At 42.3% G+C, this 72,089-nt stretch overlaps 1 protein-coding gene and 1 pseudogene across 2 annotated transcripts; one reads left to right on the forward strand and one right to left on the reverse strand.

Annotated features, from left to right (window-relative positions):
* Window positions 1-4,103: 4,103 nt before the first annotated feature.
* Window positions 4,104-8,617, reverse strand: LOC310811366 (cerebellar degeneration-related protein 2-like; annotated as a pseudogene). The gene is made up of 2 exons: window positions 8,352-8,617; window positions 4,104-4,912 (listed from the first exon to the last, which is right to left on the reverse strand). The product of its transcript is annotated as a cerebellar degeneration-related protein 2-like (transcript).
* Window positions 8,618-10,776: 2,159 nt separating this feature from the next.
* myo1eb (myosin IEb) lies at window positions 10,777-43,544 on the forward strand. Its single transcript, XM_083679524.1, has 27 exons — window positions 10,777-11,039; window positions 14,029-14,166; window positions 14,674-14,763; window positions 16,174-16,268; window positions 16,418-16,505; window positions 16,978-17,067; window positions 17,644-17,775; window positions 19,440-19,574; window positions 19,674-19,806; window positions 20,539-20,735; window positions 21,938-22,018; window positions 22,208-22,294; window positions 22,402-22,488; window positions 23,433-23,600; window positions 26,792-26,877; window positions 26,993-27,074; window positions 28,218-28,423; window positions 28,715-28,859; window positions 30,256-30,370; window positions 31,143-31,312; window positions 32,765-32,910; window positions 33,610-33,756; window positions 34,146-34,303; window positions 34,948-35,019; window positions 35,161-35,365; window positions 37,089-37,264; window positions 38,162-43,544. The coding sequence occupies exons 1-27, from the start codon at window positions 11,037-11,039 to the stop codon at window positions 38,236-38,238; spliced, it is 3,309 nt and encodes a 1,102-aa protein (XP_083535650.1). The 5' UTR covers window positions 10,777-11,036; the 3' UTR covers window positions 38,239-43,544.
* Window positions 43,545-72,089: the final 28,545 nt, after the last annotated feature.

A 72,089-nucleotide genomic window follows, 5' to 3' on the forward strand; every position in this document is an offset into this window, starting at 1 on the left:
CCTCTACTCCCTCTTCACCCACGACTGTTTGACTGTGCATGGCTCTAATACCATCATCAAGTTCGCAGACGAATCAATCCCAGCCCTCCCCCACCCAACAAGAGGAACATTGACTCCCAGTATCAGTGTACCCTCCCCCATACCTCTACTGGCTGCACACTCAGGATTCAATTTAGCTCTTTGCACTACTGCTTGTTTACACATACCATACCATTTATTATATTGGTTTCTAATTATACATCTTACATATATGTAACATACCTCAATACCTATTGCCCTTGTTCAACTGTACATATCATATTGATATTCATCTCATGTATATTCACTTATTATATAGATTTATTTATACTCATTGTAATACCTTATACTGTAATACCATGCACTGTCTACAATATCATGTCTTTTTTTTTGCCCTTATGCCACTATTTGCATCTGTTTAGATGGCAAACTGCATTTCGTCTCAGTACTTGTACTAGTACTTGTACGTGCAATAACAATGAAGTTGATTCTAATAATCTAATCTAATCTGTCAAAATAGGTTGATATGTGCCTTCATATTGTTAAAATTCTACGTTTTCTAAGTAGAGCCCTTCCAGGTTTTTTCTAAGACGTTCTGCATGTAGACATTGGGGCCAAAAGCAGTCCAAGCGAACATATACAGGATGATATTTCAATGTCCACGTTCCGTCAAATGTTTGCTGGGCTACTTTTATTGTGCGAAGTAATCCAGTTTAATGGTCCAAATATCCTTGATTTTGTCGTCAAGCCACACCTGCTTCCATCACCCATCGCTTGACAACATTATTAGATTGAGTCGATCTAAAAAACTCATAAAAACATTTCTCAGTTTTAAACCTGGTTATGAATATGATTAATATCACTTTCTATTCTGGGGGTGTGCATGTCATAAGAAATATTGAATGTTCTAGTTGGACAACTCAGTTCATCATCACAAAATTTTAATTTTATAACATCAAGACATTACAATCATTCCTTCACCATCGCAGAATGTATATTTAGCTCCATTACAATCTTCTATTATCTTGCAGTAGCAAGTTAGAACCATTGTTGAGAACATACACTACATAGCCAAAAGTATGTGGACACCCCTTCTAATCCGTGGGTTTGGCTATTTCAGCCACACACATTGCTAACAGGTGCATAAAAGAAAGCATACAGCCATGCAATCTCCATAGACAAACATTGGCAGTAGAATGGGTCGTACTGAAGAGCTCAGTGACTTTCAACGTGGCATTGTCATAGCCACCTTTCCAACATGTCAGATTCCCTGGTCAACTGTAAGTGCTGTTATTTTGAAGTGGGAACATCGGGACGGGAGTGCTGAAGCGCGTAGCGTGTAAAAATCGTCTGTCCTCAGTTGCAACACTCACTACCGAGTTCCAAACTGCCTCTGGAAGCAACGTCAGCACAAGAACTGTTTACCGGGAGCTTCATGAAATGGGTTTCCACAACTGAGTAGCCGCACACAAACCTAACATCACCATGCACAATGCCAAGCGTCGGCTGGAATGGTGTAAAGCACTCCAGGCATCTGGAGCAGTGGAAACATGTTCACTGGAGTGATGAATCACACTTCACTATCTGGTAGTCTGACGGCCGAATCTGGGTTTGGCAGATGCCAGGAGAACGCTACCTTACATAGTGCCAATTGTAAAGTTTGGTGGAGGAGGAATAATGGTCTAGGGCTGTTTTTCATTGTTTGGGCTTGGCCCCTTAGTTCCAGTGAAGGGAAATCATAATGCTACAGCATACAATGACATTCTAGAGAATTGTATGCTTCCAACTTTGTGGCAACAGTTTGGGGAAGGCCCTTTCCTGTTTCAGCATGGCAATGCCCCCGTCCACAAAGCGAGGTCCATAATGACATGGTTTGTCGAGTTTGGTGTGGAAGAACTTGCACAGGGGGTTGACTGGCCTGCACAGAATCCCTGACCTCAACCTCATCAAACACCCAACATCAGTGCCCGACCTCACTAATGCTCTTGTGGCTGAATGGGAGCGAATCCCCGCAGCCATGTTCCAAAATCTAGTGGAAAGCCTTCCTAGAAGAGTGGAGGCTGTTATAGCAGCAAAGGAGGGACCAACTCCATATTAATGCCCTTGGTTTTGGAATGAGATGTTCAACAAGCACATATGGGTGTGATATTCGGGTGTCCACATACTTTTGGCCATGTAGTGTACATACTGTAGCCTAGTTGCAGATGTTAAAGGTCCTGGCAAGTCAATTCCCTGCTGTCAATTTAATTATGTTGTTTGGGGACTTGTAGGCATATAATAAGCATAAAAAAGGTATGAGAATTGTATTACATTGCAATTTCGAGATATATCAATCTAAACATTTCCCCATTTTCCTTCACATACACTGGGCCTAAATTGGGCGGGATCAACGTTGTCACAATGCCCTGCTCATTTGCATGCACCAATCAGAAAGATGTCTCTGCACATTATCCTCCGCCTACAGCAGTAGTCAAATAAAACTTGTTAGTCCCTCGTTTAAGAGACCCACACTCTTTTCGACCCATTTATCTATAACTATCCATTTGTCTATTGTAATCTATCTCTATATCTATAAAAGCCTAATTTCACTTGCTCTTAGCATGCCGTCACCCCGTGTTTGTGTCGTCCCCGGATACCCAACGCAGAACCCTTTTTCACCTCCCGAGAGATGAAGTGGATTGCGTTTTTGGAGAGTCATGGCCATACTGGTGACTAAGTCAAAAACCTGCATGTGCAGCGCCTATTTTGCACAGGAGAGCTTCAAACTTCAAAAATTACCAACAGAAAGCTCTTAGTTTGATGGAGCTGTGCCCTCCCTTCTTCATCCTCTCCTGGTATCAAGCTCCATCGTCGGTCAGATGAGCCTGCTCGAACATTTAAGTAGCTAGCTAGCTGTTTCCCAATCCAATTCAAATCATTGTTAAACTGCTTTATTATACTTGTTATCTAATGTTAGCCTGCCTCCCAAAATTGGCAGTATGTTGGACGATCCTGGTGTATCTAACATTAGCTGTATGTTAGCTGTATACAGTCACAAAAACAGACACAGAAAACTGGGCACACAGCTGTTAAAAGTAACCTTGGAAAAGAAGAAGAGCCAAGGTGTGTATTCATGTTTCTATTGTTGATTTAATGTATGCCCAAGTCACTTGGTTAATCTTACCTTGTTGAGCTGGAAAGACAATGCATCATTGGAATTGTCCATAGTACCATAGTCCTTTATCAATGACCCTCATTCCTTGTTGAGAACTGCACTTATAATATATAATAATATATGCCATTTAGCAGACGCTTTTATCCAAAGCGACTTACATTGCAGTGAGTGCATACATTTCAGTATATACAGCGGGTGAAATAAGTATTGAACACGTCACCATTTTTCTCAGTAAATATATTTCCAAAGGTACTATTGACATGACATTTTCACCAGATGTTGGGAACAACCCAAGTAATCCATACATACAAAGAAACCAAAACAAATAAGTTCAGAAATTAAGTTATGTGTAATAATGTGAAATGACACAGGGAAAAAGTATTGAACACATGAAGAAAGGGAGGTGCAAAAAGGTCCCAGTGGGAATCAAACCCACAACTAAGCGTTGTTAGCGCCATGCTCTACCAACTGAACAACAGAGGACCTCTAACAGAGCATATGAACCGTTGTAGGCTGACAGGTGGGTAGCAACAGGATGCAAAAACAAACCGTTTAACAATCCACCATTTCGCTGACTGGCTGGCTAGGTAATGATTCAGAGCCAAGCTCTTAGATACGGACAGGAAGTAATCAAGCAGATGAGGAAAGAAAAGTGCTTATTGACGGAACCGTGGGAGTGTGTTGGGGAGGGATGGAGACGACAGGTGAAGGTTCATGTTGTTTAAGAGGCACAGATGTTACGGTGCGAGCGAACACACCCACGCACACACGCACGTATGCATGCACGCATACACAAACACACACCACCCTTGCTCCCTGAGCCCCCCCACCCCCCCCAAAAAAAAATAAAAAATGAGTGCAAACCCCATCAACGGGGCAGAAAAACAAAACAATACTGTCATCACTGTCCTTAAAGTCAGCGCCCTCAGAGTCAATGTCCCTGGTTCAGCTTCCTGTTCTCACTCAGGTCCTCTTTGGTCTTCTGAATGCGGGTGAAGATCTCCTGGAAGAGCACGGCTGCGGTCCGTCTTCAGGAACGAAGGAGGAGGAGGAGGAGGAGGAGGAGGAGGATACGCAGCTGGATCGGCGTCTTCGGGTTCGGTTGCTGACTTGGGGACTGTGAGGCATTTGCACGGCCTTGTGGCTGAGCCCTTGTGCCTCCTGCTGGCAGCGTAGCAGGAGCTCCTCGTATTTAACCTGCAGGGTGCTGTACTGAGCGTCCACCTCGTTGAGCAGGGAGATGCCCCTCTGTTTCACCGCCTCTGACCGCCTGACGCATGTACGCTCATGGCCTCGCTGGATCTCCTCCGCGTTGGCCCCCCTCAGCACGCTCTCGCTGCTGCACCTCTGCAGGCTGCGCCTCCCCTGCTCCTTCACCTCCTTCTCCACCCTCTCCCCCTCCTCGGCCTGACCCAGCCCAGGCTTCTCCTCCGGGGGGAAGAAGACCGTGTTGGGCAGCAGCATCCGGTCAGGCCTCCTGCTGGCACTGGTGGCGTAGTCGGCGCGCCAGAGCTGCCTGAACTCCTCCACTTCGTCCTCCAGCTCCCTCTGCCTGGCCCGGCAGCCCTCCAGCACGGCCAGACATTGCTCCAGGGTGCTGTTCTCCATGGCCATCAGCACCGTCTCCTGCTCCGCCACCTCCTGGCGCCCCCACTCAGAGGCCAGCTGGGCCTGCAGGGTCTGGACGGACCGCTGCAGGGCAGAGTGCTCCTCCTCAGGGTCCCGGTCGCATTCGCGGTCCTGGACGTAGACGGACCCATGTGCCGTGCAGGGACGGTCCACGCGCAGGCTCTCAAAGTCAAAGTCAAAGTGGCTTTATTGTCAATTCTTCACATGTCAAGACATACAAAGGAATCGAGAGGACGTTTCTCACTCTCCCACGGTGAGACAGATAAAGTGCCCAGGCACAACAGATAACACATACTAAAAGTAAAACATTCAATAAAAATAATTTAAACAGTGCAAAAAGAGCAGTCAGTAAAGACAGTAAGTAGCAGCCAAATACTGTGTATTCTGTATAAAAAAAATAATAATAGTGCAATAGTGCATTGTAGCAATAGAATAGTGGATTGTCCAGAGTCCGTAGTGTTTTTTGGGGGGGGGGGGGGGGGGGCTGAAGGGTTGGGAGGGGGGGTGGTGGTTTCAGCTTCTTGACGGCTTGGAGGATGTGGCTGGGGGAAGTGAGGGGAGAGAATTTAGCTTCCTGACAGCTTGGGGTATGAAGCTTTTCGTGAGTCTGTTGGTGTGGGCACGGAGGCTCCTATACCTTCTTCCAGAAGGCAGGAGGCTGAACAGACTGTGTGCGGGGTGGCTTGCGTCGCTCACAATCGAGGTAGCTTTGCGGGTGAGGCGGGTGGAGTAAGTCTCTTGCAGGGAAGGGAGTGGGGCACCAATGATCTTAGCAGCTGTGTTCACAATGCGTTGCAGTGCTTTCCTACTGTGTTCGGTGCAGCTACCGCCCCACACAGTGATGCAGCTGGACAGGATGCTTTCAATGGTGCCTCGGTAGAATGTTGTCAGGATAGGTGTGGGAGCTTTCGCTCGCTTCAGCTTGCGGAGGAAGTAGAGGCGCCGCTGGGCTGTCTTCGCCAGTGATGCGGTGTTGGTGGTCCAGGAGAGGTCCTCACTGATGTGCACCCCCAGGAATTTGGTGCTGCTCACTCTCTCCACAGCAGCACCATCGATGGTCAGTGGTGGGTGTTCGGTGTGCCCTCTCCGGAAGTCGACCACAATCTCCTTCGTTTTGCTGACATTCAGCAGGAGGTTGTTGTCTCTGCACCACGTGGTCAGAAGGTTGACCTCCTTTCTATAGTGGGTCTCGTCGTTCTTGGAGATGAGACCCACCAGAGTTGTGTCGTCCGCAAACTTCACCATGTGATTGGTGCTGTGGGTTGATGTGCAGTCGTGAGTCAGCAGGGTGAAGAGCAGGGGACTGAGCACACAGCCTTGGGGGGCCCCTGTGCTGAGTGTGATGCTGCTCGAGGTGTTGTTGCCGACTCGAACTGCTTGTGGTCTCTCGCTGAGGAAGTCCAGCAGCCAGTTGCAGAGGGAGGTGTTGAGCCCCAGCTGGTCCAGTTTACAGATCAGTTGTTGCGGGATTATGGTGTTAAATGCTGAGCTAAAGTCTATGAAAAGCATTCTCACATATGAGTCTGCTTTTTCCAGGTGGGTGAGGGCTGGGTGGAGAGCAGAGCAGATTGCGTCCTCTGTGGAACGTTTTGCTCGGTATGCAAACTGAAAGGGGTCCAGGGTGGGAGGATGGACTTAATGTGAGACATGACTAGCCGTTCAAAGCACTTCATGATGATGGGGGTCAGTGCTACCGGGCGATAGTCATTGAAGCAGGATGGAGCGGATTTCTTTGGCACAGGTATGATGATGGAGGTCTTGAAATGTGATGGGACAGCAGCTTGACGCAAAGAAGTGTTAAAGATGTCCGTGAAGACATCCTTAAGCTCCTCTGCGCAGTCCCTCAGCACACGGCCTGGGATGTTGTCTGGGCCTGTTGCTTTGCGGGGGTTGATGGTAGAGAGTGTCCTCTTCACACTGGCAGCAGACAGGCACAGGACCTGATCGTGGGGGGGGGGTGGGGTTTTCTGTGGGCTTGTTGTGTTTGTTGCTTCAAACCGTGCAAAGAAGCTGTTGAGGTTGTTGAGCAGAGAGATGTTGTTGTCGCAGGTCTGTGGCGCGGGCTTGTAGTCCGTTATGGTCTGAATGCCCTGCCACAGGCTCCGCGTGTCTCTGCTGTCCTTGAAGTGGCAGGTAATCTTGTTGGTGTAGTCCCGTTTTGCTTTCCTGATGCCACGGGACAGGCTGGCTCTCGCTGTTCTTAGGCCATTTTCATCCCCGGCTCTGAAGGCTTTGTCTCTGGCCCTCAGCAGCCGATGGACTGCCCCTGTCAGCCATGGCTTCTGGTTAGCCCGAGTGATGATGGTTTTTTTGTGGGTCACATCATCAGAGCACTTACGGATGTAGGAGAGGACAGTGTCTGTGAGCTCCTCATTGTCCGTATGGTTGTTCTGTGTGGCTGCTTGCTTGAACATGTCCCAGTCTGTTGTTGCAAGACAGTCCTTGAGAGCAGACCTGGACCCCTCCGGCCACACAGTTATCTCTTTCCGGACCGGTTTTCCGACTTTCACTCTGGGCCTATATGCTGGCATTAGCATGACAGTGATGTGATCAGAGAGTCCGATGTGGGGGAGGGGGGAGGCCTTGTATGCTCCTTTGTGAGAAGTGTAGACCAAGTCCAAGGTGTTTTCCCCTCTTGTTGGGAAATTGACATGCTGATGGAGTTTTGGTAGGACAGTCTTAAGGTCAGCATGATTAAAATCTCCAGCGAGGATGGTAAATCCATCTGGGTGTGCTGTCTGTTGTTCACTGATGGCCTGGTACAGTTCACAAAGTGCCGCATTCCTGTCACTGTTGCTGGAGGTTGGAGGGATGTATACTGCGGCTAGCAAGACCGCAGTAAACTCCCTCGGCAGATAGAAAGGACGGCACTTTATGATCATAAACTCCGCCAGTGGTGAACAGTGTCTGCATACTACCACAGCGTCCCGGCACCACGCATCACGAATGTAAACACAAACTCCGCCGCCACGCTGTTTACCTCCGTTGACGAGGGCTCTGTCCGCTCGATAGCATGTCAGCTGCTCAAGTTGTACAGCGGAGTCGGGGATGTTGTCGTTCAGCCATGTTTCAGTGAAAACAAGTACACAGCAGTTACTCACTGTCCGATTCGCTGACCTCAGCAGTCGTATATGATCCATTTTGTTGTCCAAGGATCGTACGTTGGCCAGGATGATGGATGGTATGGCTGGGCGAGTTGGACTAGCCGCTAGCCTAGCCCGGATACCTCCGCGCTTGCCCCTCTTCTGCTTCCTCGCGCACCGCTTCCGACCTCTCCTTTCCGGGGGAGTGGTGGCAGTCGAGTCGAGTCGAGTCGGGTCGGGTCGAGTAGTCGCGGGCCGGCGAAGTAATCCGAGCTCTTTGAGTGTCTCTGTTGTGGTGTCCAAAACGTTGTAAATCTTGCTCTCGCAGATGTCTAGCAGAGCCTGTCGACTGTACTTGTATTTCGACGCAGACAGACGAGACGAACACGACAAACTTTCGGGCAAACACTTATTAAACAAACAAAACACCGCATTCTCTGGAGCGCGAGTGGTCGCTGCGTGTGCACGCGCCGCCATCTTGTAACCTGGAAATGGGTTATCGGCTCTTGTAGGCGAGGTACTTTTCCTGCTGCAGGTCGTACAGCTCCTTGAGGCAGGACACGCTCTGTGCTCCCAGGTTGCATCTCTGCTCGGCCAGGTCTCTCTTGCAGCGGTCCGCCTGGGCGTCCTTCAGCTCCTCCACCTGAGTCTGCAAGTCCTCCATCTGGGCCTGCAAGGCGTCGATGGTCTCCGTCAGGCTATGGATCTTGTGCTGGGCTGCGCTTGCCACCATATTTAACTAAACTAAGTGTAGAACATTTTGATTGGTTTAGACTCATGTCATTGGGGTCAGAGACCATATAATTACTGATTGCGTTATTTATTTACTATGATAAATGAACAATGATTTCTGCATTTCAGTAAGTATCATAAACACATTTGTGCAGCCTCCCAAGCAAATGTTCCAACAAAGACTTTTGGTATGGGCCCTGCTACTTCAGCACACATGTTTTCTGTATGTACTGTATTTCAATGTATATCTTCCATATTTCCTTTGTATGTGTGTCTTGTTTGTTTATTTTCTTTTAGCAACCAAGCCTTTCTACAGGCTTGAGAAAGTGCTGACCAACAAGCACCTTCTCAAAGATGTTGCAAAGCTCAGCCCTCTCCACCAGACATGAATGATCAAATGCTATGAAAAAAGATCCCAAATGGAAGATGCCCTCCCTCTGTCTGTGTGCTTTTGTTTTACAGTGTAATCCCTGATGCTTGCTGATGAAGTATGAAGCTCTCCTCTGAACCTGTCCTCCACTTGAAGACATGATGGTGATGATGATGATGATTTTGACCTGATGCCTTGATTGAATAGTCAATGAGTGTAGCTTCCCTTGTGTCATTCAATACTGTGTGTGTGTGTGTGTGTGTGTGTGTGTGTGTGTGTGTGTGTGTGTGTGTGTGTGTGTGTGTGTGTGTTTCCTAGCATACAGATGTTTACTCAACTTAGGAACTTTTAAAACGATATGGGTCCATGGTCTGCCCTACTGATTGAGTGCATTTTGGAGGGAAAAGGGGGGTTCAGGCACACAGGCTCCAGGCCAGGATGTAAGGTCACCTGGGATCTTCAGCAAGCTCTCCGCACCTGTTCATTACCATAAGTTGTACAAGACGGACATGCACCAGCTGTGAAGAAAACTGCTTCATATGATTCATACACACCGGTGTAACATCTTGGCAGCAAAGGTTTTACACCTCTGGGCATTATCTGCCACTCTCCACATGTGCACCGGTACATAGGATATAGAGAAATATAGCTGTGAATACTGTATTTGTATTTGTATTCAATAATTCACCATAGGGTGCCAGGTTGACAGTATGCTAATGGCAGTCATTGAATTAATATGAATTATACTGACAGGTGCATAACTATAAGCATCTTAGCCAAGTCATTGAATTAGCTCAGTATTTACAAAGTTCAACAGTAGCTAAATAGTTGGTAATTAAAGGACAGAACTATAAACACATCTATTTGATGAATGTCATGTATGATAATGCAGCAAGCTAGCAAATTCCAAACATTTTTGAATCAAACATCATATTACTGCATTAGATAACATTGTTTAGCTAGTCATAGCATTACAACCCCCTCTGCTAATAGGCTATAGTGAATCTGGTATGATGAAGCAAGTTTCAATGTGATGGGAGCTCTGCCTGTTCTTCGAAATCAGAGTTAGAAGGTTCATGCATACATGGCTGAATGAGGCTGATTGTAGTTAGCCATGTGAGTTTGTTTGTGCAACGGAGCGTAGGAAAGTTAACACCCATACAGACCTCAGAACTGTCTGACCAGAAAATAGAATTATGTGATTTCTAATACTTCTTGACGTTTTTTTGTGGTTAAAATGTTGGTGGATGTTTAAAATTATACGACACAAAACACAATTGGAACCATTTAATGTGGAGTTGCCAGAACTTTTAATATCAGTTTTCCACCTGCTCGCAACACAAACACAGTGTGCCCTGGCTGGCGTAGAGCATTTTATCGAAGTACGACAAATGCTTCTATCGTCTGATCTGGGCCATTAAAACATTACGATGGCCAAGGTATGCATTTGTATATTTGAAAGTAATTGTAGAACATGAAAGTCACGCTGGAATCGACCTCATTTGGCCAAGAACAATACCGACTCTGCCAGTCTTTTTGGGCAGAACTGTAAGTGAGGACTACAACAGTACCACGAGTGGCCACTAGGTTGACCTCCCCGCCAGACGGCCGACTGACCCCTGGGCCAGACCCTGCTGGTAACTGGAGGGGTTTTAATTGGAACGCCGCTAGGGGGCGTCAAGGTGTCACCTAGTGGTGTGTCACCCTATTCCCACAATGCATGTAGGCCTGGTATTCCCATACCTGTCCACACACGCCGCTATTCAGTAAATTATTTTACTGACTACCACTCGGACCCACCTTCTCAGAACTTGTGAAGTTTGGAACACGGAGAAAAGGGATTTATGTCCAATAAGATACAAAGTGGATGACGCCGAACAAATGAAGTGCAGCATCAATAGATTAATGTTTGTTTTAACTGTTTAAGTATGCTATGAACATCGAGTTTCACCTGAGCTCGGAACATTCCTTGGATCGGTCCTCCAGTTTTCGGAGGAAGGTGGATTTCTCAACTTAATGCTGTGAAGCAGGAAGTTATTACCAAGCGAAAATGGTCAGTATTATGCATTTAATATTACTTTGAATACACTCTTTAATACATCTATAAGCCAGCAAAATCGCAGTAATTCAACGTCTAACGTGTGTTCTGAATGCGCGACCAATCTAGGCAACTCAGTGAGTCAAAATCTTAGCCTTTTCACCGACTGGGAATGTCAGCTCTCCGTCAAAAAAAAAAAAAAAAAACAGCTTTCCGACACGGAGCGGATTAGACGCACAAGACATGGAGGAAGCACTGCTCAGAGAGGCCTATAAATCAATAGAGCAGAATCGCATTTTCTTGAATAGACTGGAATAAGCAGCCCTTCTCATAATGAGAACTTTGCATGTTTTTCTCTTGTCATGAATGCACGTTGGTTACTGCAACCTCGATTGTCCAATCCATGTTTCAAGTAATTCATGTTTCTTTTCCTTGACAACTGTGAGTGGTCTGAATAGGTTTTTATTATATAGTTTATACCTGTCCTGGCATTTTAGATCAGTGGTCACAAAGGGGAGCGAAGCGAAAGAGGACCAGAAACAGTAATGGGATGTTGAGCTAAACTGAAGATTGCAATTGAAGATCTTAACCTCAGTCTACACAATCACCACCTTAATTCTTCTTCTCCCCTAAACACATCATAAATTACACAGCAAGCAAGTTGTTTATTTTGCAATGCTCGCTGTCAAAAGAGAAATGGAAGTCAATTCAGATGAGTTAAAGTAGATCAACGTGTCTGGGCAGAGTTATCCACACCAAACAAGTTCCTGGAGGGGGAAGGAATGTTGGGAATCCAGGATGGGAAGATTTTAGGGTCACCACTAGATACTAATCTTGGGCCAGTTTGACATCAATTTAATAGGATGCCAATACCAGGATTAACATAATCTTTTTGACACCTCTCTCACTCACTGTCTACCTTTATACTTTAATACGTACAGCAAACAATGAAGCAGTGAAGTATAGTTAAAAAAAACTCTGACTTTAGAATTTAGAGGAGATATGATCATAGTGAAACTACACACGCAGTTGAGGAGGCACATGGTAGCATTTCCTTGTCACAATGTTCTGTCATGTTCAAAAAAGTGTGGGCTGAGAATGGTACACACATCTCAGTCTCTAGAGTGGCTTTAGTCTTGTCACAAACAACAAAAGAGGACCCAGGCACTCTTCCATTTGAAAATGCCTTTATTAATTTGTCATGTTTGCTGAACAGATTAAACACTGTGACATGTTTCTTGGGCCTCAGCCTTCATCACTTGTTGTGTATCCCAATGCAGCACTCCCTCTGTTGGCTACAGTTCATCTTCTCTTTGTCATTGATGCTGATCTAATGGCACAAGATAGGGGAAAGAAATACAACTGATACCTGTCTACAGTGTGTCCCAGAACTCTCTCCTCTATTCCTCGCATTCTTTCTCCTTGTTTCCTTCTCAAAACACATTGGAGGATAAAAGATCCAAGGTCCCTCCCCTTAGATATTTTCATCCAATACATTTTGAGATGATAGCGAGGAGAAGAGTGAGAGGAATAGAAGAAAGATTATTGGGACGCAACCAGGGAATCAAGGAGAGGAAGTCACCTGGAATGTGCCCACAGTAACAGTGTTTGGTTCCACTTTCATTGTTAGATAAGCCACCGAACTGTTACTGTCCAACAAGAACTGAATTGTTGCAAGCCACGAACATCTGTTGTCACATAATTATTGTTACTAACAGATCACAAGGCTAGGTTTTTCCGGAGGTCCCACACCTTTCCAAGGGTTTGGGCTGAAATAGGCTCAAAGGCTCATAGGCTGGCCAGTCTAAGACGTCACCTGAGGTGATTTCAAAAAGAGTAAACGCATCAGTGCGAACTGTTGAGAAATCCACACTTTAGCTGAGTGTGACCACAGCTCCACTTTTGAAATGGTGTGGTTGTGTAATAGCCTTTTGTGGTGGAAAAAATCTATTTAAAAGCTTTATCGATATAGCAGTGGGTGGTGCAGTCTGCTTGTTGCTACAATAAGGGAAGGTCTATTGTTAGTTTACTTACTCGTCACAACTGATTTTAGTTCAGTGTGTTTGAGTTTGGTTTTTCCTCTTCCATTTTCACACAGCATTGAATTGAGAAAATGAACACAATAATGAAGCGTCTTGGATTATGTGTCTTATTTTGTATAGATTCAGTCAGTGCACCTCCTTAAACAGTGCTACAACACTCCAGCCAAACTGAAATATGTGATTCTACAATGCAGAGATGCATGCCATTTTTGCAGCAGCAACTGTCAAGAGCTCATATACAGTGACCAAATACTACACAAGTGCTTAATTTGGACATTATATTAATCTGTCCCAATACGTTTGATGCCCTGAAATAGGGGAACTATGTATGCAAACTGTTGTCATTTCTAAATGGTGAAATATTTATTTAATATTAATGCAAATACCCTAAACAATGACAATCTGTACTTTAACCTTATATATTTATTTGTAGTATAGAGCCAAAAGAAGAAAACATACTTCTCAGTCCAAATCTACTTCGGAGTATTTTAGCATTTACTTCATTAGATAATCAACGGGAGAACAGTTCTGACTTTCCTACCCCTAGGGAGTCTTTCCGACTACTCAGTCCAGGTCAGCGTTGACTTAATGAGTACATGAGTGCACACAACAAACAAGGAGAGGAGTTGAAACAAAGAGAGACTGTGGAAGAGAGAGAGAATGTGAATACATGTGCTCAAGAGTTGCTATATATTCCTATATAGCGTGTTTGGGCTTCTCAGTACAGAATATGTTGACCCAGGACTGTCCTGCAATGAGTTTATAGTGATTTGTATTTCTATTGGCCCATGCAGTGCAGTCAGGAGATGACCCAACTATGTAATTATAAACCAAACAAACAACACATGCTCTGTTATGATGATTTTAGTGTGAGATTGTCTAACTTTCTTTTCACCCTCTGACACCCCTCCCCCCCTTCCCCTCCTCTCATTTAAAAAAAAAAAAAAAATTCTTTCTCTCAGGGGAGTAAGGAGCGCTACCACTGGCAGACCCAGAATGTTAAGGTCAGTGGAGTTGATGACATGGTCCTGCTATCCAAGATCAACGAAGAAGCCATCACCGACAACCTCAAGAAGAGATACATGGATGACTACATCTTTGTATCCTTTATTTGCACACACACGCTCGGCAAAATGTATACCTCCAAGAGTGCCAATGTACCATTGCTGCCTTAATAATATATGCCATTTAGCTGACGCTTTTAACCAAAGTGACAGTATAGTGAGTGCATACATTTTTGTATATATTGTCCCAGCGAAACCCACAAACGTAGCATTGCTAGTGCCATGCTCTACCAACACACACACACACACACACACACACACACACACACACACACACAAATACTTACAAACTATCTAACACACTCTCTCTCACACACTTTTTCACATAAATGCACATTTCTCATTGACTACAATGCATCATTTTCATGAAAGTTTAGAGGAGGAGGGAATTTGTACCAACATCCCATTTTATATCAATAAAGGCAGACTCAGCCTTATGTATTCATAGTGTTACTATTGGCAATGCTCATTGCAATGCACCTCCTTTGGGGATTGATTTCTTTATTCATTCATTGATTAATTTCCTTAACCTGCATTCCTCAGACCTACATAGGGTCAGTGTTGATCTCTGTCAACCCATTTAAACAGCTTCCCTACTTCACTGAGAGAGAGGTGGAGCTCTACCAAGGGGCTGTGAGTATACACACACACACACACACGTTGCTGGCCATTCAGTCATCGCTACACCTTCACAATCAATGATTCAACCATTCAGCAGAGAGATGTACTGTTACAAGGATCTAGTTTGCTGCTGTATCTGTGAGACACCCCCAGCCGTCATGCCCTCGGCTTACACCGGGCAGACACTGCACAATTACAGTGTTTGCAACGAGCCAAGTTCTCACAAGGACATTTGCATATAATGCCATTACTGCCGTTATCCTGGCAATTAACATTGTAGGGGAGGGTGAGAGAGGGCTTGGTCACATGGCACAGTGTGAGAGCTACCATTAGGTCTACTCATGCATTATACGTTGTATCAAGACAGCATGACGTAGAGAATTAGTCTTGCAGTATGAGACCCTTCTGGCCTTGATATATGAGATGTATTGCTCAGTATCCACCATTTCCACCACCCCCCCCCCAAAAAAAAAAAGAAAAACCAGAGCACACTTTCATTGGGAGCAAGTCTTAATATTTTTATTTGCAACCCTTTTGATTTTAGACAGAGAGACTCTGCCGTACGATGCTGTTGGCATAGTGGGGTTTATCAATGTGCAACGTCATCCACTAACATGTCTGACTCATACAATGTCACATACTGTAGGCCTTCCCCACTTTAATATGTCTGACTCATACAACCTGCCTTTGGCCATTGTTAAACACACAGTTAATGAGTAACCTTAAGGCTTACCATCTCAGTCTCACTACCACTATACCAGTAATAATGTATCTATTTACAGTACAAGTAAGATTTTACTTAAAGCCCTCAGGTATAATGCATTTTCTCATTCTAGACATTTATGATGCCTTATATCTTTATAATGTATCATATTATGTTATGTCTGTCCATGAAGATGTTTTCTCAACTGATGGAAAATGGTTGATAATAGCTCAAGACCATTATGAGATGAAGTAAGACATTATAATGTAGTGATACATGCTTATAAACAAAGCTTTAAAACATTGGTTTCTCTGATAAATCACTTCACCGGTTCTGTGCAATGTGTCTTTTTAGAAGGGCAACAATCAAAAGTTTTGGCCCCCTTCTCTTTTCTATGTTCAATAATTAAATTACATCTCATTTGTATGCTGATGATACAGTACTCTATGCGTCATATTAACACACGTTTACACACACAATTTAGATATACATCAGGCAGTCCTGTATCATTGTATTTGGTACGAGACAAGACAGCTCTTCAGCTGGTAACTTCAATATCCATAAAAGTGATCATGGGTCAATACTTAAAAAGGTTGACTGGGGTTACAGATCTAGGAATTGTTTTACTCAGTCCAAGAGATTGAAGATAGTATATGCATACTGTATGTTGACTATGATGGATGATGATGATGATGATGAGGAGGACCCTCCTCTGACAGGCCCAGTATGAGAACCCCCCTCACATCTATGCCCTGGCTGACAACATGTACCGAAACATGATGATTGACAGCGAGAATCAATGCGTCATCATCAGGTCAGATGATTAATTGAATTTTCTCATTAATGCATTCTGTCAATGGGAGATGAGCAGATGAAGGAATAAGGATTTGAATCTGTTTCACCTAGTTTCTACGTTCAATAAGGATTTGAATCTGTTTCACCTAATTCACATGTTCAATGCAGTGGGGAGAGTGGAGCTGGAAAGACTGTAGCAGCCAAATACATCATGAGCTACATCTCCAAAGTGTCGGGAGGAGGACCCAAAGTACAGGTATGTGTGTGTATGTGCATGTGTGGGGTATCTTTTCTGTCTCTTCCTTATATCACTTCAGTCACTTGTATTTTCTTATTTTTGTCAGGTCCCACAGACTCTCATTACATCAAACCAGGTGTAGGTTCTCTATTGTAGTTAATCTAAAGGGATTTCATGAATATCAAAATAACCTTAGATGTCATACTTCTGAACTGCTTAATGGAAGACTCATGTTTTTTAGTCCAAAAGTAGTAGGATTAGCCATAGTCCAAGAATATGACATTCTTGTGCACATAACCACATGACCAGTGATTGTGACTGTAATGCAATTTAGTTTGGGAGTAGGCTTCATCTGGGTCCATGAAACCACATCTCTTAGTGCTTTCTCACTGTCCTTCATCTCCAGTCTTCCACTTACATTGCTCAGAATTAAACAGAGTGAATGCTTTGTTAGGAATATTTATTTTGTTCACCGTTTCTCTTCCTGCAGCAAGTGAAAGACATCATCCTCCAGTCTAATCCACTGTTGGAGGCCTTTGGGAATGCCAAAACCGTGCGCAACAACAATTCCAGTCGCTTTGTGAGTGGCACCACCAAGACTCTCAGAATGTTGAGGGATATGGATGCAGAGGCAGAGTTAGGAATCAGTCTGAAAACTGGAATGAGAATTTTGCATGTTATAAAGAACAAGATACCAGTTCCACGCTTGATACCAGTCCCACCCTGAGAATGATGAAGGATCCTGTAGGATTGTTTGGAAATACCAATTGTCAGTTTGAGCAACGACAGCTTAGGTTATTTTGGTCGTTGATGATACTGTACAGTAGGTAGTCTTAGTAAACTCTTTAGAGGTGCAGTATGCAAGAATGTCACATACTATACAAACAGCAGTGGCTTCCTTTCACGATTGGTTCTCGTAGTCTGTGGTTAAAAACAAAATCTATATAACATGTTTTTGCATTTTTATAAAGTAATACTAAGCTATTTCAGGTATTTCTAAATCGAAAATTATTGCTAAATTGTTACAGAGCAGGCTCTGACACCAACCAAGAGATTTTTTCCTTTGTTTCATTGTGACTGAGTTGAACAAAGAATACTAGGACTAATTTCCGTTTGTAAAATAGGAAGCTTTATCCACTAAGTCTATGTCTACCAGGGAAAGTACTTTGAGATCCAGTTCAGTCGAGGAGGAGAGCCTGACGGAGGGAAGATCTCCAACTTTCTGTTAGAGAAATCCCGAGTGGTGTCCCAGAACCAGGAAGAAAGGAACTTCCACATCTACTACCAGGTATGAGAGATCAGAACCATGGGAGTGTACAGGAAATAGCCTCCATTTCATACCTAGAGCATGTCCATGTTATGTGCCACTGGGTAGCCTATTAAAGAGATGCTACTGTACAGGATTTTTGTATAATTTCAGCCACTAGTTCTAAAATGAGTACTCACTAACACAGACAGATCCTTGAAAAAAGACAGAAATGTTCAAAATATTACGAAAGTTTCATGGCAGATTCAGTAACAAAGGAGCTCACAGAATGTTGGCCTAAATCAACATTCCACCATGTTAACCGGATGAGAGTTTTTGGAGGTACAAAAAGCTAAATAGGTTACAGAGACATTCTATCAGGGTTGATCATTTGGATTTTTTTAGCATATTTTATAGTTGCATTGGTGTGAATAGCTTGAAAGGTACTAGCAGTGGTCCAATTCAATCTTTTTGTTTCCGTAGACCTCCATGTTTGCACTTTCAAGTTGGATTGGTGTGAATCACTTAAATGTTTTAGGAGGAGTAGCATGCAGAAAATTCTGAAGAATTGGAATAATAAGAAGAGCTAGAAAAATAAGTTCCAGAAGAAACTTATTTTGTAGTGGAAAAAGTTTAAAGATGGTTTGGACGATAGATAGATAGATAGATAGATAGATAGATAGATAGATAGATTTGCTGGGCAGTTGAAAAACGTGATAGTCTTATTATGGTAGAGGATAAAGTTAAAGATGGTTTGTTGGTTGGTTGGAGGGATGAATTGATAGATGATAGATGAGAGAAGGTTAGATAGATAGATAGGTGAGGGAAAGATGAGATAAGGATAGATAGATGAGAGGTATTATGGTAGGGGATAAAGTTAAAGATGGTTTGGATGGATGGATGGATGAATGGATAGATGGAAGAGAGGATGGACAGATGAGAGAGGGGAGGTATAGATACATCAATAATTAAGAGGTTAATCAGTATGGGTTATACTGAGTGAAGCAGTATTGACTGTTAAAGGATGATAGCTAGGAAGTTGAAAGGTTAGGTAGATATAAGGTTGGAAAGATAGACAGTTAGAAGGTTAGATAGATAGTATGTTAGAAGGTCATCATTGTCTTACGACAGACTCCGTCCACATTGTAGTTCTAGCGTCATGCTAGAATGACGATACCTGATGTAAGACAATGAGAAGGTCATGGATAGATAGGATGAGCCTGTAATCATTTGAATAATGTGTTCTGCAGGTCTCCTGTTAATACTAATAATATATTAATAATAATAATTATAATAAGTATGTCAAAGAACAATAGTTGGACTTAATGAAGCAAGCCCACTACTAATAAGAATAAGTATGAGCGAAAACAATTGTTGGACTTGCTGAAGGAAGCCCACTAATAAGTATGAGCAAGAACAGTAGTTGGACTTGCTGAAGCAAGCCCACTAATAAGTGAAAGTAAAATAAGTAATTGGAATATCAAGAGTTGGACTTGCTGATGCCAGCCCACTAATTAGAGACAAAGATCATCCTGTAGCATCTCTTTAACATATGATATGAAACATGCATAGAATGTCAAGTGATAGGCCCATGGATCAGAACAGCAGCTTTGGACATAATCAATCATGAAATGCTTCTTCTCTAACCCAGCGTCAGAAATAATTGAACTTGTGATGATAATGTTTGTATGATCTTTGACCCTTAGCTCCTGGGGGGCACCACCAAGGAGCAGAGGGAGAACCTTGGGGTGACCACACCTGACTACTACCTCTACCTGAACCAGTCAGGGACCTACACCGTGGATGACATCAATGACAAGAAAGAGTTCTCTGACACCATGGTGCGCTCTTGCACTTTTCACCAGTCTTTGTGACAGGTGTGTGTGTGTGTGTGTATGTGTGCACGTTTGTATATCTGTGTGTATGTGTGTGTGTTTCAGGAGGCCATGTCCGTCGTAGGTCTGTCTGTGGACGAGCAGGACACTGTGCTGCAGATCGTAGCAGGCATCCTTCACTTAGGCAACATCGCTTTCAGAGAAGAGGGCAATTACGCTGTGGTGGAGAGCGAGGACTGTAAGTTCCACACATATCATGTACACACACCTGACACACATGCCCACATGTGTAATACACTCACACATATACATAGCTGTTATACAGGATATTTTTACACACACACACTTACTCACTACCTATCTTCCACCGTAGATTGAAGACCCATCTCTTCAGGCTACATCTTAACTGTCCCTCCTAAAGACCTCTTCATCCCCACTACCTCCCTGTAAAGTTTTTCTCCTTTAAAAAAAAAAAAAGGGTCTTCTAGCCTTGTGATTGCCAATAGCCCCAGGTCCTAGCATATATTGCTTTTTCTTATGATAGATGATTCACTTACTGAAACAAATGTATTTGTTGTAAGTTGCTTTGGATAAAGGTGTCTGCTAAATGCCATAAATGTTACAGTGGCAGACATACAGAACATATACAGACAAACACAAACCGGCATATTTGTTCCACACGGATTCTAGTGTGGTGCTGCTTATCACATAGATTTGCATGTTTGCCCATGGCCCAGACTAATGCTGACTGACCTACATGTAGAGAGAGAAGTAGAGCAGGATTTCCCCCTAGCTGAAGCACGTTAACACACACACACACATACAAGCATGTTTTTGATTTCAACAAATCAACCCATCTGATTTCCTCAATCCCTGCATAAGACATAGCTAAGAAAAAAGGACAAACAAGGGGGAAATTCCTTGGAGCTCCTTTCCCATATTTCACTCTCTCTTCTCGTCTTCTCTCCAGTCCTGGCGTTCCCGGCCTACTTGCTGGGCATCTCTCAGGAGGGTCTGAAGAGCAAGCTGACCAGCCGGATCATGGACAGCAAGTGGGGGGGCAAGACAGAGACCATTGCCGTCACTCTCAACACGGAGCAGGCGTCCTTCACACGCGACGCCCTCTCCAAGGCCCTCTACTCCCGCCTCTTCGACTACCTGGTTGATGTGAGTACCCCTACCTCCTGCGTGGCTGTAGTAGTCTGGAACCCCTTCACTTCTCCACATCCGGTCTCTCTAACTTGCACTTTTTTAGCATGCTTTTTGTTATGTTGGTAAAGATAGCAAAGAAATGCGATTCGACTTTAGCTGACCTTAACTTAAATATCATCCCTGTTACCATTTGGAGCCCCACCTGTACAACGTCATGATTGATTCGAAGATGTAACTGACCAAAAAGTACCTCCTCAGAATATTTATTTTTAATTTTTAGTTTGAATCTTAGAAATGCAAAGCTGACTGACCAGGCTGAGTAGATATCTTGCGGATCAAAGACTGGAGACGAGGCTAAGTTATTGTTAGGGTAAGAGTTAAGGTTAGTGTTTGTGTTAAAGGTAGGGTTATTCCAAGGATCCTACTTAACATCCACCTTGGGCTATATCTGGGCTGCATTTCATTTCAAAAGCATAAACGCTCCCTTTTAAGTTGGACAGACATGCATGCAATGCACGCCGTGCCGTGATACATGCAATATTGCATCCTTGCTCAGGGTAGTATCTATGTTACTAATTGTCTTGCACTGGGACATAAGCATATCTGTTATCCTTATACCAAAAAGCTGCATTACACTGATTCTGGTTTAATTATTTCTCATTTGACTGCTATATGTGGGGAGGTGAGACAAGATGAGGCATGTCTCATGATATGAGTTGTGATGCAGAAGAGCTTACACATGTCCTCTCTTGTTCCCTGTTAAGGCGTTTACTGCAGTAGCTACACATATCCATGAATACCATAAGAAAAAAAGAAAATGCAACTGAATTGTTGCCATATGAGATTAATTCTGTGTTATGGGGACGAGAGATTGTAAACCTACTGTAAACATTTGTGCTTTCTTATGTACAATGTAGAAATGTTTGGTTGTATTTAGATAAATGCGACTCTCAAAAGGAATCCCCACTCAGCACATACTTATGAAGCAATCTTTTATGGACTATTTATTTTTATTTTCCTCTCTCCCTACGTTGTGTGTTTTTTCCCCTTTTTTTCCTCTCACTTCGCCTTTTCCTTCCTCTTTCTCTTCTTCCCTCCCTTCTCTCTGTCTCTCTCTCTCTCTCTCTCTCTCTCTCTCTCTCTCTCTCTCTCTCTCTCTCTCTCACTATCTCTCTCTCACCCCCCCTCACACTTCTTTCCTTCCACTTGAACCCCAGTCTATCAACAAGGCTATACAGAAAGACCATGAGGAATTCAACATTGGTGTGTTGGACATATACGGCTTTGAGATCTTCCAGGTGGGTATTATTATTACGCTGATCAATGCAGCACCAACACTAACACTAACACTCTTGTTTCATGTAACCCTTGGCCACGTTTAATTGTAGAATCATTATTATTAAATGGTAATATTTTATATGTTATCATGATGTAAAATGTGATTTTCTTCTTTGTTTATAATCTACCTTTTGACATGCTCCTAATAGAAAAACGGCTTTGAGCAGTTCTGCATCAACTTTGTCAACGAGAAACTGCAGCAGATATTCATTGAGCTCACATTAAAAGCTGAACAGGTAAAGTGTTGCCTCTTTGGAACGTTTATCCACTTACATCATACACCTACATTACTTTAGCTTTACACATGTTCTTATATTTTACATACTCTGTCTGTTTCTTGCAGGAGGAGTATGTGCAGGAGGGAATCAAGTGGACACCAATCGACTACTTCAACAACAAAGTAGTCTGTGACCTCATTGAGTCCAAGTTGGTGAGTGTTCCAACGCCGGCCCAAAGCTGTCGTTCTGGTGCAGAAGTAAACTAAGCCATGGTTTTAGTTGCTGTTCCTCAGGATCTGTAGATTACCCCCCTGGTTATCCAAAACGTGTAATTTGCGTGAACTGGCCCTTTTAAAGACATAAGTGGAAAGTGTAGTTTCTCCAATAGCGAACGCGTGCAAAGATTACACTCCTACAATTTGATGTCATTTAGCACAACAAGCACTGCCATCATTCCTCCACACACTTACCAGAGTACATTGTTACAGCGTTTGTTGGTTTGAGCTGTAAAGTATGTGCAGCATATGTGGCTCTCCATTTCTCCATATTTGTTTCAGTGTAAATTTGTAAGTTTCTAATGAATTCAAGTCATTTAGCAGATGCTTTTATCCAAAGCGACTTACAATAAGTACATTCGTTGAAGTAAGTGAATCACCTATACAACAGTCATCATAAGTAAAACTTTCGATAAGAACAAGTGCAGTGATTCGGCAGTCACACTGCTAGAGAAAGGAAGAAAACAAGTTGTTGTTTTTTGTTTTGATTTAAAGTTCAGGTCATGTACAATAGGGTGTTAGGGGATGGATTGGTCTGAGGAGGAGGAGCCCAGGTGTACCCAAAAGAGACGGGTCTTTAGTCTATGGTGGAAGATAGGTAGTGACTCTGCCGTCCTGGCAGTGGTGGGAAGCTCATTCCACCACTGGGGCGCCAAGTCAGAGAAGAGCCCGACTGAGCAGAACGACCTCTACGTCCTCATAGAGATGTCGGTGCAAGTAGGCTACATGTTGCCAATTCTCTCTCCTGCATGCCAGAATTTATGCATCATAAAAATAAATTATGCCAATTGTCAGGGGCAACACTTTTGAGCGGAAAGGAAACTGCAATGTTGATTGGTGATTGGGGTCTAGTTCTTGACACCACATGTTTTTCTCATCAGAACCCTCTTGGCATCATGAGTGTCCTGGATGACGTGTGTGCCACCATGCATGCCAAGGGCGAGGGTGCTGACCAGACCCTGATCCAGAAGCTCCAGTCCCAGATCAGCTCCCACGACCACTTCAATAGCTGGAACAAGGGCTTCATAGTGCACCACTACGCTGGCAAGGCAAGAAACACATTCTACATTCTGTCCTTGATTCCTCTCATCCTCTCTCCTCCCCACCTTCTTCGAACGCATCAGAGGACAATATCTGAGGAGTTACTCTATCTGAGGCTTTTGTAATTCGACCAGTCACTTGCAGACTGAACAATTATTTTGCAACATTTGTATCACACAGACAGCCACTAGGCATGCCAAAGGTCTACGTGACTGAAATGTTGCACAATAAATGATCAATTTTCATTGTGAAGGAGTTCCTACTTCAAATGTCCCCCTAAGCATCTGGAGGCTTTCTCAGGTTTGCAAAATACTACTACTAAAATAGTACTACGCAGGCGCCGGCGTGAGCAGGCTGTCCATCCAGTAGCTCTCGTTGTTTTGTCCTGAATTTCCCCCTGGGATAAATAAAGTTTCTATCTATCTATCTATCTATCTATCTATCTATCTATCTATCTATCTAAAAGCTGTTTTATTCAAGGAGAACATCCTACCAAATGTTTGAATGTGGAACTAAGTTTAAAATTATCCAGTTTTGCCTTCTATTATGTATTCCCCCTTATATTTTCACCCACTTTCCTTTCAAAAGAAATTGAAAGGCAACATTTCAACCAAATGTCACTGGATCATTAATATAAAGTTTATAAACATGATCTTTAGTTGTGTTTACAACATATGTATGGTTTTGAAACCTATGCTTTGACAGGGTTTGTTTTTATGGACAGTTAAAGTCTAATCGGGGTCTGACATTGATTGAGAAATTAATTAATTAATTCTCTAGTTATTTCACAGTTTACATTTCTATTCATGGCTCTACCGACTCCTCGAGAACTGTTTTTCAAGTAATATGAGCAAATAATATTTACATTTATTTGGAATGGTAAACGAAGAAAAACTTGGAGTTTGGAGGGCTACAACTATTAAATATGAATTATAAATTATACAGAAATTATATTTTAATCCAATCTGATTATCCAGTAGTTTACTGAAATCCTCCTTCTTGAATGAAGCCGTACAGAGTTGGCTCGTATTAAGTGTATTATTTATATTAATGACATTGTACAAGGACAGTAAAATCACGTCACACAAGCAACTAACAAAAGTGTATGGAGTATTGTCCATACAAATGTCACCGCAGCTTTGCCACAAAAATGGAAGAGGCAAATACTTAAGAGAAGGGAATGAATTAGTCTGTCTGCCACACATTAAAAAACACAAATGGTTTAAAATGGTTAATATAAACCGTAAAGTTTCACTTAAGGTCAAAAGGTTTGACAACTATGCCATATAAAATACAAGACAGTTGGGAACAGATTCTTGATCTTGATCCCAATACCATGGCATCGGGTTTATGATTTATTATACAAAACAACAATGTACACAGCAATCTGTTCAATTTCAACTCTTATTGGAAAGTATTTGGAAAGTATTCAGACCCCTTCACTTTTTCCACATTTTGTTGTGTTATAAACTCAATTTAAAATGGATTAAATGAAAATAATTTGCCATCAATCCACACACATACCCCAGAATGACAAAGCGAAAACACGTTTTTAGAAATTTCAGTAAATACAGAAATACCTCATGTACATAAGTATTCAGACCCTTTGCTATGACACTCTTAAAATTAGCTAAAATGCAAAAATGTCATCAACAAATCACTCAATAAGTTGAATTGAGTCCATCTTAATGCAAGGATAATAGTTCATGTAATTTTGGAATTAATATCTTTGTTTTTATAGGTCCTCTGATTTGCATAGGAAGGATGTATTGTGAAAGGAAATGGTAAAATGGCAATATACTGAGAAAGGTGGGTTGACCTGTGGACATCTGAAGGTTGGAATAAGATATGGAATGGATAGTTGACTGGCTGATTCATTAGTGAACCCAATACAGGCAGTATGTGTGTAAGTGTGTGGGAATTATTTGTACCATACCAAGTGAATTGCTGTATATTAAGTAGAATTGTGGTTGTTATTTTAGTTTTCATGTCCTCCATTGAGGGGAGGGTTGGGGCAGGGAAAACAAACTAAATGAAAAAAAGGGGGGAAATTATGCAAGCATTGAAGCATTGAACAGATAGAATTGAAATTCTATTTACTAATTTTCACAAATAGTGGGGTTGTTTGTATGTGAGCTCTGTGGCCTGGTCACCCCAGGTCTGAAGAGTTGGAAATAAAATACTTGAAGAATAGTGGAAGGGTTAAGAATAAGACATCAATTTATTCAAAGTACAACTTCAAACGGTTATGGATATGATGGATTTAACTGAACATGAGTGGTCGCATGACCAATCAACACAAGTTAACATTACATTTATCTTTTTCTTTTTTTTTAAAATATGTTTTTAGGGCATTTCTGCTTTATTGGGATAGAGACAGTAGAGCTTGAAAGGAAGGATGGGTGAGAGAGAGGAGGGATGACATGCAAGATATGTCGAGGGTCGGAATCGAACCAGGAACCTTCAGAGTTTACGCTCAGGACAATATCCGAAGCTGATGACTCAGTCTACGTGTTGTTAATGATGCATGTGAACATTAGAAATAAAAAGGGAGAACCTAGTCACGATTATGTTGTGCTGTATTACAGAACCTTTATCTAGCGCACAACATCACATTAATGCACATAGCAAGAATGAGAATAGAGTATCAACACAATAACCAATTTAACAGTTTCAAAGAACATATTAAGTAAGTTTTAACCATACGTTAACGTGTGTCAAGGACAACACGCGAGACCTGGACATGGGCCTAACCGGTGTAACTCAAAGGACCTCCAGCTGTCCTTCTCCTTAAATTCCCAACAAAGGTCCATCTGCTGTGTAGTCAACTCAGTCATATAGCAACCAGCCTACACCTCTGGGCTTCTCCTAGGATTTTAAGTCAACTAAAATTATTAGCTTTTTCGCCCCCTGGTGGGCTTGTTGTATCAATACACAGACATTTCCTTTATTTCACAACTGGGGCTATGATATGGAGTGCCTACCTATTTGTAACCATATTATTTCATTCAGAATCATATATCACACTTGGAAATAATTGCTTATCCAAAATAGTTGATTCGTAATCATATTATGATATATTATCACGAAATATCCACTCCATACTAGGACATGTTCCTTTTCCCATTACCAGACCAAGAAACACTAGCTGTATTCCCGAACCAGGACTTAACATGAGTGACAGTGTCTCTCTTCTTAGGTGTCCTATGATGTCAGCGGCTTCTGTGAGAGGAACAGAGACGTGCTCTTCAACGACATCATCGAGTTGATGCAGAGCAGCGAATTGTAAGTGCTGTGGACAGTGAATATCAACAGTATGTGTATAGATGGTCTGTCAAGTACCACAACTCCATTGACTTGCAATAACAAAGTCTTACATTTGTCCTCTCTATTTGGACAGCGCCTTCATCAAAGACCTTTTCCCAGAGAACATTGAGACGGAGAAAAGGGGCCGTCCCTCCACCGCCAGCAGCAAGATCAAGGTAAGACACCAGACATGGTTGGGTGCTGCTATGGCAGCCTGGGCTACTTAATGGAATCTCAGGTGAGTGGCTTAAAGGGATGTTCCACCTTTTTAAAAATGTTTCCTGGTTTGGCCCTGAACGTGGCTGTACTTGATTTCCCAGACAGTTTTTATTTACATATTTAGCTTCCTTAGATACTGAGTAGTCATATTTTGGGCCCCATAGGACCCCATTCATTCTGGAAATATGTCCAAAACACCTGGCAGATACTCCAAACCAACTAATATTATGACAGAATCCTCCTATAAAGACTTTGGTTGCATTACATTTTTGAAAAGTCACTTTACTATGTCATGGTAACAAAATGTTTAAGTGTATTAGAGCGAAACAAAACGAGGGAGCTGTGCCCCCTCAGTTTTGTGCCCCAAAAATGTTGAGAAATTTGAATGTCTTTGGTCAAGTCATATTATCTGCTCCACAAAGGGTTAACTATCTCGAGATCAGCTTGTTGCTCCTCCCACCTCCAAAAAAACCGCTAATTTGATTGGCTTAGGCTGTACTCTGGAAAGACTTCCAGCCTTTATGCTACCATTTGGCTTGTAGGTCAGTCTGATGTGAGTGTGAATGAATAAAAGCCAGGTGCCTGGGCTGAAGGTGTTGTCAGGTTGTCAGCAACATAGTTGCTTGTTGAGTAAATAAACCTACCTACCTAAAGAACTAGCCAGCTAACTATAACCTATATATTTTATAACCTATATGTTTTAGTATAATAGTTTGAATCGTTTATTTGCAAAGTAAGACAGTTGTCTATGGTTGCAAACACATTGTATGTTGTTGTATAAGCAATTATCTAACCTGTGTTATGACCAAGCTTTTTTTTGTTGTTGCTCAAATAGCCCCGTCAGAAATGTAATGTACAAATGCCAATCCTGCAGGGATAGCTGTGCGAGCAAAGGGAGAAAGATGCTTGTTGTTGAAATCTGCCCTACATTACAAGGTGTGTGTGTGTGTGTGTGTGTGTGTGTGTGTGTGTGTGTGTGTGTGTGTGTGTGTGTGTGTGCGTGTGCGTGTGCGTGTGCGTGTGCGTGTGCGTGTGCGTGTGCGTGTGCGTGTGCGTGTGCGTGTGCGTGTGTGTGTGTGTGTGAACATTTGCCTTCCCAGAAACAAGCCAACAACTTGGTGCAGACTCTGATGAAGTGTACCCCCCACTACATTCGCTGTATCAAGCCCAACGAGACCAAGCGTCCCCGGGACTGGGAGGACTCCCGGGCCAAGCACCAGGTGGAGTACCTGGGGCTGCGCGAGAACATCCGTGTACGCCGCGCTGGCTACGCCTTCCGCCGGCCCTTTGCCAAGTTCCTGCACAGGTGAGGCGTTCTGGGGGTCAAAGGTGACACGCACACCGCTCCCCATCACCCGTCTATGCAATGTTGAAGTTGAATGTTCATCAAAGTAAACCTGCACCTGTATGAAACCAATATATGATCCTGAAACCTGTATGTCGCCAAGTGATAATGTTTCAGTCATGAATTTGTTTACATTGGCAGGTCAAACCATTGATGTGAAGTCACAAGGTTTAAGAGCTATCTACTTGTTTACTGTGTGTGGAACTTGTTGCTTAGTAACAGAGTCGTGTGTATGCTCCATGCCCGGCCCAGGTATGCCATCCTGACCCGGGAGACGTGGCCCCAGTGGAGGGGGGAGGAGAAGCAGGGGGTCCTCCACCTCCTGCACTCTGTCAACATGGACCAGGACCAGTACCAGCTGGGCAAGACCAAGATCTTCATCAAGGCCCCTGAGTCGGTCAGTGTTTTAGCTGGTAGTAGAGCCAGAGCATGCGCTCAAAACCCTATGCCTCAAGCCTATTGGAACAAGCCTGTGTGAATTTCCACAGTTGGGCTTCCAACTCACCCCGGTTTCTTTACATTCTGCGGTTTGTGAGGTGGCAAACTTGGAAAAAATAACTTTTTAGCACTTCATCATTTTATTTGTAAAAATCACTATAGAAATTAATTTGATTGGATTATGCACTGACCCACCATGTTAACTAGCCAACAAAAATACCTTTGTGTTAAGAAACACGCCCCTAGACCCTATTTCCATCTGGCTTAATGTGGACTAAGGGGATAGAGTTTTAAGCACCGAAGAGGCCCAGAGTACATGCTGTTGAAGCCCCAAAGTGACTGTGGAAAAGCAGGTGGTCTTGGCACATACTGCTTTGGCACCGCCAGAGACAAATAATTCACCCACCTGCCTTTTAGGCTTTCACACTGCATTGCTGTCCTTGTGCGCCTATGGAACTGCTAAAGAGTGAAACATGCTTTGCTTTGGTGAAGCTGAAACATCTCTGGAGTCATTGCACTTCCGGTGGTAATGTCATTTTGCTGAATCTACCATCAACAGTGTTTTACAATCTTTCTGTTCTTTCTGTAAATAGTGGTCATACCTTTGAGTTGCTCTTTTACCTGTGTAATAACACTGTGATGATTGTAGTAACTACAATGTATTTTGTTGTTACACAAATGTAGTTATTGCCTCAAAATTGCTTTGCAAATAAAAAGTAATGGAGCTGTTACCAAATGACTACAGTATATAACAACATACCTTTCACATCATTAACATGTAATTCAAAGCTTATTCTCAAGGCCCCCCTGCATGTATTTCACAGTCCCGACAGTTTTCCTTCCACCTATGCAGTGACATTAAAACCATAACATTCTAAATATTATGGGTTGTGTATTATGGGTTGCGTAACTCGTGTCTACACAGGTCTTTTAATCAGTCACAGAGGTATCTATACTAACGGTAAGGACCCAAGGAACTCTTGACTTGTTTTTTCTCTTATAGTTCCATCCCCCAGCACCAAGAGGATGACAGTGCCCTCGCAAACAACATGTTGATACACAAGTTGCAGACCCATAATAATACAATACTTTCACCATAGTCAAAATAAACTTCTCTTTTAACGATGTTTATAGGAGGATTCCAAACATATAAGCACATATAAAAACATTTTGAAAGTATGTTGCTAACTGTCTGGGGTATCATGCAGTGGGAGGATAAGCTTTGAATGACATGTTGATAATGTGACAGGTCAGGTAGAGTTTCTCAGGCTCCTTTAAATACTACCCAAATCTGAAGTGTCATTAGTGTTCGCTTTTACCAATGGACAAAATGGCTTATATTTTCCTGCTTATAGTTGTTCTTGCTGGAGGAGATGAGAGAGAGGAAGTACAACGGCTACGCTCGGGTCATTCAGAAGGCCTGGCGCAAGCATATCGCTGTCCGCAAGTACGTCCGCATGAGGGAAGAAGGTAGGATCATCATCATAATCATCAATATCATCAAGTGAAGTCCTTTGTTTTCAACCAGAGAGACCCTAATCCATTTAAGAGGTACATCTTGGATTAGGCATCTGCAGCTTCAGTCTTGGAGAGCTACTGAATGTGCAGGCACTCGTTCAGCCCAGCACTAACACAACTGTTTCAAACAATCAACTGCTTATCGTCTTTAGTCTGGGCCCCAATAGAGAGGCAACGTTTTATTTTTCAAAAATGCTCTTACATTTGCAAACAAATGTCATGATGTGTGAATAAATACGAAAGCAGTGACAAACCTCTTTCCAAAGTTATGAATAAAAGTATTGCTTTGTGTAGGTATCCAATAATTTCAATACAACACTTTAGCATTAGAACAGTTCAATCTGCATTTGTAGATCATATTACATCAGATTTGTTGACAGAATTTGGGCAATTTTATCTATGTTTGTATGTTTTGCATTATATTTGTACTTTTTAAACATTTTGTATGAGATATTGTCTGTGTGTGAACCCATAAGCTCAGCACTGCATCATGGAGTGTGTCCAATTTGCCTCTGGAAATGGGAGAAATATTCAGCCACAACAGAGGACAAACTTAATACATTTAATGGCTTTATTGTCTTTGATGACCCTCATTTGAAGTTTGTTATCTATTTGTCCTCCAAGAATGGCTCAATACCTCTTTCATTGCCAGTCTGCTCCTGAATTCAAACACGTTATTCAAAATTGCAAAGTAGTGAAAGCATACACTTCCTTTGTCCTATAGCCTCTGACATCCTGTTGAACAAGAAGGAACGTCGGAAAAACAGCCTCAACCGCAACTTTGTGGGCGACTACATAGGCACCGACAACCATCCCGAGATCCGTCAATTTGTGGGCCGCCGTGAGAGGATCGACTTTGCAGACGTCGTTGTCAAATATGACCGCAGGTTCAGGGTAAGAGTCTAGGACATTGAAATTGGATTGTTGGTCACATTCAGTGAGATTGGGGCAGCAAGTTGACCTGATATACAGTGCCCTGCACAGTGAAGCATTGTTTCTTCTTTTGGCTCTACACTCCAAAAGTTTGGATTTTTAATCTAACAGTTACAAGGAGGTTAAGTATAGATTGTCAGCTTTTATTTAAGGGTATTTTTGTTGGTTTCACCATTCAGAAATTACAGCACGTTGTATACATAGTCCCCCTATTTCAGGGCACCAAAAGTAATAGGACAGATTAATATAATGTAAAAATTAAGCACTTATGTTTAGTATTTGGTCAACAATCCTTTGCATGCAATAACTGCCTGAAGTCTGCGACCCATTGACACACCAGACGCTCTGTATCTTCTCTGTTGATGCTCTGCCAGGCCTGTACTGCAGCCAACTTCAGTTGTTGTTTGTTTTGAGGACGTTTTGCCGTAAGTCCCCACTTCAGCAAATGAAATGCTTGTTCAGTCGGATTTAAATCTGGAGATTGACTTGGCCACTCTAGAACTTTCCACTTATTGGCAGTATGTTTTGGGTCATTGTCTTACTTTATGATGAAGCGCCATCCAATGAATTTTTAGGCATTTGGTTGTACTTGAGTAGACAAGATGTTTTTGTACACTTCAGAATACATTCTGCTGCTGCTGTCAGCAGTTACATCATCAATCAAGTTAACCAGTTCTAGTGGCAGCTATACATGGCCAAAACATAGCACCCCCTCCACCATGTTTCACATATGCTGTAAATCTTGGGCAGATAAAGTTCTCCAAACTTTCCTTGCAGTCACTCTGGTACATAATAATATTTGCCTCATCTGTCCACAAGATCGTTTTCCAGATGTCTGCAGGCTATTTAGGTACATTTTAGCAAACTGTGTAACCTGACCATCCTTTTTGGGGATAACTAGTGATTTGCACCTTGCAGTAAAGTTCTTTCTAATAATGGCTTTCTTGACTTTCATTGAAACTTCTTTGGTCCTGTTGATGGACCCCAATAAGCAGACTCCAAATACAAACACCAAGTCTAGAATCAATACTAGACATTGACAGCTGTCTTATGCCTGCACAAATGATGTGACGGAACACACCAAATTAAACAGAAACCGCTGTCAAGCCAATTGTCCCATTACTTTCGGTGTCCTGAAATGGTGGGACTATGTATAAAAAGTGTTGTCATTTCTAAATAGTGAAACCAATATGTACACACATACCATCAAATAAAAGCTGAGAATCTCTACTTTAACCCAAACGTTTGCACTATAGAGCCAAAAGAAGAAAAAATGCTTCACTGCCCCATTACTTATGCAGGGCACTATTTTTCCATTGTTTTGCTTTTTCTTCAGGGAAGGATGCTCTTTCTTCAGGGAAGGATGCATTTTAAGAATATTTAAATAGGGCCTCACTCTCTCTTCTCTGGCAGTCTGTGAAACGCGACCTCATCCTGACCCCTAAGTTCCTGTACCTGATTGGTCGAGAGAAGGTGAAGCAGGGTCCGGACAAGGGACAGATACAGGAGGTTCTGAAGAGACACATAGAGCTGGAGAAGATTCAGTCTGTCTCTCTCAGGTATGCCAGTATGAAAAAGATGCGAACACAGTACATATACCCTCCGCCTCCTATCACCATCCCACCCACCCCGTTTCGTCCATTATATCAATCCTTCTCTTTTTTTTCTCATCCCTGTGTCATGTCTTTTTTCTGTACAGTGCTCATGTAGGAAGGAAGTACCCACATAATAATGAATGCCCTCAAGCAGTGAGTGGCCTGACCATGAGCATGCTGACTGTTCCAACAGATTCACAGGACTGCCTAGCAGATAAGGGTTGGTTAGGCGCAGGCCTAGATCACCATGTAACAACATACCAATGCATTGTGACTAAAGTAGTAACAATGTTAAGTTGGAACAACATATTGTTATCCTCATGCCTCATTCTTCTAAAACAAAGACCCTTTCCAGCCCTGTTTCAGCTGGTGTTTACTACTAACCTATGTGGTAACAATGGGTACTTTCTTGTACTTGCACAATTGGTAACTATGTATACTAAATATATGCATATATTACTAAATACTGTATATACATATATATTTATATATACTAAATACTATATATCACATATTGGTGCTTGAGTCTGTGAATCTAACAGAACCAACAAGTGTATTAATATGCAATTATCCAGTAATAACACAATTACCCAGTACTGTCTTAGTAAGTACCTGCTTAAAATCGGGCAAAAGAAATGAAGGGTTACCAATTCTCTCCCACAGCACTCTGCAGGATGATTTCTTCATTGTCCATGAGGAGCGATATGACAGCGTCCTCCAGAGCATCTTCAAGAGCGAGTTCCTCAGCCTGCTCTACAAACGCTACGAAGAGAAGACCCAGAGGAAGCTGGTGCTCAAGTTCAACAACCTGTCAGTCAAACGGCCTTGAGTGTCTTTATTCTCCCTGTCTGTATCCCGATCCCCATACACCGCTAACGTTCCCATGAGGTCCATATTATAAACATTTAAAAGGATAGTTCACCGAATCTTCTTAACTTTCTCATACCTTACATTGTCTGTTGTCAGTACACCAGTAGAAGGACCCTCTGTGTTGAGCCTTTCATAACCTTTGGTGACTGGGGAAATGTAATCAGATTTGACAATGGCTAGCTTTTTTTCCAAGGATTCTCCGTCTTGCCCAGCTCCTTCTCACTGCATTACCCAGTCTCTCTCTCCCCCATTTTCTCTTTATCTTTCTCACTGTCTTTCTCTCCCCCCCCCCCCCCCCCCACCCACCACCTTCCCTCTCTGTGGTCCAGACTGGAGTTTAAGGTGAAGAAGGGGGGTTGGGGTCCATTTGGGGCAGCCGGCTCCAGGCAAATCCAGTTCCAGGTGGGTCAAGGAGACGAGGTGGTCCTGAAGCCTAGCAGCAAGGTCCTGATTGTCAGCATCGGACCGGGCTTACCCAAGAACTCCAGTGAGTCTCGTGTCAACCTCACCCACAACCATGTCCACAGCAGTTTGGTTTCAGTTCAATGCAATTTCCATTACAGCATCACAATACAATTTTAGTCTTAAAGGGTTATTTTGTGTTATCATACCTAAGAAAAGTCACAGTCTGTGCAAATTGTTTTATGCATGTATTCCATTTATTCATCTAACCCTCAAAACTGAACATTTTATGCATTTTTGTTTTACAATATTTTAGTCAAAACATCATTGTACCAGTGGAAATATTTTGGTTTTGAGCTATAAATCTGACTGCCTCTGAGATTAGCAACAAGTCTTGTTCTGTGTCTCTAGGTTCCTCAACGGGATCTGTCAGAATTTAACTTCTTAATACACCAAGCCAGCAATTTGCTGTTTTTTTTACCTTGGTCATAAAAAGACTGTTTAAGCCGTGTTAAGATGTTTAGGAAGAGAGTTCCTCATATTGAGCTTTGAGAGTAATTTACTTTGAATTATCCAAAAATGCCTCCCTCTCCAATTCTTCCTTATCATATTTGGGTGATGCTTTTAATAAATGGATTAATGGGTAGTTCTAGCATCACTGCACATCTTTTCTCATTGAATTCCCTGGTTATTATAATACGTCATACCTGTGTGTTCCTGTCTCCTCAGGGCCGACTCGCAGGGACCATAGGAAAAGTCGCTACATGGCCAACCAGACTCCAAGCTCTGGACCCTCACGTGGTGAAAACTCATCACTGTCCTGTGTACCAATATGGAATCACAAATACAAGCCTCTAGCATAAACATTTTTCGCTTCAAAAGCATTTGAGCCTTCTGGACCGGATATCCCTGAATGTGAACATGTTCCTCTCTGTGTCCCAGGTTCCCCGAGGGGTGGAGGTGGTGGTGGAGGCGATCGCCAGCGAGGCAGAGCGCCTGCGTCCAGAGGGTCTATGCTCCGCCAGCAGGCCAGTATGGACCAGCCCAGCCTGCCCAGGTACCAGGGGGCCCGACAGCCCACCAGCCGCTCCCACAACAACCACACTGACATGGGCTTCATGAAGGTACCGGACCAGGGAGTGGCCGGGTGAGTACATGAGATGACTCGGGCCAAACAAAATACAAAATGCTGGGGATGTTTTCAAGTATACATTTACACTTTTGCACATTACTTTTTTTTTTTTTTTTTTTTTAAACTGCCATTGGTTTATGTTTTGTAGCAGTACATTAGTTTGACAGCAGCTTTTTTTTTTTTAAGCCCAAGATTTGAGTTTGAGGAAGAAAAACCTCATCAATTTGGGGGCAGCGAGAGAGCGTTCACTGCCAAATTTTGTTTGTCAGATGTTTTCATACTTTGAACATAGTCTAACCGTATGGGATGTATACAATAGATCCATCTATAGTGCCTTTGGAAAGTATTCAGACCCCTTCACTTTTTCCATATTTTGTTGTGTTATACACTCAATTTAAAATTGATTGAATTAAAAGAATTTGCCATCAATCCACACACAATACCCAAGGATGACAAAGCGAGAACAGGTTTTTAGAAATTTCAGTAAATTTATTAAAATTGAAATACAGAAATACCGCATGTACATAAGTATTCAGACCCTCTGCTATGACACTCTTAAAATTAGTTTTTTTTTCAAATTAAAATTAGCTAAAATGCAAAGATGTCATCAAGAAATCACTCAATAATTTGAATTGAGTACATCTTGCAAGGATAATAGTTCATGTAATTTTGGACTTAATATCTTTGTTTTTATAGGGCCTCTGATTTGCATAGGAATCAAATCCACACTATGTAGATTAGGATGTTACTACCAACTCAGCAAATTTCATAATTTTCTCTTGATCCTGACAAACATACCCATAACTTGATGCAGCTACCACTATTCTTCACACGAGAGATGGTGCGGAAACTGCATTGCATGTGCTGGATTAGCACCAAACTTAATGCTTTATAGTAAAACCAAATAAACACATTTCCAGCCATTTTCTTTGCTGTATCACTTGAATTCATTGTTGCAAACACAATTATGGATATGAGAGTGATCTTTTTCATTAAGGGATTCTCTTTGGCCATTCGGTTGTATAGACCAATTTTGTAGAGTGACTGACATGATGTTGTCCCATCGACTATGCTTTTTCCTCTCCACCATTCACCTTAAGTCTCCCCAGGCCTCAGGGTCGCATTCCTGAGCAGTTTTGTTCCTCTCCATTTGCTCAGTTTGTAATGACAACCTGATCCAAACATTTACATTTACATTTATGGCATTGTGACAAAGTAATCAATGCTCACACCAGGGGCCATTGGCACTCAGTGTGTAATTGATTCCTATGCAAATCAGAGACCCTATAAAAACAAAGATAGTAATTCCAAAATTACATGAACTATTGCATTAAGATGGACTCAATTCAACTTATTGAGTGATTTGTTGATGACATTTTAGCATTTTAGCTAATTTTAAGAGTGTCATAGTAAAGGGTCTGAATACTTATGTACATGAGGTATTTCAATTTTAATAAATTTACTGAAATTTCTAAAAACATGTTTTCGCTTTGTCATTCTGGGGTATTGATGGCAAATTATTTTAATTTAATCCAAGAAATCCAAGAAAATGTGGAAAAAGTGAAGGGGTCTGAATAGTATTTGGCAATGGAATCTGTCAAACTTGGGCACCATCTCATTCCAAGGGGCTAGCAGCAGGCTTTCCTTTGCCCCGGCCTTAACAGTGGAAACCCGCAGGTCTGACCAACAATAGTTCTCTGTAATAGCTCTCTCCTCTCATCTCAACTCTTTCCTTCAGCCTTCACCGTAGACAATCAAAGGAGTACAAGCCACCCCCAGGAGCAGGTCGTCCAAAGCCTGCCCCCAAGCCCAAACCTCGCTCCCCACAATGCCGAGCATTGTATGCCTATGATGCCCAGGACACGGATGAGTTGAGCTTCAATCCAGAGGATGTCATTGAAATCCTCACTGAAGGTGTGGATTCAGCTGCCACAGTAGATGTACTAGAAATAGTTTAGCTTTATTGTTGGGGGGGGGGGAATTTGGCGCAATCAAGGTAGTAACTCCACCTGGCTCTTTTACAGGATGGGAGGAATTTTCACCATTGCTTATACATGAGAACTCCCACTAGTCCAAAACATAATATTTTGTACCAGCAGGGGCACACATGAGGGTAAGGAGAGAATGAACAGGGTCCAAGGAAGCTTTACCTAAAAAAATTGTTTCTAAAATTATTAATATAACTGCCAATCAGACTCCTTTCCATTTCGTCAGAAATTGGTAAAAGGTGCTATCACTTAGCCTAGTGCTTGCAGTTTTTGCAATCTGGTCCTACATATAAATGAAAGTCTGTTAGTATGACATGTCTAGATTTCAATAACAGTGGATCGAGAAATTAAAGATCAGATAATACTTTCTTTTAATTATTTGTGGAGCTGGGTTCCCTCTGTTTATTCTCCCCTTATGTGATGTGCGCCCTCTGCTGTCACTGCCATAGGTTATGCAAGTTTTACTCAAATGGTAAAAATAGGAAATAGCACAGCTGTCCTAAAAGGGCTGTGCCTATACCTATACAATTCTTTTAGATTTGCAAAAGTACCTAGGAGGTAGGCTAGAAGTTGTTTCTGCACTGCCAGAAAAACACAAGTCTTATGACAAACATAGACAGTAGCTAAACATAAACTTTAACTAATGTTCAAAAAACTAAATGAGCATTAAAGGTGGGCAATTTGCTATGCTAGTCACCTTTTTTAAGAAAATGTCTTAACAGTTCTGTGTGTTAAGTTACATGTGTTTTATGCCTTCTTCACTGTTGTTTCCAGTATGTACTTCACACCGTATGATGTCTGTTCTCGTCCACCCTCTCTTCAGATCCTTCAGGCTGGTGGTACGGCCGTCTGCGAGAGAAGGAAGGCATGTTTCCCGGGAACTACGTGGAGAAAATCTAGGACAACTAAACTTCAGTCACAAGGATAGTGTCCGGGGGGGAGACCATATCAGGCCAGGGATGTGCTCAGTAGGCATCAAACATGAGCGGAGGATGCAGTTACTACCTGAACTTGTCCATCAATAAAGCTCAATTTTGCTTTTAGTTTACAACGGTTTGTTTGTGTTTGTTTTGGTCCTACTGAACACATCCCTGGTGACAAGTCTGATGTCATAGGGAGTGTATTACCATCGATGCATACCCAGGAAACAACAGGAAAAACAATGTACCCTTATCACCATACCACTTGTCTGTGGTGATTTAAGGACATGATGGGTTTACCAAAGAGCTAAAGATGCAAATAGTTTTATTATGTCATTTGATCGGTTTTAGTTTTTTTTTAATCAGGAAATCATTTTATACTAGTTCAAAGGAATTACCATGGATCACCAAGCCTTACCTTTCATGAGTGTCACATTGTTTGTAAAATACATAGGATGAAATGGTCAGGTTAAAGGTTCAATAAGTTGTTTTTCCATCTTAAAATTGAAAATGTAGTTTGTGTGGAATGAGATATCATGAAATACTAATACTGCCCCTAGTTGCTATAATCCCCATTCTCTCAGATTGTCTTCTGCATTTCTTCAGACAGCAGCTCATATTCATTATCTCCACTGTACCAGTGTCTACGTATGTGAAAACAGCCTTTTCAATATACGTAGACACTTTCTTCACATTGAATAAATCTCCTACGGACCTGTCCTCTGCTCCTCTTGCCTGAATGCTATGTTCTGCCTGTTGTTAGCTTTCACTGGCACTTTCACTGGCACTTCATGAAGTTTCTGCAATCGCTAACCAACAAACTTGCTGTGTCACAGATTTGCAATCATATGTAATTCATGTCGTTACTCAAGGATTCTCTTCTATTAAAGTCAGTACATGCATGTAGTACTTTGGGTGAAAATGACTTACTGGACCTTTAAAGAGACACTTTATTCTGAATCAATATTACTATTATCATTTGCCACTATTGTTGCAAAACCATGATTGGTGGCATGTTTAAAAAAACAAAACAAAAAACACACACAAACTAAGCCTGACTCCTAATGTAATATATTTTTACTTCAGGCTCTGAAGCAACAACAGTGAGAATTGTGCAAGCGGTGAATACTTTTGCAAAGCACTGTAAATCAGATTCATTTATTAAAAAAATAAGTTATCAACTAAAGCATTAGTTGATAAATCAGTTTGATTAATCAATGAATCTTTACATCCCTCTTTAAAAGCATGTGTTCTTGTTTTTGCTTGTGTCTCTAACATTCATTAGAATTAATATTTCCCCTCGAACATGTCACTAAAGAACCATGCTGAATCATTACTTAAGATGCATAGGCAGTCAGTGTGTGTACCTGCCAAGACCCTGCCCTTACAAACTACTGCTAAACTGCTTAATGTTGCTTTCCCTGATTGTACATTAGCTACTTGGATTGGAATTGTAGTTTTACTAACTTGTTAGTTCTAGTTTCTTAACTAAGGTTAATCTGGCAACAATGATGTAGGCTGTATAGCGGTTGTGGTAGGTTTGGCTTGGAGAAGTTTTTGTGCCTGATAACAGACAGCAGGTTGTGCGTCAAGGGCAAAGGTGAGAGGAGGAGAGCATGTTGATGCAAGAAAGAATTATACAACGAGCAAAGTGATGATGCTGTATGTGGCTGATATCAGCTGGATGCAAGAGTGCAAGGCAATATTGTAGATGTGTCACTGTCACCTTGATGACTCCAATTTACCTTTCCTCTGTTAACCTATGTTGTAAACTTTCATTTGTAGGCTAAGTTGTAGTAACCATGATGGTGTAGGGTGGGCAAATATGAAACAACAAATGTAATGTTAGATGTTTTTCATGGTATATGTGAACATATGTAAATGATATGCAAAAAGCTTTGCAATCAAGGCCCTCCCCCCAGGGACCTGCCACTGTAGTGTTGTATGTGTATTTGAAATAATTTTTGAATTTGGACTTGTTGCCTGGGGAGCAAAGTCAGGAAGATGACTCTGTGAGGGGCTCTCTATTAGTTGCCACCTGTACCTATCCTAGCCTTTTGTTATGCAAACATTCAACTTTTGTAAAGTGTCAGTCCCACATGATACGTGGGAAGAAATGTTCAAGGCAACGGCCAGCCTCTAACAGCCAGAAGAAGTGCCTTGCACTTCTGGACTAATATGCTCCTGGTGTACCAAGTAAAACATTAAGGTTACGTATGTACCCACGGTTTTGTGCACTGAAGTGAGGTCCCAAATCTTAGAACGACCAGGGAGTGTAGAATAGTTAGTGAACAAGTTTGATCTGACTCCAAATTCACAAAAGATGACAGATTTGCTCCCTACTTGCTGTTTGAATATCAGATTTAGTCAGTGTGGGGGGACATGCAGCGTTCGGCCTGTAGAGGGTGCTACAGGACCGTGGCCAAGGTGCGGAAGCGAGGCTTTGTCGCACACCTGTTGCGAATGAAGCCTCGTTAACGAAATGGTTTTTAAGATGTGTGTGCCTCTGCTTTGGAAAGGACGGCTGGAAAGCGGGGACTGAAAAGTCAACCAGGTCCTGACAGACAATCGTAAAATAAACGGTGTTTTCCGGCACCATAAATATCAAGTCCGCCTCTGTGTCTAACGTTGGGAGCCAAAGTAGCAAGGTTCTTAAGTGTGCGACAAAGCCTCGCTTCCGCACCTTGGCCACGGTCCTGTAGCACCCTCTACAGGCCGAACGCTGCATGTCCCCCCACAGTCAGGAATCAATTGTTCAAATAACTACTTTAAGAAATAGCCATTTCCCGTCATGCTATATGTACTTTGGAAATATCAGCAGTCTCCTCAAAGCAAAGGAGATTTTATACCATATAAGGCACTTTGAGCTGTATGGTCGGATTAAAGAGCTGTCAACATTTGCTGAGACATCGCTTTAGACTCAAATTCACCTGATCTGCATTCTAGAAGTGTTGCCGAGTAGAGTGGTACCAGAGATTAATTGAAATCTTTGAGAGTCCCATGTGTACCAAGATTTCCCCGTGGAGCTCCAACAGCAGCATCAAGAAGAAACTTTGTGACACAGACCTACGATACGGCCTACTGTACCCCACGAGGCTCATTGTCACTATAGATGGATGGATGAGAGATGGATATACAGTATCTATATATATCTATATACTGTATATCTATATCTATATCTATCTATCTATATATATATATATATCATAGTGTCAGGTTTTTTTACAAAATTAAAAATATAGTCTTGTAAACATCTATGCTCCTAATTCTGCACAAACTGTGTTCCTATCTCCCATTAGCCCACTGTTATCCAAGTTTGCTGAAGGCCCCATTCTGATGGGAGGAGACTTTAATCTGGTCAAGGATCCCACAGTAGACCGCTCTGGTTGTGCCCTCCCAGCAGATGCAGCTCTATCGGCTGCTCTCAGAGAACTGTGGAGCTTATTGGCATTGACATATGGCGCTTAGTCAAACCTGACTCTTTTGAATATACATTTTACTCTAAGGCCCATAATTCATATTCACGAATAGACTATCTTCTGTTATCAAGATCTCTCATAGAAAATGTGATCGACTCTCAAATGCATAGTATAATTATCTCTTTCTGTCAATACCCACCGAACTAGACAATGGAGACTCAATGATTCTCTATGAAGAGATGGTGAATTTATTTATATAACTATTACCAATTTAAACTCCATTCCCTCTGTTATGATGGATCATAAGTTAAAAGTAAAAAAAATAAATGCTTCAGATGGAAAAACAATCTGTTGGCTGAATTTAAGATTTTAGAAACATAACATATGCTGGACACAAATAATTATTCACAATTATTTACTGACTGTAAAATCAGACCTCCAAGCTATTTTGCATGAGGAGACCACATTTGCCTTGTTTTGATTAAGTACGTTGAGTCAAAACTGGCAAGATGTTAGCATTTAAACTTAACAGCTGGAAAATCCAAAATCCAAAAACAATCAATCGTAACAGATCCTTGGTATGTGGGGGAAAAAAAATTAACTCAACTTTTAGAGAGTTTTACTCTGAATTGTATAATTCTGAATGTCCTACATGTAATAAAGACATTTAAAGACAATAAAGACAGGGAAATGACAAAGTCAATGGTGGCACCTGTTCTGGAGACCGAAATGAATTCTGCCATTAGTGTCCTCTCAACTGGTAAAACCCCAGGTGATGATGGTTATAGTATAGAATTCTACAGATGTTTCCAGAATACACTGTCCCCACTCCTTATTCTGCTATACAATTACATCATTGATATATTTGATGCAAATGGACCAGGTCTCCTAAAAACTATTATGGACAATATGAAGAGATGGACAGCCTTACCAATATCATTGTGGGGAAGAGCATAGGTGATAAAGAATGAACATACTCCCTAGATTATCTTATAGTATATCAGCTACTGTATATGACTTCAGCTCCCACAGTATTGGTTTAAAGAGATGAAAAGTATATTTTCTGGATTCTTATGGAAAGATAAGAAACCTAGAATTAAGAATAAAAAAACTGTCCATGGCAAGAACTAAGGGTGGATTGGGTGTCCCAGATGTTTTTTTCTATTACATACAATGCAAGATACCCGCTGTCTTGGGGCTACACAAATGGGCGAATAGCAGGAAGGTGGGATTGGCTTGAGGAGAAAATTGTAACAAAATGTAACAACTCAATCTCCATATCATCATTATGGTACTACCCCAAGTTGCACTGTACAAGAAAACTCAAGTAGTGAGTTATCTATTTTAATGTCGCAAAAACACTCTGTCCAATATGGAACAATCCCTTGTTTACCGCAGTTGGGAGACACACTGGCCAAAGGTGCCTGGCAACACCAAAACATCAATCAGGTAGGGCAGATGTAAGTGTCATAGGGATTATACCATTCATGGAACTGGTAGCAGACTTTGGCCTAAATGATAAAGCTATTCTACCTTATCTACAGCTTAAGCCAATGTTGAAGTGCATATCTTCGAAGGGTATTGATGTAGGACATCAATACCCCGGGCCACATCAGCATCATGGTTGCCCTCAAAGGGCCGGTTGTAACTGTAAGACTGTATTGTATACATGTTACTTCTCCTTAACATATTGTGACAAATAACTGTCTGCATTTGATTATTATTTATTCAAGTGTACAAATATTGTACATGCATTTACATAAATGTAAAAATATATGTAAGCACATTGCACTGTTATTATAACATAAATCCCTTTAATTTATCAGGTTAAGAAACCCACATTACTCCATCAATCAAAGATCAAACTTTTCAAGTGAATAACCAACAGCTTTCACTGCTGCATCACTCTTGGCTGTAGCTTTTGTGAACAAATTCTGCTGCGATTGCAGTCTGCCTTTTAATTCTTGGATCATTTTATGTTTTTCTTGGAGGCTTAATTTTGCATACTTAGCTCCGTGTTTCGTGTCAAAATGCCGACGTAAATTGTACTCCTTCATCACCGACACTGCCTCGTAACACAGAAGACATATCGGTTTTTCTCCTTGAAGCAAAAACATGTATTCGCCTTCCCACCTTTCATTAAATTGCCTTCCCTCTGCATCGACTTTTCTCTTCTTGGACATGTTGGGATTATTTGTAGATCTTTTTCATATCCATCACCGGTTTAGTCAAACGCCGATATGCGATCTAGCGGCAGGATCCCGTCATTTCGCGGGTCACAAATTTGACATGCATTGTGGGAGATGTAGTTTATGGTCACTGTAGGACGTGTTATACAACAAACTGAGGGATGTTGCTGTTGGGAGTTGAACGGTCTCTGCCTTATATAAGCTGGTTGGCCTGTCCTCCCCGAACAGCAACACCCCTAATCAGTTACGCTGGGAACAGAGGTGTATCTCTCACCGCAGCTCAGTGGGATGCAATCTGGAAAAACACATTCAATATCACAATGTGTAAATTGAATAAAATTATTCAAATTAAGGTCCTGCACAGGGCCTACTGAAAAAGACGACCAAAGTCTGCCAGATTTGTGTTGGCATGGCTGCGGTGAGGTTGGTACACTAATGCATCTGTTTTGGAACTGTCCTGATATTAAAAGATTTTGGACTGAGGTAATTGATATGTTGTTTGTAATATTTAATGTATGCATTCCGAGTCCTGTAGTTTGCCTGCTAGGAAGTAGGGTGGATATTATCCAATCTCGTGCCACACAACATGTCATAGCATTGGCTTTTCTATCAGTGAAATGAACAATCCTTATGAATTGGAAAGTGTGCCAACCTGCCTGCCTAAGCAAAGATACCTGGCTAAGGGACTTCTTGGACTTATTATCAATGGGATGACCGGCCTCAGCCCTACAAGACTATGATCATGGACTAGATAGACTCTGAGACATTATTAGATCACATATAGACCATAATGGTAGAGCATAGCCTAATATAACACCGATATATAGTGCATTCGGAAAGTTCCGAAAAAACTTTTTCCCCATCAATCTACACACAATACCCCCTAATGACAAAGCCAAAACAGGTTTTTAGAAATGTTTGCTAATTTATTAAAAATAAAAAACTGAAATATGACATTTACATAAGTATTCAGACCCTTTGCTATGACACTCGAAATTGAGCTCAGGTGCATCCTTTTTCCATTGATCATCCTTGAGATGTTTCTATGACTTGATTGGAGTCCACCTGTGGTAAATTCAATTGATTGGACATCATTTAAAACAGCACACACCTGTCTATATAAGGTCCCACAGTTGACAGTGCATGTCAGAGCAAAAACCAGGCCATGGGGTCGAAGGAATTGTCTGTAGACCTCTGAGACAGAATTGTGTCGAGACACAGACCTGGGGAAGGGTACAAAAAACATTTCTGCAGTATTGAAGGCCCCCCAAGAACACAGAAGCCTGCATCATTCTTAAATGGAAGAAGTTTGGAACCAAGACTCTTCCTAGAGCTGGCTGCCTGGCTAAACTGAGCAATAGGGGGAGAAGGGCCATCGTCAGAGAGGTGATCAAGAACCTGATAGAGCTCCAGAGTTCCTCTGTGGAGATAGGAGAACCTTCCAGAATGACAACCATCTCTGCAGCACTCCACCAATCAGGCCTTTATGGTCAGACGGAAGCCACTCCTCAGTAAAAAAGCACATGACAGCCCACTTGGAGTTTGCCAAAAAGCACTTAAAGGGCTCTCAGACCATGAGAAACAAGATTCTGTGGTCTGATGAAACCAAGATTGAACTCTTTGGCCTGAATGCCAAGCGTCATGTCTGGAGGAAACCAGACACTGCTCATCACCTGGCCAATACCATCCCTGCGGTGAAGCATGGTGGTGGCAGCATCATGCTGCGGGGATGTTTTTCAGCAGCAGGGACTGGGAGACCCATCAGGATCGAGGGAAAGATGAACGGAGCAAAGTACATAGAGATCCTTGATGAAAACCTGCTCCAGAGCACTCAGGACCTCAGACTGGGGTGAAGGTTCACCTTCCAATGACCCTAAGCACTGTCTCCCGGTAATTGACCCTATACAGGAGCCCCGGACTAGCCCTCCAACTAATGGGTTAAATCCTCTGCCTAAAGGGTCTTACCCTACTAGGATTCAAGAAGATAACAATAGGTTAGTGTTGAACAGACTCACCCTGTTGAGGACAAAGGGAATATTTAAATACAGAGGCTTCTCCCGTTCTCACACTCTGTTCCATCACTGCCTCCTCAGTCGAAGGACTCCGATGGTTCTCGATCTCCAAGTAAAAAGAAAGAAAAGATATCGAAAAGTGATTCTAGTCGCTCACCACACCCTCAGCCGAGGGATTCCCATTCTCCGACAAAAAGAAAGGTTTAAGGGAAAAAATAATAAAAATAGAAGATCCAAAGTAATTAAAGTAAACCCACGTGATAAAAAAGGAAAATCAAAGAAATCAAAGAAAATAAAGTGAAAGTAAATAGATTAGAGTAAAAGGACTTACCAAAAGGTTCAAGGAAATAAAATCAAATACTGATAGACATTATAAGTAAAATTAGGAAAATAAGTCCCGATCTGGCTGCCCCTAGTCTGTCGAACTTGTAATAACTTTAGAGGCTCCGTACGTAAGGAAATTGTCCGTTTATTTTGTATATCGCTGGAGACTTTTCAGTCTTTTGGCTTTCCAGCCGTTCAAACACCTGGCACCTGGAAAGTTGCCGTTCTTCTCTTAACCTTTCTCCTCCTACTCCGCCGTTCCCAGCCCACCTACTGAAAGCAGAGGCACACACATCTTAACCATTTCGTTAAACGAGGCTTCATTCGCACCAGCTGCGCAACAAAGCCTTGTCCCCCGGCCACGGTCCTGTAGCTCCCTCTACAGGCCGAACGCTGCATGTCTCCCCACAATTACATTTCAACTTTATTTGTTACACATAGTTAGACAGATTCGTTTTATCCTTCAAATCATAAAACAGGCAAAACCTCCTTTCAACACAAATCAACCCCAAGTTATTTGATCAGTTTTATGTCTGAATAGTATTTCTTGCCATTAGACATTCAGTACCTTAGCAGCACATATCACTTGTAGTATATAATATATTTTGCTGGTTATACTTTAGCATATCAGTATAACATATAGTGTGCTTTTTTGCTGGTTATATTTCAATGTGTTCGTAGCACATACTTGAGGGCTGCATTGGGATTGGGTCCCGCCGGGTCCCGCGGGACCAAACGCAGATCTCGCGGGAGCGGGCGGTTTGAACTTTGCTGCGGGCGGGAACGGGCGGCTAAAAAAACACTGCGGGATCGGGATGTAGTCTAGGCTAGCCTATAAAATTACGTGTTTTCTCCTGCGGGACGGGAGAAGACACAAAATCAATGCATCTCTATTATTGTGCGGTCAGAAATTCTCAGAGTTTTGAGGACACGGGCGGGAGTGGACATACACACTGCGGGAGCGGGCGGGAGTGTAACACGCACCCTGCGGTCGCGGGCGGTAATGGTCAGAAATTCAGTGAGAGCGGGCGGGAGCGGGATGAAGAAAAGAGTCCCGCGCAGGGCTCTAGCACATACCATCAGTAGTATATAGTATGTTTTGGCAGATTATGTTTCAGTAGGTAGTAGTACATACTCTCAGCATCAACATCCAGCAGCGGGTACTCCAGGTCACAAAGGAGCCCTACGACATATTACTCCGTAGCCTCCGTAGCCACAGCCTCCGTAGGTACCCCCCCATCCGACACCCCTGACCCCACCTGCCCCTCCTCAGAGAGCGGAGCGGGAGCGGGAAACGTCCCAGGGAGGTCCACAGGAGAGACACTGACATCACCATCTTCCTCTCCCCCCTCTGGCTCAACAACCTCCTCTTAAATCCATCCTGAATCATCCCCTGAGCTGAGCTCTCAGCTTCCCCGAACACTTCTAGCCTGAGGACACTAGATGGAGCCAGCCCCCCAATCCAGGGTGCCCCATCAGGAATCCACCGGTACCCACGTGACACCGCCATCCCCGCTCGTCCATAAGGGAGCCTGCCATGATTTAAGCGCCGAATCCCCCCTCTGAAGTTCGGCTTCGGGACAAATCTCTGAATGTCCTTGAGTGGCCCAGCCAGACGTTCCCCATCCAACCTGACAGAGCTTGAAAGGATCTGCAGAGAAGAATGGGAGAAACTCCCCAAATACGGGTGTGCCAAGCTTGTAGCATCATACTTGAGGCTGTAATCGCTGCCAAAGGTGCTTCAACAAAGTACTCAGTAAAGGGTCTGAACACTTATGTAAATGTGATATTTCTATTTTTAATAAATGTGATATTTTTATTTTTAATAAATTAGCAACATTTTCTAAAAACCTGTTTTCGCTTTGTCATTATTGGGTATTGTGTGTATATTGATGAGGAAAAAATTAATTTAATCCATTTTAGAATAAGGCTGTAACATAACATAATGTGGAAAAAGTGAAGGGGTCTGAATACTTTCCGAATGCATAAATGTATGTACAGCGGGTGAAATAAGTATTGAACACGTCACAATTTTTCTCAGTAAATATATTTCCAAAGGTACTATTGACATGACATTTTCACCAGATGTTGGGAACAACCCAAGTAATCCATACATACAAAGAAACCAAAACAAATAAGTTCAGAAATTACATTATGTGTAATAATGTGAAATGACACAGGGAAAAAGTATTGAACACGCTTACTGATATTTATTTAATACTTTGTACAAAAGCCTTTGTTGGTAATGACAGCTTCAAGACGCCTCCTGTATGGAGAAACTAGTCGCATGCATTGCTCTGGTGTGATTCTGGCCCATTCTTCCACACAAACAGTCTTCAAATCTTAAAGGTTCCGTGGGCCTCTTCTATGAATCTTGATCTTCAGTTCTTTCCATAGATTTTCAATGGGATTTAAGTCAGGTGATTGGCTGGGCCATTCTAGCGCTTTATTTTCTTTCTTTGAAACCAATTGAGAGTTTCCTTGGCTGTGTGTTTGGGATCATTGTCTTGCTGAAATGTCCACCCTCGTTTCATCTTCATCATCCTGGTAGATGGCAGCAGATTTTGGTCAAGAATGTCTCGGTAAATTTGCCCATTCATCCTTCCTTCAATTATGTGAAGTTTGCCAGTACCATTTGCTGAAAAGCAGCCCCACACCATGATGTTCCCACCTCCAAACTTCACTGTTGGTATGGTGTTTTTAGGCTGATGTGCAGTGCCATTTCTCCTCCAAACATGTGTATTATGGCATCCATTATGGTGTGTATTATGGCATCCAAACAGTTCAATTTTGCTCTCATCTGACCACACTACATTCTCCCAGTATTTCACTGGCTTTTCCAAATGTTGTGCAGCAAACTTTAAACAAGCTTCAACATGCTTTTTTTTCAGCAATGGAGTCTTGCGTGGTGAGCATGCATACAGGCCATAGCGGTGGAGTGCATTACTTACTGTTTTCTTTGAGACAACAGTACCCGCTAATTCCACGTCTTTTTGAAGCTTTCCACAAGTGGTCCTTGGCTCTTGGACAACTCTTCTGATTATTCTTTTCACTACTGTCAGAAATCTTGCGAGGAGCACCTGATCGAGGCACATTTATGGTGAAATGATTGTCTTTCCACTTCCGTATTATGGCCCCAACAGTGCTCACTGGAACATTCAGAAGCTTAGAAATGCGCCTGTAACCAATGCCATCGTTATGTCTTGCAACAATTAGGTTGCGAAGGTCTTGAGACCTTCCCCATCATGGGATGTGCTTTGCTTTTACCCATCATGAGATGTGTTGGTTGTTTTGGTTTCTTTGTATGTATGGATTACTTGGGTTGTTACCAACATCTGGTGAAAATGTCATGTCAATAGCACCTTTGGAAATATATGTACTAAGAAAAATGGTGACGTGTTCAATACTTATTTCACCCGCTTTATGTATTGTACCCCCTCGGACCTGACTCCTGCTAGGCTACACTGGATGCTTGACAAGCTGTGGCAGGGCTCGCTGGGTGGGTGTGTGGCCTGGTGGGATCCAGGCCACTATCTATTGTGTGTTTGATGTTTGTCATCATTATGTTGTTGTTGTTGCTGTATTATTTGTAATATAGAAAATAAAGAAAATTATGAATAGAAAAAATATAAGAACTCTTTGAAAAATAGTTTTGTCCTACGCAGTGCAGATTAGGGCACTTCGAGTTGTATGGCCGGGGTAAAGATTCATAATTTTCTTTGCAACACTTCTAGAATATGGATCAGGTGAGTTTGAGTCTAAAACGATGCCTTAGCAAATGTTAATGGTCCTTTACTGGCCATACAGCTCAAAGTGCCCTATCTTCACTGTGTAGAACAGTTAGGTCCATATATATTTGGACTCTGACACAATTTTTGTTATTTTTGCTGTTTACCAAAACATATTCATGTTACAGTTATATATGAATATAGGCTTAAAGTACAGAATCTCAGCTTTAATTTGAGGGTATTCACATCCAAATTGGAGGTAGGGTTTAGGAATTACAGTTCTTTAATATGTAGCCCCCTAATCTGAACCTGATTGAGCATGCATTTAACTTGCTGAAGACAAAACTAAAGGCAGAAAGACCCACGAACAAACAACAACTGAAAACAGCTGCAATAAAGGCCTGGCAAAGCATCACTAAGGAGGAAACCCAACATTTGGGTTCCAAACCCAACATGTCCATGGGTTCCAGACTTCAGGCAATCATTGCCTGCAAAGGATTCTCAACAAAGTATTTTGATTATCTTAATTTGTCCAATTACATTTGAGCCCCTAAAAATAGGGGACTTGCTGACACCCCTGAACATAGGGGACTTGTTGACACCTAAGTGCGATACATTCATGACAAATATAAGATAAAGATAAAGATAGAACTATAAACAAACATTAGTGTTTCATTCACTATTGCAATGGTTTTGTTATTAGGATGTTACCTTTTGATACATGCCACACGTCATAGTAGTGCATAATGTCTGGTCCCAGCTCCCTGAGGAACTTCTGTATTTGTGGGTGTCTGTCAGTGATGAGACAAGCCACCTTCACACCAGACTCCTCAAGGAACATAAGACTGCAGATCAGGCCCTCATTCTCCATATGCAAACCGCCACCCACCTCATTGCTCTATTGATTCAAAAGATCAGGGACATGGCAATACAATTATTGTGTCTCACCAAAACAATGTACCACCTATAAAAATCATTTCGATAAAGGCATAATTCCAATTCTATATCAATAGAAGAAAAGTACATGTACGAGCTGAATGTCAATGATTCGGTTGGTGTCGAGGTCCATCAAATTTCATCATGTCCCAAATTTCACAGTGCCCATGTAAGTCGGCACTCATGTCACAATTCCTCACAGTTCCTTCCTGTACTTCAGGTCTTGAAGAATGTCTGCCTGGTCTGTCTTCCATTTGGAGATGATGGAAGGCAGAATGTAGGCCCCAACATGGTTCTTGAAGGTTGTACCTTGACATGGTTTTCACACGCAGAGCTGACAGAATCTGGTAAAGTAATTATTGACAGTGGTCAATAACTGTATAGTCTCTTCCTTTCCACACCTCTGTTGTGTTTGTTTGTAAAATGTGTAAATTGGTGCCATACCTTATTTGTCTGGACGATAGAAGACCCTGTGAAGTAGACAGCGGCCGAGAGATGTACATTCCCTGCAGGAGCGCTGCCTATAAGGGGCTGGCTCTTCCACTGCCTGGTGTACATGCAACTCTGGTGGGTGCATCTCTGGTCCCGAGAGGAATGCCCCTCGTGTGTATGTTTTCACAACACACAATCTTGTGCAAATTGGACAGATCTTGAACAGTTCAAGGAGGCAGTCTTCGAACACAATGTTACCATGTCTTGGACCGATTTTGTATCGTCCCTCCTTCATCCACTACCAACATCATGCTCCATTGTTGGTCAGATGAGCCTGCTAGAACATGTAAGTAGCTAGCTAGCTGTTTCCCAACCCGATTAAAATGTTACTTAGCTAGCTAACGTTAGCTAGCATAGCTAGGCTAGAACGTCTAGCTAACTAGCTTCTTTAAGAGTTAGATTTGTGTTTGATTGGTAAACTGTTGCATTATACTTGTTAGATAATGTTAGCCTGCCTCCCAAAATTGGCAGTATGTTGGACGATCCTGGTGTATCTAAAGTTAGCTGTACAGTTACAGTAGCAAAATAATTTGGTGGGCAGACCCTGATGGCTAACTAATTTCACTCTTATCCCAGTCTCCCAGTCCCAGTCTCCTAGTCCCATTCCCCTGTAAAAATCGTGCGCCAAAACTACGGCTGTTGTTAGGTGCCGGTGTCAGCCAGAGCCAGAGCCCATCTACAGAAGGGATATTGGGTGCCAGACAGAGCCAGGCATACTTCATCGACAGAAAACCACACAAAAGAAAAAGAGCCAAGGTGTTAATTCATGTTTAGATTGTTGATTCAAGACAAAGTATGCCCAAGTCACTTGTATATGGTAATCTTACCATGTTGAACTAGTCACAATTGCTTTGATTACATGTAAAGACAGTGCATCATTGCAATTGTCCATAGTACCATAGAGCTACTTTATCAATGACCCTCATTCCTTGTTGAGAATTGCAGTAGCTACGATATTCAACCAAACTAAGTGGAGCACATTTTGATTGGTTTAGACTTATATCATTGGGATCAAGGACCATATAATTACTGATTGCATGATATATTTACGATGATAAATAAACAATGATTTCTGCATTTTTTTTATTTTTGCAATTATAACACATTTGTGCAGCCTCCCAAGGAAAGGTTCCAACAAAGACTGTTGGTGTGGGCCCTACCACCAGGACTGTGCCATGCCTCACTTCAACGCCCCGTAAAAGCTGCTAGATCCTACGACTCTCCACCATCCAAGCGGCCGCGGCTGGAGTTGTCCAATGTACCATCCATGCTGGGGTCAGAGGATACATCAATTCTGAATCTAGACGACTCCACATATCCAAGCATGACAGATGATGACTGTACAACTGATCAGTATATGTGCTCTCTGTGATAAGTTGCAGTATGAAAACCTGTAATGAACATATTGTGCAATGTAATCTCCTGTCTTTTTCTGCCCTCATTAATAAATGGTTAACGGTGTGACATTTCATCAGTTATATGGGCGATTCTTCAACTACAGGCACTTTTGGCCTTGTGAACTTGAGGGGAAAAAAAGTGTTCAAATCTAAATTGTCACAGTCTAACAGGGTAATATAACTAGTCTAGTTTCATGATCCATAAGAGAACGCACTAACATTACAAGACAAATTGGTGTTTTTTTACATATTGTCCGACCCGCATTGAACAAATGTAATTTCCATCACATGTAAACATTTGATTATTATTTAAAAAAAAGTATGATATACATAATTTCTCAACAGTGTAAGACCACTTTCACACATAGTTTTACCAGTTTATACCTATATTGCAATTACCATACATTTGTGGATTAGGTAAATTAATTGAGATGAGGACCAAACACAAAGCTTACATCAACCACAACCTGAAATATAATATTGGATTGGTTAGATACATTTCAGGAAATAACTACTTGTGTTATTACATTAAGTGGAACATTATCCCATAAACTATGCAGAAGTTTTTAATGAGTGATTAGAATTTTGTAACTATTTTTTAAAAAAGGTATGAGGTGGTGGAAATGACTGGGTCATTTCTGGGTCATTTCTGGGTCAACCCCTCTTTCTTTTTTCCTCAGGTATCTCTCCCTGTCTCTTTTCAGTCGCTCTTCATATTTGACAGGGTCCTCTTTTATTCTGTCCCTATAGGCCTGAGACCTTTCTGCAGTAGAGAAAAGCTGTGACCGAGTAGTGCGGCTGCTGCATCCATGTAGAGGCGGCGGTGCCAGGCGGCCAGCAGAGGTGGAAGAGAGTGATCGGGCAGGGGTTTGGGGGCTGACCAACAGCACCAACAAGGTAAGTCTCCTATGCCTTTCTGAAACCATTTGTCTTACTTCTACCATCTCCTGCATACTGCACAACAGTATAAAAATGGTATAATCCAGAAACATGTAAAATGATATGAGCTACAAATCATGACATTTTAAAATGTTTAGTACACTTGAGAAGTGACAATAATGAAACACAAGTAATCATTTTGAATTCTTCCAATTAAAAGATAAAGAGTAAATGTGTTGTGTTACAGTGAGGGTAAATATTTATTGACAGTATTTGCTGTTGACAAAGTTATGAAGCCTGTCGGTTAGACTTCCTGCAGGTGAAAAGTTTGATTGTAACTTCACTGTCTTTATTTACTGCATGTTTACAAGTATAAATCATCATTTAATTGCTGTATTGTACACATGTCATTCCTTCAGGAACATAGCTCTCATTGAAATACTCACACTCACACAGGATTACTGTTACAGCTGCCTACATGATACATTTACTCTCCTACAGAAAAAGTTGAAATGGGAAGTTCAGAGTCAACACCAGCAGCAGCAGCAGCACCATCAGCACCACCATCACCATGTAAGAGACAACATTTGTGGATGTGACATTCTGGACAGTATTTGGGTGCCAGGGAGGCATAATCTAGCACATTAGATATTGTGCTGCAAATTGATTCACTCTGAGTTCATTTAATCAATATATATTCCTTGTATCTCATACAGAATTTAGCAAAGAATGGAGGAAAATAGATTGGAGGTAAGTGCTGTAGTAAGTAGTGACTGACAAAAGATGGAGAGGGGAAATGAGAACATAGTTCACATTCAGTTTGAGTTACTATAGTACTGTATTGTGATATTCATATTTATCTGGTATTCATTACAAAAATGAATGACCTTGTAAAATATAAACACTTCCTGTATTCTCATGGCAGAAGCACATTCCCTTCACAAAACAACTCAAGGGGAAAACCAAAGCCTTTAACTGATTTAAAGCCACAATCTGTGAATGGTGAAATGGCAAATTAGCTGACTCACCACATAGGGTAAACTACACAAAAAAACATTTTGCTTTAGAAAAAATAACCATAGATATAGTTTACCTACATGACGTTTAGAAGTTTAGTTTTATTATGTCTGATTGTAGTGTTTGGTGGTTTCAGCAGCACACTGCGCTGTGTGTACCACTTTGTTTTCTGACATGCTCTCGGACTGCTCTGAGCAAAAAGAGAGATGCATATTGTACAGGTATTCTTATGATGGTATCTCCCTATAATTTCTCAATGAAAATAAACGTTTGAGGACAGTCGTGTTGCTAAATGGTCTCTTTGTTACTTTTACTAAAGCTAATAGAAGCCTATGGTGCATCGTATAACTATGTCCCAGGGTTTTTCCTTGTCAGGTCACATGGTCAAAGGAAAAACAGGACACTAGGTATAACATATTTTCCATTATGTGGGGAATCAGAGTAACTCTTCATTGCATCTGACAGTAAAGTGGCCAGAGACCAGAAGGAGAAGGACCTAAGACACTTTAACCTGAATAATCCGGACGTGGGTCAACTCAGAATCCTGATACTTGGACCAATTGGTGCTGGGAAGTCCAGCTTTATCAACTCCCAAAATAATGTCTTCCAAGGGCATATAACATCTAATGCCCTAGTAGCCAGTGACACAAGCTCATGCAAAATGTTCACCAAGAACGTGAGTAGTTATGAATTAGAAATACGATGGGCATGAACAAATGTTAAAGGATGAGACATTGCTCTGGCACACCATGACATACTGTAGTTTATTATGCAGTTTATGGGCACTGCTTGCAGAAATATAACAATCAACACTCACTAAAAGAGTGTGACATGCTAGCCTAAAGGTCTGGCACATATACAGTACCCTCACCCTGTAGGTTGTGGGTTCAAGACCCAGCCTTACTCTTCTACTCTGCCAATACTCTCTCATTTCCATGAGCAATGAGTGTCATCATTTCCTTCAAAATGGAGTGATACACAGATAGTGGATTGATAGTAAAATGTACAGTATGTGTGACAAACATATGTATACTTTGTGAGACCTGTGGCAGCCAATCAGACACACACACACACACACACACACACACACACACACACACACACACACACACACACACACACACACACACACACACAGCATTTATGACAGTAACTCAGGATGGGTGAAACTGCAAGGTAACCTGAAGTTGTGCACACAGTCGTCCTTGAGGGATTGGCCAGTGTTCATGGTTCCCACAGAGAGAATTGAGCCATCATCGAGCCTCAGTCATCATCCTCCTTGCCAGGCGGCCTACTAGTGTCCAGCTGTCTGTTCACCCTACCTGTCACCAGACATCACTCAGTTAACTGTCATGTTAAAAAACGAGACAGAGCATGATATAGTTATTCCACCCAAGACTATGCTGGCAGAAATAAATGCTATCCAACATGTGATGAGGAAAGACCTATTTGACCATGACATTGATATACTGTATTACAAAGGCAAAAGTGGAGGGGGATCAACAAATTATTGTAGTGATGTCCCTGGCCTCTACAATGGGATTGGCTTCCATGTGGTTTTGGCTCAGGAGAAAGCATGCTAGGAAAAAAAGACCTATCCTTGTGATACTGCTGATACTCACTTCCTAACATGGAAGTACTGCAACTGAGAATGAAGTCTCCTTCACATTCATGTCTCAAGTCCAGCGTAGTCTGGTGGAGTAGTTGTTGAGTCATATAAAAATAAATGTTGTTGACCAACTCTGATGTAGAGCTGCAACATGGCAATATGTATCAGCTGTTATTTTCAGAAGGGAATCAACTCATTGTCTGCACTAAAATGTAAGGTCTTCTTTCGTCTTGTAATCATTTGTTTGCCTGTATATCTATCTACCCTTAAAGAGGGTTTTTGTATATTTTCAGCCACTAATTCTAAAATGAGCGCTCACAAGCCAAAAAAGGGTCCTCGAAATAGAAAAATATTTGTAAAGTAATGATTGGGCAGAGAGGGGCACACCTCCCCATTCCTGTGAGTAAAAGCTTATTTTGCAAATGTGTGTTTGCCTTAAACGAACTGAAGGAATCTAATGAAGAAATCAATTAACATTATATCATGAACCATACAGTCAACACTTAAGCCAAAACTTTATGTAAAGAATTAATTACAAAAATCCTGTAGCATCTCTCTGATATTAATTTTCAAAAAGTAAGAGGAGCAAATCTTCCAATAGTGCCAATGTTCATCAATCTGGAATGATAAGACATCAAAATTCACGGTTACAGATGGCATAACAATCAGCAAAACTGTACTGATCAGTGCATAAAATACCTTTTCTACACAACATACTGTGCAGCAGAATGAATCTCCAAACATTTTGGTTATCATTAGAGTGGTGACAATTATGTGAGTTTATGCTATCAGAGCGAAAATTGAATACATGCTTACAGAAAGCTACAGCAGTTTAAACTCATTTTGGATATGTGTCTTCCCGTCTGTTAAAATGTTTTGAGCATTGTGCCAGAGTTTGGAGCATTATATGGCTTGGTGCAAGAGTCTTAAATCAATGTTAGGGAGCGAAGGGAATGTAGTCCTGACTCCAACAACGGCAATTAAATCCTTGCTGAATCAAAATACCAAAAAAATATACTGAATCAAAATAATGACCAAAATACCTTATTGACCAGGATAGCTGCTACATACCTAAACACAACAACAGTTTAAAGGCACAATCTGAAATTTTGGAATCTGTTTCATATACACCCATTGAGTCTTACTCTATCATAATGCAAAATATGTTTTTTTATTATTGTTTATAAACACAAGTATGTAGACAAAGAATGTGTAGCCATGGTGCACAGGAGATACAAATGAAACATTGTGAGGTTTCTTCAAAAGTTATCTGCAACTTTGTTGGTCGTAAGAAGCTGCTAAAGCTTCTTACTACCATTCCAAAATTCAACCTCTTTCTCTGACCTAAGGAAACTGTTCTCTACATTTTCCTCATTCCTCAACCCGCCTTCTCCCCCTCCTCCCTCCTCCCTGTCTGCCGATGACTTTGTTACCTACTTTGAAAAGAAGGTTGATGACATTAGCAGCTCTTTCCCTCTGCCTCTCACCAACACTGCTACCTTTCCTCCCAAACCCACTGTGCAACACCCAGTCTCTGGTTTATCAGATTTTTCCCCCCTCTCCCCTGATGATGTTTTAAAACTGGTCACATCCAAGCGGGCAACTACCTGCCCCCTCGATCCTATCCCCTCCCCCTTTCTCCAATCCATCTCCAAAGACCTCCTTCCATTCCTTACCACCTTAATCAATTCCTCTCTATCCACAGGATCTGTCCCAGCTGCCTTCAAGACAGCCAGAGTCAAGCCTCTTCTCAAGAAACCAACTCTTGACCCGTCTGCTGTCCATAACTACAAACCGGTATCCCTTCTCTCCTTCTTATCGAAAACCCTTGAACCCTTGATCTATAACCAACTGTCTAACTGCCTCCTTCAGAACAACCTCCTTGACCCTCACCAATCCGGCTTTAAGGCTGGGCACTCTACTGAGACTGCTCTCCCAGCCCTCCACTCTGCTCGAGCTTCCTCCCTCTCCTCTGTTCTCATTCTTCTGGACCTGTCCGCTGCGTTCGACACAGTAAACCACCCGATCCTTCTCTCCACCCTCTTAGAATTGGGCATCTCTGGCTCTGCACTCTCCTGGTTTGCATCCTACCTGGCCGATCGCCTACCAGGTGACGTGGAGAGGATCGCTGTCCTCTCCACGAGCCCTCACCACTGGGGTTCAGGGCTCTGTTCTACAGGGCTCTGTTCTAGGGCCCTTACTGTTCTCTCTCTATACCAAATCTCTCGGCTCTGTAATTTCCTCACATGGTTTCTCCTACCACTGCTACGCAGATGACACTCAACTATTTCTCCGTTTCCCCCCTTCTGACTCACAGGTGGCAACATGTGTCTCGGCATGTCTTGCAGACATTTCTGCTTGGATGTCAGCCCACCACCAGCTCAACCTCGACAAGACTGAGCTGCTCTTCCTCCCTGGGTAAGCCTGCCCTCTCCAAGACTTCTCCATCACAGTAGAAAACTCTACTGTGACCTCCTCCCATACAGCCAAGAACCTTGGGGTGATCCTTGACAACCACTTACCCTGTGTGGCGAACATCACAGCGACAGCACGCTTCTGTAGATTCTTCCTCTACAACATCAGAAGGATACGTCCATTCCTCACCAGAGAAGCAGCACAACTTTTAGTCCAAACACAAATCTCTCGCCTTGACTACTGCAACGCACTCTCCACCATCAGGCCTCTGCAGCTCATCCAGAACGCTGCCGCCCATCTGGTGTTCAACCTCCCCAAATTCTCCTATGTCACTCCCCTCCTCCGCACCCTCCACTGGCTCCCGGTAGCAGCTTGCATCAGATTCAAGACCCTGGTGCTCGCCTACTGGGCGGCAAAGGGAACAGCCCCTCCCTACTTGCATGCAATGATCAGCCCACAAACCCCTGCCCGATCACTCCGCTCTTCCACCTCGGCTGGCCGCCTGACTGCCACCTCTATATGGATGCAGCAGCTGCACTACTCAGTCATGGCTTTTCACTGTCCTGGCGCCCCGCTGGTGGAATGAGCTTCCCACTGCTGTCAGGACTGCAGAGTTACTACCGATCTTCAGGTGTAGATTGAAAACCCATCTCTTCAGGCTACATCTTAACAGTCCCTCCTAAAGACCTCTTCACCCCCACTACCCCCCTGTACTAACCCTAACCCCAACCCTAGAGACCTCTTCACCCCCACTACCCCCCTGTACAAGTTTTCTCCTGTTAATAAATAAATAAATAAATAAAAAACATCTTCTAGCATTGTGACTGCCAATGGCCCCTGGTCTGAGCATTGATTACTTTATCTTATGATGACTGATGGATAGATGATTTACTTACTTAATCAAATGTATTTGTTGTAAGTCGCTTTGGATAAAGGCGTCTGCTAAATGCTATAAATGTAAATAAATGTAGCCATGGTGCACAGGAGATACAAATAAAACATTGTGAGGTTTCTTCAAAAGTTATCTGCACCTTTGTTCTGAAAAACATGCCAAATAGAACCAAGGCCCAGGGGTAAGGAGGGGGATCGTTTCCATATGTAAGCTCCAAACATGTGACATCTGGCCTCTGTGTGTGTGTGTTGTAGTGGGGATGGGGGATTTGAGCCAATCGTTCTCCACATGGTACCATCTTTGTGTTTGGAACAATATCAACAGATGTAGAATGTATTAATGAGTGCTTGAGAAATCTGTATAAACATTTGGCCATAACTGGCTCATACTATGACCTAATTCCACCTTTATTGGGCTGGAAAGAATAATTGATGTACATAGTTTGATTGGAGCTGGTGGAACTTATATACGAACAGTGGTTGTTGTCACAGGGCTCTAATCCTTATCAATTTAAATTACATTAGTGATCACTGCCCTGTTGCTTGTATTGGAAACAGCAAACAGAAAAATACTCTTCCTCGTATCATCATGAAAAGAAATTTAAACAGTTCTCACCCTGGCGTTTCTCCATGATTGTCCCCCACCGATTGTCCCCCACCCAAATAATGTTTCTCTTTGGTCAAAGAAGGTGATCGCACCAAGAGAAAAGCTCTCCCTGTGCGCAACAGAGACACAGCACTGTGACAATCAGAGTGTCTTAATAAAAAACTTTAGGAATAAACATCATTCACAGACTCGTCCATCACTCTCCTTTTATAGATGGGTTGCTGCATCATTTGTGGGGGACATGTTTACTGTACACTTTTACTCTGATATTTTGTGTATTGGTTACATACCTGACTCTGTGGCTCTAGAATCTTTCTCTAGCAGACAAACATGCCCCCTTTAAACACCCTAGAATTAAGGATAGGTCCAACCCTTGTTATTGTACTGAACTGTCAGGTCTCTCGGCAATGAAAAACCAGGCCTGGGCCAAAGCTAGGAAAACTGACTCACAGTGTTGGGGAGTAGTTCCACTACATGAAGTTGAAGCTTGGTGTTAGTTAAACTACATTCAAATCCTAGTAGTTTTCCCTGTAGTTACGGATGGAATATGGAATTGAACTATTATTAGGGCAAACGAGATCTTAGAAAGATCTTCCCTGTATAAATAAAGGATAAATAAAAAAGATAACAACATATCTGAAGGGTATTGTGACTTTATTTTACAATGAAAGGTGTGTCCCCATCAGTGTGTCAGAACAATGTTTATGTCTTGTTTATATCATAAATTACAGATTTGCGGAAACCACAAACTAATACAGTATGTTTGTTGGATAAATGGAGGAAACAGCTGGGATATGGTGCTATGTTTGAATATGACATGACTGTTTGATCATGAACACAGTATTATTATTATTATTATTATTATTATTATTATTATTATTATACATTTTGACTTTGTGCTTAGGGGCAGATTTTTTCAATTAATTGTGTTATGTGAGTTATGTGCAAGGATGGAACAAGCTAAATCTGCAGGCATAATTTTACCATTGACTTAATTCTCAATTTGTTTTCCCTCAGACTCTTTTATCATCCTGGAATATGAGTATGTATAAAACTGGAGTTGTTGTTCTAAGAGTGTAGCCTGAATCACAATTTAATTGGGCACAGTTTATGAGGCCTTGATTATCTTGTTTTTCTGTTGAGGTTTACAGAGCGAAACCCTAGTTAAATACATATAAATGAGTGGGCCCTGTGTTAAAAGTTAAAAAAACTAACCGCAACGCCGTCCTTCCCATCCACTCCTTTTTCACCCTAGAACAGAGAAAGAATAGGATCAAGAAGATCAACTACAGCTTTTGAGTGCATTGAATTTTGAATTCAGAAGAGTGAGTGATTGAGTGATCAACTGGTTCTTTGTGGCTCAGTTGGTAGAACATGACGATAATGACAGTAAGGTTGTGGGTTTAATTACTGCTGATACCATATGAACTCACTGAACTGTAAATCAGTTTGGAAACAAGCGTCTTCAAAATGCATACTTAATGAATCTTCTAAATGGCATATATAAAGAATTAATTAATTAATAGTTTGACATAGCATAAGATCAACAACACACCTTTTGTCCAGAAGGTCCTCTTGGACCCAATAAGGTGAGCAAAAGAAAAAACAAAGACTTTGACAGCTGTATTGTATACTATATAGTAAACTGTAGTACTAATGTTATACGTAAATTACTATCAGTCAAATGACAGAGAGAGATGATATATTCTACTCTGTCGCCAGTAGAACCACACCTTTAAAGAAAGAGAGTGACCTCTTTAAAGAAAGAGAGTGACACAACAGGTAAGAGATACAACGTAAAGCTCTCCCAGCACTTGGAATAGAATCAGAATCAGAATCAGAATTATTTTATTTGGCCAAGTATATTTGCACATACAGGAAATTGACTTGGTGAGGTTGGTGCATAGGACATAAAAAACAACAATATATAAGCAAAATATTAACAAAATAGCACAAAATAGAACAATAAATTATGTAGGCTGTAGGAGACTAAGAGACAATGAGGCTAGAGGCTGTGAAATCGGTATGGGGCATGTACACTATAAATTAGAATAATTAATATAAATTATACTGTACATTGTGTGTGTGTGTGTGTGTGTGTGTGTGTGTGTGTGTGTGTGTGTGTGTGTGTGTGTGTGTGTGTGTGTGTTTGTAACAGGGTGGGGGGGGGGGGGGGGAGTGGAAGTCCCAGTCAGTGAAAGGCAGGGGGCTTGTTTGTGAGCCGCACTGCCATGGGGAAGAAACTGTTCAGGTGGCGCAAGGTTTTGGTCTTGATAGACCGGAACCTTTTGCCGGATGGAAGTCTTTGGAAGAGGTGGGGACCAGGATGGGAAGGATCAGGATCTTTCCTGCTCTCTTACTGGTCCTGGAGTGGAACAGGTCCAGGAGAGACGGCAGGTTGCAACCTTCTCAGCTGACCAAATGGTCCGCTGCAGTCTGCCTTTGTCCTTGGCAGTGGAGGCAGCGAACCAGACGATGATTGATGAGCTGAGGATGGACTCAATGATGGCCGTGTAGAACTCGACCATCACTTTCTGCAGCATGTTGAATATCTTCAGCTGCTGCAGGAAGAACATCCTCTGCTGCGTCTTCTTGATGGTGGAGGTGATCACCTGATGGAGGAGGAGGAGGATGGAGGAGGTGGATGGAGGAGGTGCCCACCTGAGGTCCTGTCAAATTATTATCCAGGAATCTGAATGACTCCACAGTGTTAACTGGGGAGGCATACATGATGAGGGGGGAGGTTGGGGCTGGGCTCCTCCTGAAGTCTGCTACCATCTCTAATTTTTAAGAGTGTTCAGCTCCAAGTTGTTCTGGCTGCACCAGGAAGCCAGGCTGTCAACTTCCTTTCTGTAGGCGGACTCATCCCCATTGGAGATTAATCCAATGAGGGTTGTGTCGTCCGCAAACTTCAGGAGTTTGACAGAAGGTTGGCTAGAGGTGCAGCTGTTGGTGTAGAGGGAGAAGAGTAGAGGAGAGAGCACTTTGCATGGCTGACCCCGCCCCAGCCCAACCTATAAAGGCTACTACAATGCTCATCCATTTCATTATTTTCACCCTTCACTTGCAGCATTGCTTGGCTAGTTATTATACCAAAATGACACTCGATATCGTAACTCTCATACATATCAAGACAAATTTGCTAATCTATAGCCATAATATTGGATCAAATGAAATTAGACCTATTATTCATTACAGCTAAATAATTGAATGTATTTAATGAATAGTTTAGTTCCAAAACAACAAACAATTTTACACATTCCATTTGCTTTGAAATGTTATTCTACTACTCATAACAGCAATATATTTAGCATTTCTACTTCGCGAGCCAGCCAGCAGGCCTGGGGTCATCACTAACCACAAAGTCAGATTCCACTCAACGAATGGTTTACTACGATAGACATGAAGATGCATCTTTCCACATCAGAGTTGATCCTAAACACAGATGAGGTTCGCCTTTCAGGACACAACTTACGAATATTTAACCTCATCTTTCGGTCTGTCTCTGGCCCCACAAAGTGTTATTCACAAAGTGTTCCCGAAGCAGCCGTAGTCTTCCTATGGGAAAAGGGCTTGAGGGTCCTCATTTACATCAACGATTGAACAACGTGATTTGTGATGAGTCCGAAAAAAGTAACTATTTTTGAATAAATATTTAATTGTTTGTCTAAGTCTGTTCTTTCCATCTGGCTACAAGCAAAAATTTACCAAAACCAACATTATATAGCCTGTTATGTTACGCTGTGCTATTAGTCCCACAAACTACCTTTAGAAGTCCTACATTGTCAACTTTACCCATACTACGACTCAGACAAAGGTTTTGTGATAAACAAATATCACAGTTGTCAGTTTTGATTTCACTCTTTGACCTGATATTACATTGCAGAAAAAGAGGCCTTTGATTTGCCAAAGGAGATGTCTTAAAACATCTAAGATGTCACTGTACCACTGGAGACTAAAGCCATGTGCTGTCTCCCCTCCTCCACTCTCCAATGTATAGCATGTCTTGGTTGGTGGACCACACAAGGCTGACTTTGAACAGCATTGGCCATATGGACACCACATTTACAGCACACTCAGAAAAGCCCCAAAAGCCATTAGTCCCCACCATGCTTAATTGTATACAGATGGCTGTGTGTGCCTGAGGACTGAGGCCCCTTCTTATTCTTCTCTCCCTCAAACAGACATAGTGCCTTACATACACACATGTGCAGGCATGCACACAAACACACACACTCTTTTTTTTTCTTTACTCTTTCTCTCAGTACAATAGAGAGCATGCCAATTGTATCTCTCCAACCTATAGATCTCCCAATGGGAAATGAGTAGGACAATGACATCACAGCTATACTATGTTATATTTAGGTCAGATTAAATCATGGGGCCTCCCTCTTTGTTCTAGAACTCAACATGTCTTTCTGGAATAGCTCCAAAACATGGGGGAAACCGGCCCTCGCACTAAGTCTTCCAACGGCTTCAACTTTCAGAGGTCCACCAATGAAGCCCCGTTGACAAAGAGGCATGTCTCGGTAATTTACCGTTATTGTTGTCATTTAGCTGTGTCTTATTTTACTTTATTTTCCTAGTTTTATGTCTCGCAAAATAGCAAACAACGACTTGATCATCGGCGTAGACCACGCAAGTTGTTATTTACTCCTAAATACTGCTACTGGCTCGACCTGTTAGCCTGCTAGCATCAACACTTACTTGGAAATTACTTGGAAATATCCATCATGCCTGTGTATGCGAGTCTCCCAGTCACGGAAACTGGGAAATTTATAGACTACGCCAAACTGCTACAGACATCAGCTGCATTTGAAACAAGACTAGCTGCACTAGAAAAAAGCAAGGATACAGACACAGCTGAGTTAGCTCAGACAAAGACACAGCTAAATGAAGATGAAAGTTTCACTATAACTTTCCCGAAACTGGATAAGAGAAAGACAGTTCAAAATAAATTACCCAGATCATTGTACATGCAGGATTTAATGATATCTGCAAAGAACAATCAGAACTTTTAAAGAGGGATTTCACTGAACTGTTAGACACACTGGACAAATTGGACATTAAATAATTAATCAGTGGACCCCTACCAGCAGTTGTTAGGGGTATAAACACGTCCAGTCGTCTACTTGGACTGAATACATGGCTTTCCAGAGTCTGCAATGAAAGAGGAAGGAGCTTTATTGACAATTTTAATCTGTTCTGGGGGCACAAATATCTTTTCAAAGCAGATGGCCTCCACCCAAACAGGTTTGGCTCAGGACTATTAAGAGACAATCTTCTCTTCTCGCTTTCCCACACACCTACCCGACCCCAGTCTGACACACAGGGCACAGTCAGACCACAGGCCTTGAAGAGAGACAACAGACCCCCCGTTCATCCTCCCCCAGTGACGTACAGCCCATGCCCTCCCCAATTGGCTTGGGGAGGGCTTTCCGCGAGACCAGACGTGCCTAAAAATAAAGTAAAATAAAATACATTTGACACACAGCCCATGCCCTCCCCCATTGGCTTGGAGAGGGACAACAGCCACCTTCCTTCGCCCTTCCCCATCGACGCGCCCTCCCTCATCGACGATGTTCGCTTGGAGAGGGACAGCCCCCACCCTCCTCAGCCCTCCCCCTTCGACGATGACCACCACCTTCAACCCTCCCCCAGCCACAACAACACCCCCCCTCAAACCTCTCCCAGATCGACTGCCTCCTCCAGTGTCTCCTCCCACTATGGCCTCCTCCGCCGAGCTGTTCCCTGGGTCCAGCCACCGCCGCGCGCTGTCCCGCAGCCGCTGGGCATAGGCAAAGGGCCGGCTCCCCTCCTCCATCGTCAGGGCCCGGAACCGGCGACGGTGTTCCTCCGGGGTGAGGCCCAGGCGGTCCCGAATCGCCCGGGCGAGGGAGGGATAGTCCCGCTGGGCGGCCGTTGGCAGGCTGTGGGCAGCGAGCTGCACCTCGCCCGACAGGAGGGGCAGCAGATGGTACGCCCACTCGCCGTCCGGCCACCCCGAGATCCTCGCCGTCCCCTCGAACACCACCAGGAACGCCTCCGGGTCGTCCAGGTCCCCCATCTTCTGGAGGTGTACCTTGGGGGGACCTTGTGGCGACCCGGGCGCCAGTCCCGCTTTGATGGCCCCGACGAGCTCCCGGAGGAGGGCACGGTCCTCAGCCCTCGCCATCTCTCCCATTGCGGACTGCTGCTCGTGCTGGAGTTGAGCCTGCCGCTCCAGTATGAGGGCCATCCCTCCGATGGCCGCGCTTAACGCCTCCATTCCTCTGTGCCCCACTTTGGGCGCCACTGTAACGATGTCCGTTGTACACAGAGGCAGACGCAGTATGTAGTTGAGGGAATGTTCCCGTTTATTCATAAAAGTTTGTGGTGACTTTCCAGTCTTTCAAACAACCCTCGGCGACTTTCCAGTCGCCCTTCTTTCTGCCAAGCAGAGGCACACACATCTTAACCATTTCGTTAAACGAGGCTTCATTCGCACCAGCTGCGCAACAAAGCCTCGTCCCCCGTAACCCTGGCCACGGTCCTGTAGCTCCCTCTACAGGCCGAACGCTGCATGTCCCTCCACAAAAAGAAAGGCTGAAAGTTACCAAACACCTTCACTCTCTGTCCTTGAAAACCAAAAACCAAGCCAGAAATCTTTGGGTTATTATGGATTCGGATCTACATTTCGACAGCCACATCAAATCAGTAACAAAATCGGCCTACTATCACCTTAAAAACATAGGACTCTATGTTTATGTTTAACTAAGAGGACTCATGTCCACAGAAGACTTAGAAAAACTTGTACCTGCCTTTATAACTAGTAGGCTAGATTATTGTAACGGTCTCTTTGCAGGTCTTCCGAAAAAAACTCTTAGGCAGCTACAGTTTGTTCAGAATGCTGCTGCTAGAGTTCTTACCAAGACCAAAAAATGTGAACACATTACACCAATTCTTAAATCCTTACATTGGTATGTCAGAGAATTGATTTCAAAATACTGCTGCTCACCTATAAATCACTACATGGCTTAGGGCCAAAGTATATCACTGAAATGCTTCCGCTACACAAGACTTCTAGACCACCAAGATCATCTGAGACCAATCTGTTAATGGTTCCCAGAGTAAATACAAAACATGGGAAAGCAGGATTTAGTTACTATGCAACAAATAGCTGGAATAAACTTCCTGAAGATTTAAGACTTGCCCCAATTCTGACCACTTTTAAATCAAGGCTAAAAACATTCATGTTCACTTTAGCTTTCTGCTAAATCTTAAATACATTTCACTTTTACTATAATGCCTTTTTTAGCTTTTTCATTTTTGCACTTTTATATCTTTTAAAAGTAAAAGTGTTGTGTGAGGCAACATAGGAACACGGTTTTTAGGAGACCGGACGAGGCCCCTGAGTATTTTTAACCTAGGTTTAGTAAAACCTGGAGTTGTACTGACGAGTTCAACTTACAGACTGTTTAAGTGCTTGCATAAAATATACCAGAAAGTATATGGGAAGAGTGTGACTGGGTCATACAAAGAGATAAAGCAAGTACAGACAGAGCTGAAAAGCGTGCAAGGTATAAACAACGTTCCTATTGTCGCCAATACCAACCTAAACTAACTACATTGCACTTTTATATCTTTACTCTTTTCTTATTTAATTGTATTATTTCATTTTATTGTATGACATGTTTTTATGTGAAGCACTTTGAGTCTGCCTCATGTATGAAATGTGCTATATAAATAAAGTTGCCTTGCCTTGATGTGTAAACTGACCTGGGGTAGGGCGTACTGCTAAAACGTTTACATGTGGCTGACCTAGTCATGGTCCTGGCAAAAAGATGATCTGGGGTCTGTGTAAATGGGGCAGAGGTGAAATGCAGGTACAGTGCCTTCGGAAAGTATTCAGACCCCTTCACTTTTTCCACATTTTGTTGTGTTATAGTGTGAAATTGATTCGTAATACCAGTAGGCAAAATGTTTTTGTTTTTTTTAGCACGGCCACTGCATCCACGTAGAGGCGGTGGTGCCAGGCGGGCAGCCGAGGTGGACGAACGGAGTGATCTTGCAGGGGTTCTCCATTGGGGCAAATTCTGTTGAACTACTACTGTACCACTGCTAAAACTCTTTTGACTCTTTTTACTACCACAACTACTTTTGTAAGAACTGTTCAACTGGTAAAAGTCAAACACACATACAGTGCCTATAGAAAGTCATCATACCCCTTTGAAATAGTTACTATATTTGTCGTCCAGCCTGAAATCAAAACCCATTAAAAAATAACTTTTTCCAGCTTCATGTACAAGTTTAGCCATACAACATAAAATTAATGAAAAAAAAGGCGACAGTTCTGAAAATTTATAAAAAATGAAAAACAAGAATAACAGGGTTGGAAAAGTCATCAGTCCCCTGATTTAATACTTTGTAGAGCCACCTTTTGCTGCAATTACAGCCATCAATCTGTTTGGATATGTCTCTCTAGCTTTGCACACCTAGATTGGAGAATATTTGCCCACCACCATGCTTCACAGTAGGTATGGTGTGTTTTGGGTGGTGTGCTGTGTTTGGTTTTCGCCAAACATAGCGCTTGGAGTTCAGTCCAAAAAGTTCAATCTTAGTCTCGTCTGACCATAAAACCTTTTTCCACATGGCAACAGAATCTTCCAGGTGTGTGTTTGCATAGCACAAACGAGACTGACTGTGGCACTTTTTCAGAAAAGTGTAAAGCTTGTGTAAAGCTTGTGAGATTGTTGTCACATGCACAGACAGACCAGTCCCAGCCATAAAGACTTATAAGTCCTTCAAAGTTGCATTTGGCCTCTTGGTAGCTTCTCTGATCAATGTCCTCCTGGCTCGGTCATCCAGTTTGGACGGATGGCCTGATCTAGGCAAGGTGTTGGTGGTGCCATACGCCTTCCACTTCTTAATGATGCTCTGAACGGTACTCAGAGGGATAGCTAAAGCCTTCGAAATCTTTTTGTAGCCTTCACCTAACTTGTGCCTTCCTACAACTTTATCCCGGAGGCCTTTTGAAAGTACTTTTCCAACCATGGTGAATTCTTTGCAGAACCATGCACTTCTAGTAGTGGAATCCTCAAGAAACAGCTGGTTTTATTCTGAAGTAATCAAAACCACTACAATTGATGTCAGATGGGAGGCAATTAGCCTGGTGTTTGATCTGGAAGTTGATTGGTTTCACCCGAGCAAGTTTATAATGGTATACTCTAAGGGGCTGATCACTTAACCAAACCAGGTATTTCACTAATTCATTTTTAATAATTGTCCAGAATTTTTTATTTTTTTATTTTCACTTTGATGATGAGGGTTATAATGTGTACACACAGTTTAAAAACGTTAGATTTGATTTACTTTAATTTCCAGGGTGTAATGTGACAAAAGGTAAAGATTTCACAGGGTATGATGACTTTCTATAGGCACTGTATATAAGCCAACACTCAAACACACACAGTACTGACAATGGTTGACCCCTGTAGGGGCAAGACCTTGCATTCCTTCCAGTTGACAACATCCCAGAAAGATGGCTTGTGTACACACCCACACACACATACACACACATACACCAGCAGGGACCCTGTGCGTTTACAGAAGGAATAACGTGTGTCAAACAATCCTGTTAGCACTGGAGTGTGTTTGGTTGATGGTCATCAGACCAATTTGTTCCTCCAAACACTAACTAACAATGTTAAACTATAGGCCCAGAGTTGCTCAGTTGGTAGAATAATGCTTAGGTTATGAGTTTGAAGCTGGCATGGACAATACACAAACATACGTACTGTACTGTAAGTAGTCTGGCATATTTTTATGCTGAATAGGAGAAATGAATAATAGCATTGGAGAAGTTAAAACAGACACACATTATGTTACTTTAAACTGTAATGCTATGCCATAGTGGCATAATGGTCATAGTGGACTTGTCGTGAAACAAGCAACCAAAAAAAAAAAAGTTAAACATTGAGATCTGAATTTTGGATACTGTAGGTAATAAGGAACACAAATGTAGACTAGCAAATGCTGCAAAAGGACAAAGATGAGACCTTGATCTTTGACATAATCTACACCAGGCATAAGGCATATGAAAAGTTTGGGAAAAGATGATAGTTTGTGTAGACAGACCTTGTTTGATCAAGTCAAGCTCTTCAAACACAGTGACCCTCAAGGTAAGAGGAGGAGAGCGTGGTGGGATGAAGAGATCAATCAATCAAATGCTTTATTTGCCATACAATCAGATTGTTAGGAAGTTATTTATTGCATCCACCCCCACACAACACATAGGGAGATCAGAGCACAGGATCAGTTTGGCACCCCTGGAGCAGTTAGGGGTTAAGTGCCTTGCTCAAGGGCACAACAGCAGTGGTAGGCACCTTAGATACCAGCAACTCTCCAGTCACCAGCTCATATCCGGCTCCACCCTTGGGTGGGGATCAAACCAGCGATATACCAATTGCTGGCCGGCCTCTCTAACCTCTAGGCTACCTACCTACCTACCTGCGCCCCGAAGATACAATGAGGCTGGTTATTTACTGTATGGGGTAGATTTAGTTGAGCAGGTAAAGGTGCACGAGGGCGTCACCTGAGTCACATCATCTCATTGTTCAAAACTCTCCTCCCAAACCTATGTTATATAAGCTTCATCTATACTAACATACAGGGTTTTACTAATCTCCACCCCTTATATTTGTTGCTGATGGGCTAAATTGTTCTTGAGGCAGTGTTTTTGATCTAGCTATGTTACCAGAACTTGTAGTCTGAAGTAGTTACTAATTTAGCCTGCTGACATGCTACCAGTGTTGCAACTGTGTCAGTGAGAATGAAATATGGGTGGTCGTTGACACAAACTACAACAACTCAAAGAAATTGCAGTGAGAAAAAAAGTAATACATATGTTTTTAGGGCATTTCTGCTTTATTGGGATAGAGACAGTAGAGATTTTTGCATTTTGCATTTTGCACCATATCCAATCAGAGGGATTCTGATGTGATCCTTAAATCAAGCTATGTCAGGTGTGTCATCTTTACTCAATATCATTTTGTTTTGCGGTGAGGTTGGTACACTAATGCATCTGTTCTGGAACTGTCCTGCCATTAACAGATTTTGGACTGAGGTAATTCATATGTTGTTTGTCATATTTAATGTATGTATTCCGAATCCTGTAGTTTGCCTGCTAGGAAGTAGGGTGGATATTATCCAATCTAGCTCATCAACTCTGGTATAAGGCCGGTATTATAATCCTGTTTGTTGCCTGCCACATATCTCACTGAAAATGAAACTTTGCACTAAACTGCCACTCAGATGCCTGAACGACTTGATTCACACTCAAATTTGTGGCTGTGGGCTGTGCTTGCCGCCATTTTCAGCTATAAAAAATAAGAATTCCCTCAGAAAGGCGAAGCAACTCACTAGATCCACTACCGCATGGTGGCTATCTCTGGCAGGGGGACAGACATCCCTGGTCCTAATTATTGTACTTATCTCCTTTTTCTACCACCCCAACCCCAACCCCAATCACACACGCACATGCATGCACACACACACACACACACACACACACGCACGCACATGCACATGCACGCAGCGAGGGTGGGATATTTTTATCATCCAAGTATTTTAATTGGCTAGGAACTTGGTGGGTGGGCATAATCCAAGTTAGCTTGCTGCAACTACACAATTGAATGGATTTGATTAGAGCTTTTTACAAATACAATTGTCATAAAGTGCTTAAGTTACCAGAACCTGTTGGAAAACCGGAGGAATTTATGTGTTGCTAGTGTCTCCAGTGTGCCCAACTGTGAAAATTCAAATGGACTTGTTCACTAGTTGGTCACTAGTAAGCCTGGGCATGCACTGGCACCGCAGTCGAAAAGTGGCTATTAACTTCTATTGTATTTTGGGTAACTGCCGTTAGCAGTTAGTGAC

The sequence above is a fragment of the Argentina silus genome (assembly GCF_951799395.1).
Source record: "Argentina silus genome assembly, chromosome: 10".
Taxonomy (NCBI): Eukaryota; Metazoa; Chordata; class Actinopteri; order Argentiniformes; family Argentinidae; genus Argentina; species Argentina silus.

Excerpts from the sequence above, each read along its gene's own strand:
- myo1eb (XM_083679524.1), top strand. Across the intron at positions 19,575-19,673 it reads AAGAGTTCTCTGACACCATG|GAGGCCATGTCCGTCGTAGG; the intron begins GTGCGCTCTTGC and ends TGTGTGTTTCAG. Across the intron at positions 22,489-23,432 it reads ACCTCATTGAGTCCAAGTTG|AACCCTCTTGGCATCATGAG; the intron begins GTGAGTGTTCCA and ends TTTTCTCATCAG.